The 57,074-nt window shown below is 34.4% G+C and overlaps 5 protein-coding genes across 7 annotated transcripts in view; 2 read left to right on the top strand and 3 right to left on the bottom strand.

Moving 5' to 3' along the window:
- Window positions 1–6,756, top strand: part of LOC123546941 (uncharacterized) — a 12,030-nt gene extending 5,274 nt beyond the window's left edge. The window contains exons 6-11 of the mRNA XM_045333616.2: window positions 1,745–1,974; window positions 3,047–3,211; window positions 3,637–3,746; window positions 4,259–4,315; window positions 5,054–5,135; window positions 6,501–6,756. Coding sequence (XP_045189551.2) covers window positions 1,745–1,974; window positions 3,047–3,211; window positions 3,637–3,746; window positions 4,259–4,315; window positions 5,054–5,135; window positions 6,501–6,622 — 766 coding nt within the window. The 3' untranslated portion in view covers window positions 6,623–6,756. The remainder of the gene's footprint in view (window positions 1–1,744; window positions 1,975–3,046; window positions 3,212–3,636; window positions 3,747–4,258; window positions 4,316–5,053; window positions 5,136–6,500) is intronic.
- Window positions 6,757–7,740: 984 nt separating this feature from the next.
- Window positions 7,741–14,410, bottom strand: LOC123546134 (hydroxylysine kinase-like). Its single transcript, XM_053550521.1, is given in 6 exon segments — window positions 7,741–8,201; window positions 8,836–9,010; window positions 9,889–10,028; window positions 10,836–10,952; window positions 11,621–11,777; window positions 14,190–14,410. Coding segments are annotated over 6 exon segments (1,176 nt in total). The 5' UTR covers window positions 14,316–14,410.
- Window positions 14,411–20,443: 6,033 nt separating this feature from the next.
- On the top strand, window positions 20,444–43,656 carry LOC123546943 (uncharacterized). The gene is made up of 11 exons (XM_045333618.2): window positions 20,444–20,602; window positions 25,548–25,771; window positions 27,544–27,685; window positions 28,607–28,708; window positions 29,192–29,741; window positions 31,867–32,096; window positions 34,933–35,088; window positions 35,500–35,609; window positions 36,666–36,722; window positions 42,424–42,505; window positions 43,501–43,656. The coding sequence occupies exons 1-11, from the start codon at window positions 20,518–20,520 to the stop codon at window positions 43,620–43,622; spliced, it is 1,860 nt and encodes a 619-aa protein (XP_045189553.2). The 5' UTR covers window positions 20,444–20,517; the 3' UTR covers window positions 43,623–43,656.
- Window positions 43,239–49,797, bottom strand: LOC123546135 (hydroxylysine kinase-like). Of its 2 annotated transcripts, none has more exons than XM_053551253.1 (7): window positions 49,669–49,797; window positions 48,609–48,771; window positions 47,767–47,938; window positions 46,125–46,241; window positions 45,670–45,809; window positions 44,955–45,129; window positions 43,239–44,434 (listed from the first exon to the last, which is right to left on the bottom strand). In XM_053551253.1, exons 2-7 carry the CDS (start codon window positions 48,732–48,734, stop codon window positions 43,968–43,970), a joined length of 1,197 nt encoding a protein of 398 aa, XP_053407228.1. In that variant the 5' UTR covers window positions 48,735–48,771; window positions 49,669–49,797; the 3' UTR covers window positions 43,239–43,967. The 2 variants fall into 2 exon arrangements, with proteins under 2 accessions (XP_053407228.1, XP_053407229.1); XM_053551254.1 differs by having other exon boundaries at window positions 47,782–47,938.
- A 6,097-nt stretch (window positions 49,798–55,894) lies between these two features.
- LOC123546944 (hydroxylysine kinase-like) overlaps window positions 55,895–57,074 on the bottom strand; it is a 9,202-nt gene continuing 8,022 nt past the window's right edge. For both annotated transcript variants that reach the window (XM_053551251.1, XM_053551250.1), the window contains exons 6-7: window positions 56,664–56,838; window positions 55,895–56,449 (exon numbers count right to left, since the gene is read on the bottom strand). In XM_053551251.1, the coding sequence (XP_053407226.1) occupies window positions 55,989–56,449; window positions 56,664–56,838 (636 nt within the window). In that variant the 3' untranslated portion in view covers window positions 55,895–55,988. The remainder of the gene's footprint in view (window positions 56,450–56,663; window positions 56,839–57,074) is intronic.

The raw sequence follows: 57,074 nt of genomic DNA, 5'->3' as shown, positions 1-57,074 counted from the left end.
AACTGAAGTCAAGTAAGAATTTCTATTGTTATAGTTTATTGTTGATATGAGGGTATCAAAACGATTGAAATGCATCAGAAAGGTTCCTTCCTGGTGGGTAAAGAGAAAATAAAAACCACTTTGAACAAGTGCTTAGTATAATCAGCGTAAGAATTACAATCACTCTTAAATGTGAGTCTTGGACAAGGCCTTTTTCTAATAAGATTTTCTTGAAGGAAAAAAAGCAGGACTTTTGACCCCTTGATTAAATAAACGTTTGAACAACAGAGGCTGCTTAATGGCTTACTATCCTGGATATTGCAATAACATTGATAGACCTAATAGGTTAGAAGGGGGATTATCTTCACATCTACTTTCTTTAGCATGTATACCAACTTGGTTTACTAATCTCTGGACATGTCAACTAACTGATGATATAAAAGAGAAAATGCTTCAAAACAATATTGTAGTTAATTGACTTCTTTTATCACATGTGGTACCAGAAAAAAAAGTAAGCATCTACATCTTAAAGGTGTCAGTAGTGTGAAAATCCATGAGTTTGGGGCAGTTTTACGATATATTTTGATAAGAATAAATATTGTTTTCTACTTGATTACAACGACTTTGGCTGAGCACTACCAAGTTATACTTTTGTATCCACATTCGCCGCCATTGGTCCAATCTTTTAATCATATATCATTCAGATTTGTCCAGTTACTGTTGAACTTTTTCTAGAGTTTAAAAGGAAGTAACTATCCTACGGATTGAATACACCGTTATATGTAAATAATTTACTACATGTGTTATGAATTGAAAACCATTAAAGCTACAATAGCAAGAAGAATATCTTTCTACCCTGATAGACCTAAAGTATATTTTAGTTTTTTTATCTTTTAATTTGAATTCATCATTCTGTAGTTTAATGGTTACTTGTATTTATAATACATATGAAATTATTGTTATAGACAAACTTTATTTGTAAGAATGTGTTTTGTTCAACTAGTGTTCTGAAGAAGTAACAAATCATAGTTAATTTCTAAAATTACAGAAATTTATCATTCTTTAAGCACAAATATCTCCATTTTAATGTGACAAGATAGAATTTAATGTTCCACATGAACTTGTATACAGGTTCTAGCATTACCTAACATACAAAATGCATACAGTACATTTTCAAGAATATTTAATTGGTAAGAAAGTGGGAAATAGTTGACTTGAGGAAGCCGTTTTGAAATAAAGTTGCCGCCAAAAAAAAAAATGATTAAAAAGTACCTGACAGCTTTTGAGAGATTCGACTTTCAATACAAAATACAACTTCGTATACAAATTCTGTGATATGAGGTTAATAATGTGTCTGCACACGACGCCATAAGTTTAGTAAAAGTGCCAATAGAAATTCTCACGATGGGTAGTGATAACGAAGGTTGTGTCTACTGATATATTTTTTTTTGTATTATTAACTACTACTATTTTAATCTACCGTATAGTAAAGTATTTTCTTTAAATCAATCTCCCAAGATAGAAAATGTAGATGAATAACTTTGTCATATGTTTTCTTAACATGTAAAATATTGTTTTCTTTTATTTCCTTTCAAAGTACATACTTTAGAAATATTTCTCATTTCCTTCATTTTAGATTACATTAAAAGGCAGTAAGTCCATAAAGTTAATAAATTCTTAGTTTCCAAGTCCTAAGACACAAAAAATTTTCTGTTGTTTCAACCTATTTTACATGTACCATCAATTCGGGGATCTTCATTTTCAGTCCTCACTATGGTGCAAGCTTATATATAAATGGACATAACATAGCTTCGCTTACCAAGCCTAACATTACACCACCAGTTAGTAACTTCCCTGGGATACCAAAACCGCTATGCTTCGGTCTGTGCGGAGCACATCCAGGGACTGGGCCAAACAACCTTACCATTGGTAATATTGCTGTTGCCGGTGCTAACGCGGCTGTAATGGCGAAGAACTTCATTCTTGGACTATTAGGTATAGATAATTTTCTCCTAAGATCATACGGTATAAATACTTTTCTTCAGGTATGAAGAATTATCTCCTTAGTTAAATACGTATAAAGAATATTCTCCTTGAAATATTAAGTGTTAAATTTCCTCTAAATTAATTAAATGATTATTCGGTATAACCATCTGTAGTTGGCATAAAGATTTGTTTGGGCTAACGTCACGCCGACACAATTATAGGTCAAATGGTGACTTTCCAGCTTTGATGGCGGAGGAAAGGCCCAGGTTGCCCTCTGTGCATTATTTCATCACAGGTGGGCACCTGGGCAGAACCATCGACCTTCCGTATGCCAGCTGGATGGCTTCTTCACACGAAGAGTTCTACGTTCATCTTATTCTGTATAAAATAAACACACAATTAGAAATTTTACAGATGAATCGTATATCAAAACTACCCTCTCCTCTCCGTTCTCAACAAGTTTTTTTCTCTTCTTAAACAAATCACGTGATTCCAATTTAAACTGAAACTTTATAAACCCTCTTTATCAAACGAAGTAAAAATCTGACTTGTACCGTATTTTCTAACATTATTCAGTACATTTGGACAAATGACTCTCCTTATTTCTTTGTAGCGTAGAGCTTTATTAACAAATTAGTTGCTATTTGATCGCAGCCATATTATATCGATCTGTTCAAACAACAAATATTCGATTTTTCCTTGATAATTAAGATATATTATATCAAAAATTATTCTGTACAAGCATTCACAACGACGGACATGTCATTATATTGCTTATGACTTTCTTTCCAAATACCTTGCCGCCTTTATATCAAACTCTTCCAATCTTTCCGTAGGTGCCGGAAAATCTGTAACGTTACAGATAATTCAATAAACATACTCTTTCGAAGTATACATATGCTAACTAAAAAACAAACAATAATAATGTAGAAAACAAAAGTCAAAAGAGCAAACATATCAATATCCTGAGACTACTTGACTTTTGAATATTACATATATTGTAATCAGTTCTATAAAAATCAATATTTACATTCACAGGTTGTATCTGAAAATTATTTTTACAACGTTTTTGATTCGGTAGGTTTGCCAATGCTCAATCTTTTAACACCACCTACTCATAGTACAGTTGCACCACAAGGAAATATTAAGACTACCACAGCTGCACCTCGACAAACAACAACTGTCGCACATGGTGGATTTACTCTTGCTCCGACATCAACATTACCACCAGCGACGGCTTCAACAGGTTAGCTATTTAAACTTATTCACTGAGGGCCACAAGTTCATTTTATGTGTGAGTATTTCCTTGTCAAATTTTCTTGTTTAACATTTTAGTTTGAATTTATACTGAAAAAAAATCTTTTTTTTTTCAAATACCACTAAAATGTCAACAACCTGTCGCTTTCGCCCTCGACTTTGTACTCGCGCTTGTACAACACACCCACTCTAGGTTCAGCTCGGGATGTAATGTTACAAGCAGATGGATAGATACATTTGAGAACATCTGTTGATTAATTATTTTCCTCATCGTTTTCCATGAAAATCTCACATGTCTTAGTATGTTTTATTCAAATGTCTACTTAAAGGTTAGTTTCAGTGTGTGAGAAAGTAGACCTACGAAAGGACCATTTTAAAAATAAACATGTTAACTAACATTTTATTTTATCAAAGTACATACGAATGCTGCAACAACAACTCCAACACCCCCTGTATGTTACGCATGCGCAAACACGATCTTAAACGGACGCTGTAGGACAACTTCCCAGTGTTATACTGGTGAGGTACGTGGTTTAAATTATTATATTATTGCTTTTTGAATTTGCCTTTGTAGGTGAATGTAGAGAACTAAAACATTCAACTTTTATTATATAGAAACATACGGTAATTCGGTCACATTCGTCCTTTCTTTGCTCATTAAAATTGAATTGACTTTTTGCCTTGCAGAAAAAAAAGTTTTTTAGTCTTATTGAAGGATTTTACTAAAACTATTCAACCCTTCTTTAACTCTTCTTTAACTGCACTTACTCAATTATTTACATTGCATTCATTCCATGTTATATTGTTCAGTGTTCCTAATAAAATACTTACTAAATGTGCATATTATGTAAGAAGAGAGAAAAGTATTTTACAGAAAGTGAGAGTTGATGCTAAGATATGAATAGCTTATATATACTTTGACCTTATTATATTTGACATGTTACATCAAAGTGGAAATCATGTAGTGTGACAGTCTGTAAGAAAATGGCGGATATAATCTACCATTATCAAAATAACTTCTGTTATTTTAAACCAGGTCTGTGCAGTTTTTCAAGGAAGTCAAGGTTACACTCACAGGTGCATGAGTCAAACGGTATAATAATTTGTTTGTATAACACTTATGATTTGATATTTACTTATGCTGAAATCAGTATATATGCGATTCTATTATGGACGTAAGGTTCACCGAACCTTTCAACAGACGTCAAAATGAAACCAGAGAGCACACCCTGGCCATTAAACGCATGTCTAGCAATCCGTCCATAATTGGCAACTGTTGTCTGTCCAATGATGGCCGATATGGGTTTGTTGGCTATTGGTATTAGAAATCTTTTAAGAGAAGGAGGTTTCCGCTGAAATACGCCGGGAGCATTCTTACAACCTCTATAATTTATATTTTTACAACACGTATCAAAGTGTTTTTATTAATCCAAATTTTGCACAAATAATATACAGTAAAATGATGTATTTATTTATAGACGGTTTTGGACACGGCGTAATCATTTTAAATAGAACCAGTTATCACCTTCTGATTGTTACTTATTACATGAATACTAAAACAATCTTGTTTGTCATGTTTAGTTACCTTAATCTGATTGTTTTGTTAATACTCCATATAAGTTTTGATTAATACCGTGGGCTCAACCCTAAAGTCGTGGATTCAAGCCCTACCGGTGTATCTATCAAAATTTCTTGTCTATAACCAGTATTCATTTTGCAAGAAGCGGGCGCCGCGTAAGGGTTTCAGATTAGTTATTAGTGTCGAGGTAAAGTAAATTAAAGATGGAACACACTTCAGTTATTATAAATATATCATTAATTGTATTTCAAGCTATGCAACTCTAATATGAAGAAGGCTACTACTTGCTGGAACTGCTGCACAGGAAGTCTATGTAACGATAAATGCGGTGGAAGTGAGTAATCTTTATATCAAATTACAAATTAGTATATGTGACTTCGGCTAAAATCGGCCACTTATTATAAATTGAAAGAAAAATATCAAAATCCAAAACTAAACCAAAAATGGTTATACAAGAACTAATTTAGATTTTCAATTGTTAAACAGTATCACAAGTATCTTTGTATACTCCATAGCTACATAGATTTACGCCTTGTTTGCTATTTTCGCGACTTTAGATGGCTCAAATCATGCGTTAAGGAAAGTTACGGGTATAGCATATGTCTTTTTTGTTTTGTCCTTTGTCATACGTTCTGTTTTTTTCATTTGATGTCGCGAGTGCTATTTTTTCAAAGACAATGCTTTTAACTTGTTGTCAAAGGGTCGGTAAATAATGTTGGCTAGTATGTTTTTACTTTGCAAAATGATTCCGACTAATGTCGCTTTCTTTGTTTATGTTTAAACCAATATACCATTTTGTATTACACGTAAATCATGTCTTTTCATCTTTTCATTTGCACCATCATCAAATATAGCAATTGCTTAATGTCAAATGTCAGGACAGTCGTAAATGCTTGTTTTTATCAGATCTGCCAATCGTAGACGCTTTCAGCACCATCACATTTGATTTCTTTTCAACAGCATCACGTTTTATTTATTGTAGGCAACTTCATTCTAATCATTGCCTGCTCGATAAGCAGTAACAGATGATAACAACATCATAATAGTTTATCGTCAGTATCGTCACAGTTCTTTACTGACAACAGCATCAGTTTCTAACTCTAGTACAAACATTGCTAGTTTATATCAGCTCCAAAATGCTTTACTAGTATGCTAATTATTCTTTTATAATTTCCATTACCATTCTGTCCTTCCCATGGAAAGTACCAGAAACAAGTAAATTTGTTTGTTAGCACCGTTATAATTTGTTTACTTTTGTGTATCGTCAGCATGATCATGTCTAGTTTTTTATGTTTGTTTATTTTAAACATAAGCTTATTCATCGTTCTGTGAACGCAATCGTTTGATTTCCTACGCTATTATTTCCATATTGATTTTAGCACAGTCATGCTTTGTTTGATCTTTTTCACCTTCATGTCATGTTTATTTCAGCACCATCTGTGAACGCAATCGTTTGATTTCCTACGCTATTATTTTCATATTGATTTTAGCACATTCATGCTTTGTTTGATCTTTTTCACCTTCATGTCATGTTTATTTCAGCACCATCATGCTGTTTAGTGTCATCCTCATCTCAAGCTAACTATAAGCACGATTATGTTTCATGTATTTGTAGCGTAAAATTGCGTCAATACTGTTAGTTAAGTTCAAGCTAGGGCATGTTTTGTTTAGCTCTACCATCGTTATGTTTCTTTTTCAGCGTGTAACGATACTCCACAATGTTCTCGTCTCCTATCTGTTGGGTACAATGTCTGCAATGATCCTGTGGCGTCCGTAACTTTTTGTCCGAAGACGTGTAACAAATGCCCATCTAGCGGGTAGCCGTGAACTGTTCATTAGTTGTAAATTGTGAAACTGACATGTTATTAAAGTGACCATTGTTGTTCTATTGAAATGATATTTTACTCCAGAATAATGCATTCAGTTGCATACCAGGTGTTCTCAGAAACCATTATTTCAAATATTTTTATGTTAATATATACCTCAATCTTATTCTTACTTAATAACAAACAGCTGTCTTACTGTATCTTAATATTCTAATATTTTATTAATCTTATCTGATGTCTGATCTTTTTTAATGCTTACTAAATAGTTTATTCACAATGGTATTTATGCTAATTTATGTTATATGTCATTAAATATCTTAATTGTCGTATTTTTATGTATTTGTAAAACGCCATTGAATATGTTTTGCGTAAAAATAGGCGTTAATCAAATAAAACAGTTTCAGTTTCAGTTTTTTTTTCAATCTAAAAGGAATAATTAAAACCAGTTTAAATATACCTGCTACTCATAAGACCAGAGTATTTTAACATCACGCTGTATATCTAAAAGTTTGAACATCGCCTTCATTTATTTTAATGCTAGTAATCAGAATGATTATGTATCAGATAATAAATTCACACTTTTAACTCTAGAACTTTAAATTTATTACATTTGCTCTAGTATAGCATTTATTTAATAAACCCAATATAGCAAATGTAACTCTGGAAGCTTTAGCTCTTAACTTTGCTAATAAAAATATAAATAAATAAGCCCACTGCCTAGACCTAGACATTTTAAAGCGTTTTACAGAACATTTAAGCTCAATTTAACTACTCGTATAATGAATTCTTTTCACGAAAGTTAAATGCTTATTACAGATACAATTTGTTCTTTAATAGCATTTTAAAGAACAAAGAAGGAACTCGTTTAACGAACAAATAAGAGTTTCTACAGATACGATATTTCCTAAAACAGCTTTTAAACTTCAATAAGTGTTATAAAGAACGACTTTAATAAACATGTAATACTCTTCATGTACAAATACAAATGTTCTTTTACAGCATTTAAGCTTAATATAGCTATAATGAGGTTTTTGCACGTACATTTTGAGTTAACCAAGTGCCGAGTAGACATTACGGTTTAGAGGTATAATGTTAAGGACATGTCGAGAAATCCTATTCGTATTGTTTCATTAGTTCTTTCCACCTTGCATATAGCTCATTGCACGGCATTAGCCATAACTTGTGTAATAATGGCCAACCACATTTTGCGGTAGTCAACAAATAAGTGTTTCCTGGCTGTTGTGCGTAAGAATGTGCGCCAAACACGAGAGACTGACATAGCCGAGCACAAATTAAAGTTTTCAAAGCATTGAATTCGTTGTCGTTCAGAGAAGTGGCCTCATAGTACCCTGCAAGTACATGACCGCCAACGTCTATCTGTCGTTCTTCTGGGCAGTTGATGGTTAGATACGTGATACAGATGGCGACATCAAACACTATGTATGAATCAGTGACGTCACCAAAATCTAACATGGCAGAAACATCATGAATACGTTGATCATGTGGTATGTTTTCTTGTCCGGGAAGTTCATGTACTATAATATTTTGCTCGTTCAGGTCACCGTGTATCAAACCTGAAACGAAATTGAATCGATTTACTGTAACTATAGGAATTGTATCCAGAGATATTTTCTATACTCTGTTGAGAACTATTATAGAAAGAGGTAGAATATTTGGGCGAATGAAACGATTTATAAATTGGTACTGCGAAATAATATAGTGTTTTACATTTATGTGAATCAATCGGATCAATATCCGCATCCATAAAAGTTAATGAGAAAATGATAACAAACGAAATAACACCTCTAACTACTTAGGAACAGTTTGTTTTGTCAGCAGCCATTTGACCGGAACCACATGTCAAGCAAACAGTTATTGGACCGGAAGCACATGACAAGCAACAGTTCTTCTATAGTTTTATCGGCTTGTTTGTGTGAGTAACTCTTTGCGGTATGAAAAGATAAAACCACAGCTTACACACAAAAAATGCGCAAGCACATTCTGCTTAACTCCTGCATCCATTAATATTTCGGACAAAACGACATCGCCTCAACATAGTAGGTCCCGTATTAGCTGTTTTTGTTTTAATCAAAACTGATATCAGACGATTTAAAAAAAGACAATTATTATCATTGTCATTTTTATTAAAGAATTGACGAAATGTGAATTAAAAAATGAGTATCAAAACAGGAAATCAACAAAACAAACCCTTCGTAAATGTTTTCATCTTTGGCACCACATGTTCTACAAATTCCTCAATCACATTTTCAACAACAGCAACGTCCTTCTTACAAGTGACTACTCTCAAGAAGTCTTTCAGAACTGGTATTTGGCTTAGACTCTAGATGGTTGAATGGTTGTCATAGAAACTGTGACGAAACCCCTAAAAATAAATTATATATTTAAGTTTCATTAAACAAGTAAATAAAAAAAACGAGACTCTGCCAAACATTTAATCAATTTTGTTCAATGATTTTGATATATTCTAAGTAGGAAGGCTTTCCTCACTTATTATAGACTAGGTCAATGAGACCAACGTTGACGTCAAAATATTATTTCACAAGTGTAATACCAAATTATGCAATAAGGCTTTTTCCCAGCACCCCACCCTTTTGTCAACCCCTTAGCCTCCCCCTTCCCTCCTGTTTCTTGTATTTTTCACATGATTAAAATGTACATGTTGGGTTTTTGAAGCAATCCGTCTACTATATTTCTCCGTTGCAGTTTCTGTTCGTTGCGGGCCTACTTTGCGATGCACGGCTCTATGGATGTGTTTGGGGTGCTCTGTGCTTCCTGGAAATCTAGCCTTACCTTTTATATTTTATTTCACTCTCAATACGTCAAACATATGATAAATATTTGCAGTTGTTTAGTATTTGAAAAACAGGGGTATGATAGAAATTTTATCTCATAAGGGTTTAAAAAATGAGAGAAACAGACGTTCATACAGTGATAAGTATATACAGTATAAACCAAAGTACTTTCAGCGTATAAAAAGTGAGAAATTTTAGAGCTCATTCCTTAGAAATATCGCTATTTTTTCGGCTTTCTCCATGCTTTTAGGTGGGATATACACGTATATACATGTATTATTTTTCTTTATCAAGTCATTTCTCAGAAAATCTTCTTAGTGTAGTTTCATAATCAGTCACTGGTAAGAATCAATCAAAGAACAACGCTGAAGTGTCCCATGTAGACTAATGCCTCCAAAATATCGACATCAGAAAGAAATAAGAGAAATAACGGGTTTGTTTTGCTTACCGCTATAGCTTTGTTCAGTCTACCGGCAAATTTTCCAATATTGTAGAAGGATCCGGGTACAAATGGTGTCTCAATGAATATTTTCCCCGGGATAAATGTCAGTAATCTAATTAGGTAAGGACCTGTCGTCACAGCAATGCCTTTAACAAAAATTAGTAGACAATTATTGGCTGTGTAATGTAACGCGATCTGCGCTAGAAATATTTATTGATGAAAACAAAAAACGGTGACGGTGGTGAATGTTTCTGTTTTCTTGTGCATCCAAGCTTGAAAGTTATTATCTCTTTTACATGAGAACTATATGAACTATTATTGCAAGCATAGCCAGTTATTTTAGACTGTATCAAAAGTGTAATTTCATATACATATATTCAATACCAAAGAAACAATGCATCAACATTATAAGATGCTTTGTGCAATTATGGACATTCAGAATCCATTGAGTAATGGGGAAATAATGAAAATTAGATATACATCTACAACTGCATTTCAGTCCCTTATCACAATTTTAGCATGTTTTAAAATTTAGACATATTCAGTGTACAGAGGGAAGTAACATTTTAATCTCGTTATGACAAACGAAATAAATATTGTTCCTTGATAATGTTTTAATCTGATAGACCCGATTTCTTTCTTTCACAAAACAAGCAAATACATGGTGGATGACTTCAAGGAGATGTAGATAGTAATCCTTCATACCATGAAAAACTATTCTATCACTTTGGGCTACCTTTGTGCTTCTTAAAGACAATGATTTTATTACCGTTTCTTAAACAGCTTAATTACGCGCGTAAACTCGACGCAACCAGGGACTTCCAAACCACTAAGCAGGTTACTTCTAGATTCTGTATATATTTTTCAACAGTAGTTGCAACACGACTGCATTTTATGAGGTCACTTATTTTGGGTATTTACATAACTTATATGTTTTGTAGGTCTATACAAACCATCGTTATATTCAGTAAAAGTTTCTAAACTCCATTCAAGCCCATTTCTGTTAAGAACTGGTATCTGGGTTGGTACTCCCCGCTCTCTTGCGTACTTACATAGTGCATGTTGTGCATCTGTAAATAGATAATACCGTTGACATGTTTTGCTTCCTTTGTTTGAAATGGCATGCATTTTTTTCTTCTCATGTAGGGTATACGCCATTGTTATATGGCATTGCATAGGTTCATCCCTAAAAAAGCAGCGTATCATGTGATACATTTATACAATATTTGTCTGCACAGTATAGATTTTGATGAAATCATGTGCCACAACATATTTTAATATATATGTATATATCGTGACTGTAGTGTGTAGGCCATCTATACACTTGTTCTTTTGTTTTCATTGTTTCAGGTAAATTATCAATTTCAGATTCATCAGCTTTAGATTCCACACTGCTAATTGTTCTTCCTTTTCAATCATTGTTAAATAACCTAACGTTCTCTCTAACACACAAAAACGGATGGGGCTTATTTCAACATATATTTATCAAAAGTGATTAAGAAAAGTTTCTTAAACTCAAAATGTCAGAAAATGTTCAAGCAAAAAATAGTTTTAATGGTCTCAAATTATTTAAGTGGCCGATAAGTAATTTGCGACAATTAAAATCTCATGTACCGTCGGAAATTTCTAAATTACAGCATAGTGTACCATATATTCAACCTTTGCAGGAATGTGACGCCAATCCTAGTGACAAATTTCACATTTGACATTTGTGTGAAAACTTCTTTACTAGACTTACCAATATACACAGGATTGGATGACTGCATGGAATTAAGAATTTTCAACACGTATCCATTCTTGTTCACAAATTCAATATATTTGTTCTCGCACGTATCTTCTGCAAGTACATACAAGTTGAGATCGTCATAACCTGGCAACTCTTTGATTTCTGCAACCTGTTGGATAGGAAGTATTTATGATAAATTTGATTTGTGTAAGACGGGATAACGTGAGTGACTGAAAGATACAAAAATGTATATAAACAAAGGCCTTTTGCAGAAAAAAATCAATAAATATCCAAGAAAAGACTGTTAGTAGTCGTTAAGTACGGTTTCAATTAGCAGCATAGAATGAATGTTTTTGTGCAAAACAAAATTGTTTTTGATAAATAAGAAAAGCATAATCGAAGATTAAGATTCAGTCAAAGCAAATTATGTGCACTCAGCCAGTAATTTTTGCTAGGAAACTGAGCTTTATTAACAATTATCCAGCATATTTGCCGATTTATAATTGAAAGACTTAAAACAAGTAGAATTTCGATGATGTGCATCAAAGTCCCCGAAAACAATGGATTTTAAGTAAAAGAATATCTCTCTTTTCCTCAAAAGCCACCGGTATTTATTCAGAATAAAGGAATGTCAGTTTTCTGGCTTGAAATTTATAAGGAAACTAGACTGTCACTATGAGCCCCTCAGTAGGTACTTCGACCGCATCAAATGCAACTTACAAGTATTCTTATATCTGTTTTTCATGTACAAAAAAAAATGAAGTAAACATTGCTTTCGTGTGAAAATAAAGGGAGTCTAAATCCTATTCAACTGCTTAAGCAAACACATTCTCATTTGTGACATACTCTTAGATAGATAAACATAACATCTCATTTTTTTTAATATAAGTTAAGTACACATGCTATACTAACTTGCTGTACATGGTTTTCCTACCCGATTGAAAGTGTCTAAAGTACTCGGATTTCTGTCTATAGGTGCGTATAATAAGTCTATGTCTTTTATTAGATGAGGATTCTTGTTAGGGAAAATATGGATAAAAATCAGTTCAAGCTATGAAACCAAAGCTTTGTATTCCTGTGGCCTTTACATATTGCACTTTATATTGATTCTTGTTTGAAAAAAATACTTCTCGATGAAATCTGCAAAGTGTTTTTCTGCATAGATTTTACATCCTTCCTGTTTTTGGAGATATTATCACCGCTGATAAAATCTAAGTGCTTACCTAATATAGCCCCGGTCGGGGACTAATAATAGGTACAAAAGATTTTCGTCTGCACACATTCAAGCCATTGCACTTTATTCATAATCTCAGTCACAGTGGTTCAGGATTAACAAGTGTGTGTGTGTGTGTGTGTGTGTGTGTGTGTGTGTGTGTTAAGTACGGTTTCAATTAGCAGCATAGAATGAATGTTTTTGTGCAAAACAAAATTGTTTTTGATAAATAAGAAAAGCATAATCGAAGATTATGTGTGTGTGTGTGTGTGTGTGTGCGTGTGTGTGCGTGTGCGTGTTGCAGAGCCGTTTTCTAACAGTATTACAGTGACGTAACGGCGGGCAGTTAACCTAAGCAGTTTTCCTGGATTCTGTTCAATTATTAACCTGTTTTCCGCAAGTAAATGTCAACCTCCCCACATAAATCCCAGGTGGAGGACGAACGATTTCTAACACTATGTCTTTTATACAACGTATATAAATGCGTTAAAGTAAGCTAGTACCGGGCTCTTACTTATGTCTCACCTCATGCACCTGTTGCTTCTAACGCAAGAGACACATGACATTTGCAACCCATTCGTTTTGTGCTTTGTCTTATCACACTGTTGATCTCAATAGCATCTCCACCAGATCAAAAGTGGCGCTTTATAACTCAGGGCGATTCTCAGAGTATACTAATACGAGCATGTCAGTTTCTATTCGAGTGTAGAATTTTCATTTAAGATCACTAATTTGTCAACAAACAGCAAAATATTCAAACTTTATATTGCTTCATGATGAAAACATTTGGTGGTGTTATTTTTGCATGTACATGTATAATATACTGTTATATTCAAATTAAATATTATCGAGGAATGGCATACGGAGTTATAGAGTTATAACACATCTATTTGAATATTTCGTTCAATTGCGACAGCTATTTAAGAAATTAAATATATTTTTCGGTGTTCACATGAAATGAACGACAGAATGGGAAACCATGAATCGAGTCAGCGACGTCATCTAAGGAACGTTCTCCCTGACTATACGCGGAAGTCCTCAAAACAGAGGCCCGTTATCACTAAGCAGCAATGTCGTAACTTTGAAGCTTTTCCTTTTGCTGTTCATACAAAATGAACGCCATAATTTTCAAAAGAAAAGAATAGGGCAAATGTAAATATTATCACTAAAGTCGAATTTGTCTTCACTAAACAACCAACATTTCAGAAGATAAATGTGATTTATCGAAAAATCGATTGAACATTTTTGAAAACAGTTTGAAATATATTATTAAGGTCAGTTAGAAATTTTGTTAAGAACAATGTCTGAAATAAAGCCTTTTCTAATTTTTCATGCTTCTTACCTAATGATAGAGCGAAATCGACCTACCTTTAATCCGTAGAGCCTATGCACAAGACCAGGAAGCAAACTCACTGGAACACGTGGTTTAATTTCTTCATCTGGTTCTTGCAGCTTTAGTCTCGTTGAATCAGCATTGTTGTTTAATTCACTCATATTTACATCTTTAATACAAAAACAACACCAAAAAACAACAACAACAAAAATAAGAATAGATAAACATCAAATTTCAAATGCATATTTACTCATGCAGTGTGTGTGTACACCTGCAGTATTGTATGTGGCATTTGCTGCACTGAATAACATTACTGTGAAGCTGCAAACAATGTTTTTGAATATACATAATGGTGGTATACATTTTAGGAGAAATTAAAAACAGGAAAGTAGGACTTACCCAGTGTGTTCATAAAGTAACCCAAAATAATTGATCTCTCGTCTAGTTTTAGCTGCCGCAAAAATATTTTATCCAATACACTATATCAAAATCCCTAGGATGAATTGAACTTGGTCCAGTGATCCACAGGTTTCAATTGTAAATGCACATAAAAAACTTTACAGTTGAAAAGTTTTCATATGTGGTGATATATTTTTGATAAATTTGCTTTCATCGCATCTTAATAAAGGTTGTCGTAAACAGAAAAATTAGAAAAGATCGCGCTTGAGATTAAAAAAGAAGTCAGTCATATCTTATATTTATAATTGTCCCGTCTGTTTGCCTTTAGCATATTTAAAATGTAGATAAAAGCAAATGGTATTTTTTTTTTAAACAGTCATTGGTGAAGCATAACAATTTTATATGATAAACATAAGTGTGTGAAGTTGGTGAGAAGTTCGACATTCGACATTGAACATTGGATAAGAGAACAACATTGAACATTTGAAGCGTGAAGTTGGCAAAAAGTTAAACTTTCGACATTGAACATTCGATCTTAGAACGACATTGGACATTGAAACTGAAAAGGACATTAGACATTCAATTTCAAAATGACATTGGACATTAGATACCACAAGGACATTGGACATTCGATTTCAGAACGACATTGAACATTCGATACCAGAACGACATTCGACATTCGATACCAGAACGACATTCGACATTCGATTTCAGAACGACATTCGACATTCGATACCAGTACATTCGATACCAGAACGACATTCGACATTCGATTTCAGAACGACATTGGACATTCGATACCAGAACGACATTGGACATTCAATTTCAGAACGACATTGGACATTCGTTTTCAGAACGACATTGGACATTCAATTTCAGAACGACATTCGACATTCGATTTCAGAGCGACATTGGACATTCGATTTCAGAACGACATTGGACATTCAATTTCAGAACGACATTAGACATTCGTTTTCAGAACAACATTGGACATTCGTTTTCAGAACGACATTCGACATTCAATTTCAGAACGACATTGGACAAACGATTTCAGAACGATATTGAACATTCGATACCAGAACGACATTCGACATTCGATTTCAGAACGACATTGGACATTCGATACCAGAACGACATTGAACATTCGATACCAGAACGATATTAGTTATCGTTTTAGAAAGCTTCTTCACTGTCACAGATTTTGAAGTGTATAGGATTGTTAAGTCTGGATTTCTTACATTATACGCCTTTTTTACGTATTTGCAAATTCTTAATACTGTTTCTTCTAATTTAAAGACATTAGTCTATTGAAAAGGGAAATATTTGGCCAGGATGTATTTGGTAACAGGTGTGTTTTAGAAGTTTTCTATATATTTCTTGTGTCAGTGTTAAATATGTCATTCTGTAATGATGCGGTATAAGCAACAAATAGATTAGAAGCTTAAATGTCATTGTCATACTTAGAGGTCAAAGGTCAAAGTATTGCAGTTTTCCTTGTCCGTGCTGTAATTTAGTAATGAAAATTGAGGGATTCATAAATAAGTGTTTGCCTCAGTGGGATAGTCTGTCAAATGTAAGTACTGGAAAGGTGAGGTCACAAGTTAATACAGCTTCTCTTATCTGGGCTGTTATTTAGCAATGGATGGTGATGTTCTGAAATAACTTGGCAGAAATGTTTGCTGCAATCAATTTTTTTATAGTATCATAAATGTTAGTCCTTTTGACAGCTGGCTGCATCTACTCTATATACTAGTATGTCACTGCACGGGAAAAGTATTTTATGTGCTGAAATTTTGACGAATGTTTTAATATTTTTTCTTCATACGTTGATGCTGGTGTAAACAATATTTAAAGCAATTGTATTAGTTGCCTGTATAGTTATGTTACTAACAGCAAAATCAAAATGTGAAACTACTCTGTCAGTGTGCGCTATATATTATAATTAGCATTAAAATTATGCATCTTATCACAGTTTTAAGTGTTCTACATATTATGCTACTGCCAGAAGACTAACATTTAGAGGTTTCCAGGGATAGCTATGCTGGCCCTTCTAACACCGACTATGTCCACGGCAGCTTACTAGATCCATACTTTAGACAAGGCCCCGTGGAGCTGCTTCAAATGTATTGTTGTAAGGTTTATTGGCTAACCGGGATATTTCGCTGCTTAAGACACAATTGCTTCCACAATTGTTAATAGCGAATAGAAAATATATGGCTGAATAGTAAATTTACTTTTTTTGCTCGGTTTTGTGTAGATATAGTAAACGTAAACACAACATGCCGTGTCATTATCATTTCCCAGCACCTGAAGGAAGTTACCCTTTCTAACTGTACTATCGAAAAATGCGACACAGTGTTTCCTCCCATTACTACTACTAAGGTAAGTACGTATAAACTGAGTCTGAAATTCAGCAGAGTTATAGATATACTTTGACATTCAAAAATGACCTTTGGGCGAGTTCATTAACTAAGGTGGATCTGGTTTTCGGATAATGTCGGCTGATGATTTACGTAAGAAATAGGTATGTAATGTAAGAAATGAACCGGTTTGCGATCAAAGACTGCTCAGCTTATTGGTAAGTGCGATTGCCCCTGATACATGGCATGCACACAACCTGTAGGTTCGAACCAACACAGAATTTCTTTTTATTGTATTATGAATCAGAATTCAAAAAGTACGTAACATATTTTATTGCCTGGACTTCAATATTTACTGCTTTGAATTATTTTGCTTCATTTTTCCCATTCGTGCCCACCCGCTTTGCGTAGTAGGGAGAGCGTTTGTCTATGGATCGCGGGGTCGGTGGATGTTCTCCGTGACGATTTGATGAAAAACATTTTGTCTGAAATCATTCGTCCTCCACCTCTGATAATTCATGTGGGGAAGTTGGCAGTTACTTGCAAAGAACAGGTTTTTACTGGTATAGAATCCTGGAAAACTGGCTAGGTTAACTGCCCGCCGTTACATGACTAGAATACTGTTGAAAAACGGCGTTAAATCCAAAACAAACAAAACAGTTTTCCCATTCGTTTTCTGTTACTTTTTTCTCTCTAAAAATTCATTTCATATCAGAAAAAAGTATTATCTCAATTCACAAATAAACAAGGTTAAGATAGAAATTGTTCATATCACGGCCCCGGTGCAGTCAATCCGGTGGCCGTTTGTCCAGCTTCAGGGCACCTGTGTTTATAAACAAAATCTTTGCTCAGCTTAGATGAGATAAATGCCCATCTGTTCTGAAATGGAATGTCGAATGTCGTTCTGAAATGGAATGTCGAATGTCGTTCTGGTATCGAATGTCGAATGTCGTTCTGAAATCGAATGTCGAATGTCGTTCTGAAATCGAATGTCCAATGTCGTTCTGGTATCGAATGTCCAATGTCGTTCTGAAATCGAATGTCCAATGTTGTTCTGAAATCGAATGTCCAATGTCGTTCTGGTATCAAATGTCCAATGTCGTTATGAAATCGAATGTCCAATGTCGTTCTGAAATCGAATGTCGAATGTAGATCTGGTATCAAATGTCGAATGTCGTTCTGGTATCGAATGTCGAATGTCGTTCTGAAATCAATGTCGAATGTTGATCTGCTATCAAATGTCCAATGTCGTTCTGAAATCGAATGTCCAATGTCGTTCTGGTATCGAATGTCCAATGTCGTTCTGAAATCGAATGTCCAATGTCGATCTGGTATCAAATGTCCAATGTCGTTCTGAAATCGAATGTCAAATATATCGTTCTGAAATCGAATGTCCAATGTCCAATGTCGTTCTGAAATCGAATGTCCAATGTCGTTCTGAAATCGAATGTCGAATGTAGATCTGGTATCAAATGTCCAATGTCGTTCTGGTATCGAATGTCGAATGTCGTTCTGAAATCGAATGTTTAATGTCGATCTGGTATCAAATGTCCAATGTCGTTCTGAAATCGAATGTCCAATGTCGTTCTGAAATCGAATGTCCAATGTCCAGTGTCGTTCTGAAATCGAATGTCCAATGTCGTTCTGAAATCGAATGTCGAATGTAGATCTGGTATCAAATGTCCAATGTCGTTCTGGTATCGAATGTCGTTCTGAAATCGAATGTCCACTGTCGATCTGGTATCAAATGTCCAATGTCGTTCTGAATCGAATGTCCAATGTCGTTCTGAAATCGAATGTCAAATGTAGATCTGGTATCATATGTCCAATGTCGTTCTGGTATCGAATGTCGAATGTCGTTCTGAAATCGAATGTCCAATGTCGATCTGGTATCATATGTCCAATGTCGTTCTGAAATCGAATGTCCAATGTCGTTCTTGTATCGAATGTCGAATGTCGTTCTGAAATCGAATGTCCAGTGTCGTTCTGAAATCGAATGTCCAATGTCGTTCTGGTATCGAATGTCCAATGTCGTTCTGGATTCGAATGTCCAATGTCGTTCCGGATTCGAATGTCTAATGTCGTTCTAAAATTGAATGTCCAATGTCGTTCTGGATTCGAATGTCTAATGTCGTTCTAAAATTGAATGTCCAATGTCGTTCTGGTATCGAATGTCCAATGTCGTTCTGAGATCGAATGTTCAATGTCGAAAGTTTAACTTATTGCCAACTTCACGCTTCAAATGTCCAATGTCGTTCTGAGATCGAATGTTCAATGTCGAATGTCGAACTTCTCACCAACTTCACACACTTGATAAACATATCTTTACTGAGATAAAGATATAAGTAGAGACGGAATAGCATGGTGATCAAATAACTTCATAATGCTGATTGAAACCAATGCCCACTTGTGTATGGTGAATTCTTTTTGATATTGTTGATATGACAAAAAATTTTTTTCGTGAAAAATGGAACATAAATAGACGACATTTTGCAGAATATGCACGCTATTTTATTTTGTCCGTTTTTGCTCGTTCGTCCGGTAGTCTGCTTGTCTTTCGTTTACAAAGGATCTTCCATCAATAAGTGATACACATTGCAACGTAAAACACATCGTCTCTGTATGAATCAGTGACGTCAGTAATGTTGCACGAACTTCAGGTACATGTACATAATCATTTGGTGGTATATTGTTGTTGTTGATGTTTTCTTTTGTAATAAAAATACTATATTAAAATTATTTTGTTCGTTAGGCTGTTTTAGTTGCGTATGCTACATTTATTTTCTTAGTTTGCAAACTGCTTGTACTTTATTTTAAATGTTTTACCCATTTCTGACATTGCATGTGCATGTGCTTGATGGACTTTGATTTTAGTTATTTATTTCTTAGATCTATTATATTTATTCATTTATTTAATCTAACGTATTAAATTATTCTCATTTCCATACTTTTAACAAACACTACTTATAACCATTTGTCTTTCAAGATGTATTATGTCTTTCAGCTCTTAAATTATGATATTATATGTAAAATGTGTAATTTAACATGTATAAATATATGTCGGTCAAAAAGCTATACATAGCTTATGTTTATAATGTTATATTATCTACCGACAATAAATAATATTGACTTGACTTGACTTGACTTTTTCACTTCGCCTTGTCCAATACAAATTTTTATTTATCACAACTTGTAATTTTTAAGGCGATCTCACACGCTAGTGAGAATGCAAACTTTAGGTATGTTCTAAAGAGCATTTAGCTGTCTTGGGGATATCAGTGGTTCTACCAAGATGCCCGCTTGTTCTGGAGGGAGCATCCTGGGTCTTCTTCTTTCAGTAAAGCTAGAAAGACTCCATATGTGACATGTATTGTGCCCCTGTGACTCAAAACCAAAGAAAAATGAACAAAAGAAACAGAAACAGTACTTCCTTGTCTAGAAATGTAGTATAATTGAATACTGATACAAAAACAATAGGACAATCGTGCAAAAAGTGCAAAAGGGCACCTTGCTACATGATAAGTATGTGATAAGACATGCTATGTGCGTTTCCAATTTTAAATGATAGCGCAGATCTCAAACCGACAATATTGAGTAGCAAAGAATGGTTCAGCTCAAACATTTAGGTTTGTTGCTCGTAGTGACATTGGGATATTGTTCTAAACAACGCAAATTCCTGATATTTCCAGGTAAGAAAATATCCTTTAACGAACTTTATAAATGGTAATGGTACCAAGTTATGTTTTGTTAATGCTGCCTCAGGTCACGCCGGTACAATTAGATGATAGATAGACTTTCTACCAAGAACTCGGGTATCTCAGAGAATGTTTCAGACATAAGAGGCGCCTGCATAGAACATCCAAATTCCACACGCTAGTTATAGCGTAATATGGTAATTGAATATAAAGCTTATGGACTGAAAAGAAACTTTGGTGAATGCAGCGCAAAATCCAGTTCATTATGCCGCACAAAACTGTTTACAGTATTCCTCCGGCTTTTCTACGATTTCTTGCATTACTTATGCAAACATTTTTATTGTAATTTTGATTCGTTGTTTAAAAAGGTTTTATGCCATTGCAGATGTGTTTCTGATAAAAATATCTTCGTTGAAAAATGAATGAATTGTTTGCAAACCCAAAATCACTTTCTGATCTGCAGTTCTCTGTTTCTGACTGGGACTGGTATTCCTCTTCGTGATATTTTAATTTTATTTTTTTGCATTAGATAAATAAGTGTACTAAACACAAACAAATCTTAAAAGTATTATACGAAATTGTTCCTGCAGCACCCAGAAATTATATAGACGCACTGTACTCGGACAAAATACATTAAAAAAATTGACTAAACATAAAAATATATTTAGAATTTTGATAAAAGATAATTAATCTAAAATCAGTAAAAAAAATGATTCTGATAAGAGTATAAATAAGCTGCAAAAATATGCTTGCATAACTATATATGTTTCTGTGAAATTTCGAATGCCTGTGGCTTGTGAAATTAATGTTCGAAGTTATAGGCACAGCATAATATTTACAACTTACGACTTCATTATCTTGAATGCACAATTCAATTTGACAGTAATGGACTTTATTCGACATCAGGCTGGCTTATAGAAGACAGGTGATTCTACCCATGTGGCTGCCCTTGCCTGAAATAATGCTAACAAGTGAATCTTGTGGTCTCCGAATGACTTATAATTGTGTCGGTGTGATGTAATGCCTAACAAATGTTCTTACAGATTTGTAGATTGACGATCTCAGATAAGATGTATCATTAGCTAACCTGAACTTTGTTCAGGATGAGCTATTAGTATATAGAGAATAATAGGTTAGTGCCGTAGATGAGAAAGTTTATCTGGCGGGGTGGAGGAGGTTATCGGGTGAGCCGAAGGCGAAACTGATAACGTCCGGAGCCGAGCCAGATAAACTTTCTCAATCTTAGGCACTAACCTATTATTCTATTTATCTTGTCATTACTTCATTTTCCGATATTTGGCAATTTATTTTACAAAAATAAGTGTGCGACAACCGCTTTCATGACGTCATATTCGTAATGACGTCACTTATATAATGACGTGATTACCGGCAAAATCGCACTAACTTCTTCGTTTTTGAATAAAAACTCATTATTTGACCACTCATTTTCTTAGTTCGGACATTTCCAACACAATGATGATGGTTTCGTTGCAAAATTTCTTATGACAACAATATCGATCATAAGGTCACATGATCAACTGACCGTACATCACTGGTCACATGATCAACTGACGGTATATCAAGAAAGATAAACGGCACCCTGATATCGGGTCGAAAATACTGCAAGTGACAGGATAAAATTGGATAGTCCGGCGTCCGTCGTCCAACGTCCATCGTCCTGCGTCAACATTTTTACTTAAACTTCTTCTCATCTGAAACTACTGGTCAGAATTGCACCAAACTTGGTAAGTAGCATCCTGTCATTGACCTCTATCAAGTTTGTTCAAGCAGTTCACCTTGGTCCCTTTTTTGGGCCGCCAGACTGAAAATAGAAAAAAAAACTTTTTAAAACTTCATCTCTTGATGGATCTTCATCAAGCTTGGTTGTAGCATCATTATATGGTCCTCTCTCAAGTTTATTCAAATGGGGATACTTGATCCCTTTTAGGGGCCGCTAGAGCCAAAATTATAAATGCCTTTAAACGACATTTTTCTGATGAACCGCTTGAAAGATTTTAATCAAACTTGGTCTGTTCCATTATTTTAAGGTCCTGTATCAAGTTTGTTCAAATTGGTACACTTAGCCTCTTTTAGGGGCCACTAAAACTATAAATAGAAACGCTTTAAAAAGGCTTCTTCTTATGAACTGCTCGAAGGATCTTCAACAAACTTGGTCTGTAGTATCATTATAATGTCCATTCCCAAATTTGTTCAAACTGGGGGCAGTTAGCCCTTCTTAAAAACCGCTAGAGCCAAAAATTAGAATTACTTTTAAACAACTTCTTCTTTTTACGAACAGTTGGAAGGATGTTTATAAAACTTGGTCTGTAGCATAATTATAAGGTCCTCTCCCATTTTGTGCAAATGGGGGCACTTTGACCCTTTCAGGGGTGACTAAAGCTAAAAATAGAAATGCCTTTAAAAGACTTCTTCTCATGAACCACTTGATGGATCTTCATCAGACTTGGTCTGTAGCATCATTATAAGGTCATTTCCCAAATTTGTTCCTATTCGAGCACTTAGCCCATTTTAGGGTCCGCTAGAGCCAAAATTAGAAATACTTTTAAACGACTTCATCTCATGAATGCATAAAACTTGGTCTGTAGCATCATTATAAGGTCCTCTCTCAAGTTTATTCAAATGGGGATACTTGATCCCTTTTAGGGGCCGCTAGAGCCAAAATTATAAATGCCTTTAAACAACTTTTTCTGATGAACCGCTTGAAAGATTTTCATCAAACTTGGTCTGTTCCATCATTTTAAGGTCCTGTAACAAGTTTGTTCAAATTAGGGCACTTCGCTTCTTTTAGGGGCCACTAGAACTACAAATAGAAACGCCATTAAAAGACTTCTTCTTATGAACTGCTCGAAGGATCTTGAACAAACTTGGTCTGTAGTATCACTATAATGTCCATTCCCAAATTTGTTCCAACTGGAGCACTTAGCCCTTTTTAGGGTCCGCTAGAGCCAAAATTAGAAATACTTTTAAACGACTTCATCTCATGAACTGCTTGAAGGATGTGCATAAAACTTGGTCTGTAGCATCATTATAAGGTCCTCTCTCAATTTTATTCAAATGGGGATACTTGATCCCTTTTAGGGGCCGCTAGAGCGAAAAATTATAAATGCCTTTCAACGACTTTTTTCTGATGAACCGCTTGAAAGATTTTCGTCAAACTTGGTCTGTTCCATCATTTTAAGGTCCTATAACAAGTTTGTTCAAATTGGGGCACTTAGCCTCTATTAGGGGCCACTAGAATTACAAATAGAAACGCCTTTAAAATACTTCTTCTTATGAACTGCTCGAAGGATCTTCAACAAACTTGGTCTGTAGTATCATTATAATGTCCATTCCCAAATTTGTTCAAACTGGGGCACTTAGCCCCTCTTAAATAGTAAAAAATTAGAATTACTTTTAAACAACTTCTTCTTCTTATGAACAGTTATAAAACTTGGTCTGTAGCATAATTATAAGGTCCACTCCCATTTTGTGCAAATGGGGGCACTTGGACCCTTTCAGGGGCCACTAAAACTAAAAATAGAAATGCCTTTAAAAGAACTCTTCTCATGAACCATCTGATGAATCTTCATCACACTTGGTCTGTAGCATCATTAAAAGGTCATTTCCCAAATTTGTTCCAGTTAAAGCACATAGAGCCTTTTAAGGTCCACTGGAGCCAAAATTAGAAATACATTTAAACGACTTCTTCACATGAACGGCTAGAAGGATTTTCATCTAACTTAATCTGTAGCATCATTATATGGTCCTCTCCCAAGTTTGTTCAATGGGGGCACTTGGCCACTAGAGTCAAAAAATAGAAATGCCTTTAAACGACTTCTCATAAACCACTAGAAGGATCTTCATTAAAGTTGGTCTGTAGCATAATTATAAGGTCCTTTCCATATTTTGTTCGAATGGAGACACTTGTCCCCTTTCAGGGGCCAGTAGAACTAAAAATGGAAATACCTTCAAAAGACTTCTTCTCATGAAGCGATTGATGGATCTTAATGAAACTTGATGTGTAGCATTTTATAAGGCCCCTTATCAAACATTTTCATTTGGGGACACTTGGCCCTTTTTAGGGGCTGCTAGAGCTAAAACTAGAAATGCATTTAAACCACTTCTTCTAATGAATGGCTAGATGGATCTTCATCAGACTTGGTATGTAGGATCATTATAAGGTCTTCTCTTATTTTTTTCAATGGGAGCAGTTGGCCCCTTTTAAATACCATTTAATGAGTACTTCTCATGAGCCAGTCAATGGATCTTCATCAAATCTGGTCTCTGGTATCAATATAAGTTTATATTATAAATTCACTTGGTTCCTTTAAGGATCAGATGGTTAAGGTTGTCTTCAGGTGAGCGACTTAGGCCCATTTGTGCCTCTTGTATATTAGACTAAATGTGATGCACTATTTTTATCTTCTAAACCGAACTAAGTTACCTACAAATATACTTGCTTGAACCGAGATCATAATTTTGACTCTTACTGCTGTTAAAGTAGAAAGGTCGAAAATTGCTTGTTAGGTTCAAGATAAGGTATAAAGCTTGCTAAAAATGAAATGAAAACTTTAAGTGATCCATTATTTTAGACAAGTTCTCTCATTTCTTTAATCAGTTCAGAAACTAAGTCTATCTCTTGTGGACTTGTGGTAGTCTGGCTACCAACTAGATAATCTTTTTTATTTTGTTTTATTAATTTCTTTTAATATATATTCTGGCCGATCTTTCTTGGCTCTGAACAAGTAATTTTGTAGAAGAAAAGGGACATAATAATACAAAATTTGAATAGCCTCGGGAGTTATCTGCTGTGACTGAACGCAGACTAGACTTGTGAACACGTAGATTTTTGTGATCTTTTTTAATTGTGGAACAGCCTGCATTCGTTTACAGAATATTTGATTTGACAATGTAACTGTTTTGTTTTATCATATCACAGAGTCTAAAAACAACTTCGAATGTCGTTCTTTAAGCAACGTCCAGTTCATACAAACAGTCTCAGAAGATGGCCGCACAAGAACCTTTGACCTCCATCACACGTCCATTATTGGTGGGATTACTATCAGAACATGTGATTACGACAGGGCGCTTGCGGTTGGACATTTCAATATTACATATATAGATGCTTCTGATTCTACAAATCAAGAACGTATTTACTCGGAGGTACGTCCGGATGACGTCACATGACGTTCCCATGGGGACTAGTATTTACTTATTATTTATCCAACGAAAACAAAATTTTGTCATACATCAACTCAGTATTCCCTAATCTATATTATATAGCAGTTTCATTCATTTCTGATGATACATGAAGAAATGAGAGCACATTTCCGCGTATTTATTGAACACCCCTCGTACAATATGTGCATATTCTAAGTAGCATATGAATTAGGAGTTTCAGAGGTATTAAAATGAATCGGTACTCTGCATAGTTTTACGTATTTCAAAACAGTTCTTAAAGAGAAGAAAAAAAAGTTGTTCGTTTCTCCTACACAACGTAAAATAAGTATGATACTGACAGTGTCCTTTTTGTTTACAATACATATATAGGAAGATAATTGATTATTGATAGTTATAAGTTGGAAGATAATTGAAAAGAACGTGTACTGTATGCTGAATAATATAAGTTATACGAACAAGCTAGATGCTCCTTTTACATATATTTATTGGTATAAAGTTTTGCAATAAGTATAGGTTATAAATTGAATTCAGCAGTTTTAAGATATAAATTTCGAGCGACTGTTAGCGCAGCGAGAAATTAATATCTTAAAACTGCTGTATTTAACTTATAACCGTCTTACAGTTCGCCATTAAATTTAATAACTGTATGTGAAATAAAATGGCAAGATTTAAACGAAATGGATCAATTCCATTGGCAGGGCAACTTGGGCGACCTGTAATATTGAGTACATATCTAAATCAACTAGTTTTAAATGTGAGCTAAATGTAGGTATACTAATATGAATTGTTTAGAAAGTCCAGAGAAATCAGAAGACCTAATTCCACTGAGATCCACAACATTTAACGCAAATAAACTATCATAAACCTCAGGAAAATTTTGTGTGAACAAGCATAGTCAAAGTGACATTGCATGAGAGATTGCCCTATGTTCAGATCAAGAATAATAACCGTATTTGCCAAAAGATTTACGAGTAACATCTTATCAATCCACCATTAGTCACAGTCATCAAATTCAGTGTCTATTTTTTTACTAACTATGTCCAGGTCTCATCGGAAAAGATGACGGCACTCCATTAACATTACTAAATTACTAATTTCCTCCATCAACATGGCATAAGAATAGTAGGGACAAGAATGCTTTCTTGAGGGACGCCACACAAAATCCTTCCTATATCTGAAAATCATTTATTGACATAACATCTTTGCTTTCTTTCTATCTGGTATGAACGAAACCAGATTTTAGACCAGACAAGCCAACTCGCTTAGCTCAACAGGGAGAGCGCAGATCTATGGGTCACGGGGTCGTGAGCCATGAGTTCGTTTCCCCGTATGTCCTTTATGACGATTTGATAAAATACATCGTGTCTGAAATCATACGTTGTCCATCTTTGACCTTTAGCTGTCTGAAATTTGATAAAGTTTGTTTGAGGGATAAGGCACGAGTCTGTAGAGAAATTTGTTCTTAATACTAGTAATGAACAGAATATATGAAGTAGACTCTATTCAATGAAATTTGTGTCAGGCCTATAATCTAGATCTTGTTTTCAATTAATAAAATTTCACCTTTGCTGCATTCAAAAGGAATTTTAGATGGTTGAATATGTATAGAACTTTTATGAATATGCGTAATATTATCATAATATATTCATACCGATTATGAGCGAGCTAAGCATTAGCACGGCACGGGTTTCACGTTACATACCTCTTGTCAGAGTTTCAAGCGTATCATATATTTCTATATTTCTTTTTGCCAGGGTATGGTAGGCGATCGGTCACTTTTTCGGACATCTATAAATTTAGATATAGAGCCTGTTCTGTACACAAGAAGACTTAGCTTCAGCCATTGGCATGCAATCGAATGTTCAGAGATACACATACAGGGATGTAGTCCGAATGGTGAGAAAACAAACACATTTAGTATGTTAGTTAGATTACAACCACATTTCAGGTTGATAGTTTCTACTAAGCTGTGTTTTCTGGCTCAGAAATAAGGGTAAACTGACGTCATAAATCTTTCAAAATAAATCTTATCAATGAGAAAGCCTTTTCAAGCTTTTGCCTTCAAAATCTGAAGGAAAACTAATTAGCAGATTTTATAAATATAGTTCTAGTAATCACTCGATGATTCGAACAATAATGCTTCCTTGCATTTCCCTGTACACCTGGAGGACACAAGTTAAAAGGAACAACGCAGTAACTGTATAGTTAAAAATTTGTGATGAGTTATTTCATTGTAATGCTAATTTTAAAGTAAATATTGAAGAGTTTTTCTAGTAACATACATGTATCTACATTTCAGCTTTAATAGTGAATCTGAATTTTTTTTATTAGACTTACTAATCATTTTCTGTTGTCATACAATATGTATGTATCTGACAATCTTTTTGCATTGAGATAAGTTCTTCCCGCAATAATCCATTTATAACAGGTGACACAATCTGCAAGAGGGGCTACAGAAGTTTCTGAACATCGTAAATAGCATGCCTCAAAATAATCAGATCAAGACATAAGTATTATACTCGGTCTTAAATGTTATATATAAGCAACTTGCGATAATGTTTTAATTGTTTTTCATAATTTAAAGTTTTAGATACTATCTCCACATTTTAGAACATAGCAATAAAACAAGTTTAAACAAGTTTAAAGTTAAACAGAATGATTATATCTGTCGAAAGTAATTAACAACGTATTCAACTATGATTTGAAAACTTCTACCTTAGAATCACTGCCTCTCCAAGTTAGTTCGTCTTAGAATTTTCTTGAATAATTATTCAATGTGTAATTACATGCAAGAGATCTCACGACTTTTTTCTTCAGATATATGTGGCCCAACTTTCTGCAAAAATGGTGGAACATGTGTCGGAAATGGTCAGTGCGCATGCGGGAAAGGGTACATGGGACCAACATGTGAACAACTCGGTTAATACTTTTATCATAATAATTACTTTGGTGCTTTATCAAATATTCAGGGGTTGTCATTAAATCTAGGTGTCCTCGGACGCATAAAATGACGAAAAAGAGTGCAGTAAGGCATTTATTCCAGCAAACTAAATAGAATACATTAAAAATTTCAAAAGAACAGATTAGTTAGACTTCAGGTTAACATTTAAAACTTTGACTAAGGTGTTTTTGTTCCAGATAACTAGATAACTGATTGCAGCTCAGTGTTAATTAAATGACTATTTTTAAGGGGTCACAAAACTTGTTTGTTAGCTTTAATTTGACCAAAGTAATGTCCAGTGCTCATTGTTTCTCGTTAAAGTAGTCGCGATTTATATCACAGAAATGATATGACATACAATGACAGAAATAATATGACTTTAAAAGGCATCTTTAAAATTATTGTAAACATGAATGGACCCAACATAAACTATTTCATTCGATATTAACGATTGTTTTCAGTGCAGAACATGACTTTTGATGACTTTGGATTTGTTGCCAGTTTATCAGATGTTCTTTACACTAAAGTAGCCGCTTTCAGTGTAACTGGAGATGTCTCGTTTTCATTCAAAGACCAAGATAAGCAGACCGGTGTTCCTCGAAATACACGCACTCTTGGACTGTTATTCGGTTTGGCGCATATTTGCGGACATGGGGGAAGTTTGCACTATATGCCGTCACATATGCCTAGTTTCGAGCACAACCACCATAATACACTTGGACATTTACCTTCACACAGCACATGTTCCGCTCTAAACAACTTCGAAACGGGATTTACACATACCATTGAGACTATATTTGGAGACAACCATCACCATAGTAACACGCAGTACTTCTACACAACGCACGGGACTGATCATTTTTCACACGGTGTGTCATTACATACCAGCAACCACTGTCTGCATATGCACGTGCATTATGCCAACAGTCTCGGGCATCTTCTACATTATCACCTATCACCTTCTTTCAATCCTTGGTCAAATACCAAGTATATAATAGAAAGTTCCTTCAGGTAAGCTTTACACAAATATACTTACTTACTTTTAAGTTTGTTGCCCTGTTATTTTCGTCAAAGAACCGGTAACGGTGGATATTGGTTCAAAAGTTTCAGAACCGTAGAACAAAGTAGTAGGTTCTCATATTTTAAGAATCTCCGAATGGAACATTGCCAATGTTCATTTTTAAGTTCGAGATCAGAATCATCCAATCAGGGTCTAGCTTTCTATAATATTTTGGATTCAGAATTAGACTTTATTGTTTATTATTGTTTTGTTGGGTACACACAATTACATTTCCAGCTTTTGGTGGTAAAGGAAGACCCCAGGTGCCCCTCCAGGCATTTCCGTAAGCCAGTTGAATGTTTTATTATCTTGAAACTTCATGTCATTTTATACGATATACAAGGTATTCGTCTGTAACAAACATGCGTATACGTGTAAGTGTTTGCAAGGTATTCGTCAGTAACAAACACACGTAAAAGTGTAAGTGTTTGCAAGGTATTCGTCTGTAACAAACACACGTATAACTGTAAGTGTTTGCAAGGTATTCATCTGTAACAAATACACGTAAAAGTGTGAGTGTTTGCAAGGTATTCGGCTGTAAAAAACAAATGTATATGTGTAAGTGTTTGCAAGGTATTCGTCTGTAACAAACATACGTATAAGTTTGTGTTTGCAAGATATTCGTCTGTAACAAACATACGTATAAGTGTAAGTGTTTGCAAGGTATTCGTCTGTAACACACATACGTGTAAGTGTGAGTGTTTGCAAGGTATTCGTCTGTAACAAACATACGTATAAGTGTGAGTGTTTGCAAGGTATTCGTCTGTAACAAACATAAGTGTAAGTGTGAGTGTTTGCAAGGTATTCGTCTGTAACAAACATACGTATAAGTGTAAGTGTTTGCCCTTATATACATTTGTTTTTTTTTTTTACTTTAAAAAAATACAATAATACAAATCGCTAGCGTGAAACGTGGATTAGTGTGGTTTATTCCCGTATCAATGCACAACAAATAGCATTTACTTGTCATAATAAATATTGGATTTATATGACATTAAAATGTTTTCTTGTAATATCAAGGAAATGCTTATTTTAGTATCATGTTTCAAGATTTTATAATATTTATTATTTACATTATTATATTTTTTGAATTTTAGAAAGTGCTGTCATTTGTTAGTAATGGGAAATTAAATGCAAAAAAATATGAGATGCCTTTCTAAATCAGCCTATACAGTCGTCTGTCATGCCATATAAGTATAATGTTGAACGGGAGTTTTAGCTTGCTTTATCTGTCTGTCTGTCTGTCTGTCTATTGTTTACTGTAGCACCTCTTTTTTTGAGTCTTATGGACAGGAAGTGCGTGTCACAGTTAGTGTAGGGAAATATTAAAACACTACTCGGAAAGTTCCTAGTAGATAGTGAGAATGTGAAATAAAAGCAGATAGCATGACAGGTGTAAAATAAGTTAGAAATAAAGGAAAGTTAAACGTGTTAAAAACATCCCTTGCTGACCTAAAAGTTTAATTTTGCGACAACCGTCTTGAAAGAGTATAAGCTTGTGATGATGTAGACCATTTCAGAATACTGTGGAATTAGGGAAAAAAAAGAGAATTTAAAATAATCTTTGCCAACATGAATTTTAGTAATTTATGACTACGACAACGCTGCTTAGTGATAACGGGCAGCTGTTTTGACGACGTCCGCATATAGTTAGATAGAACGTTCCTAAGATGACGTCGCAGTTGTTCCGTCTAGTGAACAGAATGGCCGGAAAGCTGATATTAATGTTAAATGCATCAAAATGCATGCAATTTATAATATAACCTTGTTTACAAATAGAAAGGAAATATAATGTTAATATGAGAAATGAATTAATCTTTTTCGGAGTTCATGCGAAATGAACGACAGAATAGGATCAGCAAATAAAACATGAATCGCTAGCGCGATTCATAGATTTACCCATTCTATTCTGTCGTTCATTTCGCATGAACTCCGAAAAGAATTGATTAATTTCTTAATTGTTGTTTTTAAGTTGATATACACTGCTGTCTGTTTCTAAGAGTTTTGAAATTTTAAAGTTCATCTGGAGGCATACCCGATTAAATATTCATTGACTAATAAAGGTCTACATTTCAGTCCTCACTGTGGTGCAAGCTTATATGTAAACGGACATCACGTAGCCTCGCTTACCAAACCTAACGTTACGTCTCCACTGATACACTTCCCAGGGACACCAAAGCCATTGTGTTTTGGTCTGTGTGGAGCACATCCAGGAGCTGGTCCAAACAACATTACCATTGGTAATATTGCTGTAGCAGGTGCTAATGTCGTGACGCTAGCAAATAATTTTCTCCTTGGATTATTAGGTAATTACTGAATCACTTTTATAAACCCGTTTTTTTTCCGGATATTAGCATTCTCTGGTCAATGTAATAGTTTACTTGCATCATCTTCAGTAAAAGCCTCACTCTAGAAGAGTATACTCGCGCTTTAGTCGAACACGGTGTCATGGTAAATAAATGCTGTAAAATATGTACTTGGTTGAAAAGAAATCTGCATCATTCTACATAAGAAAAAAGAAAAGCTTGTCAGGTAATCATTTACATTCATCAAATTGAATACAAATTTGGAAAAGCATATATTCTTTTCTTTCCTTTGGTTTGTATTATTTTCTTATTCGAAAGAAATGTGTTCAATTCCTGTCAATAAAATGCAGTGATTATGTCGGTACGGTATCATTTCTCCTTCTTTGCTGTATAGTATAACAAGCAATTTTGGATATGAATTACAATAGCAGCTCTGTATTTCTATCAATTCAATCAAGACTAGAAAACAGCTGGACTAGAAAACAACTGCCATGAACAATAAACAATTTTGCTACACTTCAATTTTGCAATCACTGTCCACATTTTCACACACGTCAGTCAAGGCCGTCTGGTCCGGAGTACTTTTTTTAATCAAATCCTTCCGCACAGAAATATAGTCCTGCAGACAATAGAAAACCAACAACTGTTAAAGAATAAATACATTTGAAATATAATCAGTCAAATAGTGATGGCTTCAAATTGGAGACTTCACAGTATCAAAGGACTTCTTCCTAGAATACAACAACCCGGAAGTATGTCACTACCGGGATGACACCTGATACAAGGACTTAGTTTACTTTCTTAAAGGGCATGTGCCACTTCAATATTTCTAGTAAACACAAATGTCTGTAATAGATATCTGGCGAGATAGGAGAAGAGATCTGCTTAATCTATCCGTAGGCATTGCTTCGTACAATACGGTTTCATACCTAAATTCGTTTGTTATTGTCTTTTCTATTTAACAAGGGTGGATATCAGTGTCAAAAGTCCATTTTTAAATTTTTCTGAGGCCCCAAACGGCGACATTTTTTCATTAGTGTGTCCATTTTATAATGATTTAAGAAAAACATGTTTACCTAGATATTATTGTTCTTGGCCTAATATATCAACAAATTTAAAACAATAATGAAATCTACACGGAGAAATTTGATTGTTAATTTAGCAAAGTTTATATACATGACGGCCCAAAAAAGAAATGAAATTAGTTAATTATAGAGATATGTTATCATGAAACTTGTTTATACTACACATTTCTGTTCTTGTAATATTGTAGATAAATGTGTAAACCGCCACAAAGTTATTTGGCGATGTACATATATATGGTTATATCAATAAAATATTTGACTTGACTTGTTAAGGAAAAAGCATTTTTATCATTATTGATAAAATGTGCATCTATTTTATATAAGGTTTGATCTTATATGAATGCTGATGTTCATCGCTTTAATTATTGTGGAAATTGAGGCCTCTGCATGGTATATTTTGAAATGTTGGATAAGTGACGCATATGTTACAAATATACTCCTATAAAATAGGAAAAAAACCTTTTGGCGTCTGTCTGTCTGTCTGCCTGTCTGTGTGTGTGTCTCTCTCTCTCTCTTCCTCCCTCGCCCTCTCTCATTCCCCCCTCTCTCTCTCACCTCTCTCTCTCTCTCTCTCTCTCTCTCTCTTTCACCTCTCGCTCACTTTCACTCCCGTCTCTCTCTCCACCCCTTTCTCTATCTCACCCAAACCCCTCTCCGTCACCCTTTCTCTGTCTACCCCCAGCCCCCTCTCTCTAAAGAGAGACAGAGACGATCCTGATTCAACCTTAAGCCGTGATATAAATCAGTCTGGTATCCACCCTGGCTGACTTCCATTTACCCCTAAGAAGATATTCATGTATGATACAACGCCTATGGATTTTTACCCGGGCTTTTTGTCAACTGTCTACAAATGTATTTCGAAAATTTAATCAAAGAGTTATCACGTCTTCTCTTTCAATAAAAAGCTGGTAGAATGCTTTGAATACTTCCGGAGCCGAGTCAGATAAGCTTTCTCCATCTTAGGCACTAACCTATTATTCTATTTATCTTGTCATTACTTCATTTTCCGATATTTGGCAATTTATTTTACAAAAGTAAGTGTGCGAAAACCGCTTTAATGACGTCATATTCGTAATGACGTCACTTATATAATGACGTGATTACCGGCAAAATCGCAATAACTTCTTCGTTTTTGAATAAAAACTCATTATTTGACCACTCATTTTCTTAGTTCGGAAATTTCCAACACAATGATGATGGTTTCGTTGCAAAATATCTTATGACAACAATATCGATCATAAGGTCACATGATCAACTGACCGTATATCACTGGTCACATGATCAACTGACGGTATATCAAGAAAGATATACGGCACCCTGATATCGGGTCGAAAATACTGCAAGTGACAGGATAAAAAGAGTAAAGTGGTACTCCGAAAGTTCAATTGCCCAAAAAAATGAAATTATAAGATCAAACATATATTTTGTAATAAATTAGCATATAAAATGCGACAATTTATAAATCGAAATCAAATTTACAATTTAATTCAGATATTAAGTATTTATACATGTAATATTTTTAAATTAATTTTAACAATATATATTTGAGCCGTGCCATGGGAAAACCAACATAGTGGGTGTGCGACCAGCATGGATCCAGACCAGCCTGCGCATCCGCGCAGTCTGGTCAGGATCCATGCTGTTCGCTAACAGTTTCTCCAATTCCAATAGGCTTTAAAAGCGAACAGCATGTCGCACACCCACTATGTTGGTTTTCCCATGGCGCGGCTCATTTAATGTATATTTCGTAGGTTTGCCAATGCTTAATATTTTAACACCACCACAACATACATCAGCTGGCCCACAGACAAAACCTACAGCTTCACTACAACCCATGGCAACTGCTACAGACAATGGACTTGCACTGTCTCCGGCATCAACGTTACCTCCGGCATCGGCTACAACGGGTAGGCAATTGTTTACTAGATGAAGTTTTGGCCGCTTGACCAAAGGGTCAACTGATCGCATCCGATTGATTTCACTGTTTGCAGAAATCGTATGATGCAACTGAATCTTAGCAACATAAAATAGCATGAAGCTTAACCCTTATCCTACTTAATATTAAAATTGGACTGGTCCATCATTCAGTTTGGGCAATACCATATTTACTTAGTAGTATTAGAAGGGGTGTTCACTGAAAATTTACTGACTGAATAGCGAACATTGCAGACCATGATCAGGCTAAATAGACTTAGAATAAATTTTTAAAATGTACATAAGACTCGTAATCAATGTACGAAACGATAAGCCCTACCTGCCATGCCGGCAGCACTCCTCTGTCAGACACAATGAAGTTTAAAACTCATGTTTTATTTTAGCGCTTACAAACGCTGCAACAACAAAATCACACGCCCCAATATGTTACGCATGCACAAACAAAATTTTAGACGGAGACTGTTCGACAACTTACAAGTGCTTTGTAGGTGAGGTATGTGATTTTTCTCTCCCATTCTAAATCATGTCAATCCGTTATACTGATAGATCTATTTGAGTAATTTTTCATGGAATAAATCAATGGAATAGAAACTACAGTGCTATTTTACTCATATGTTAACCAAATAAAATGGAAAATGTTGTTTTATTAATAATAAAAATGCGACAAAGTAAAACCGCTGAGTCTCAAACTTGCATGACTAGAAATTCTACCTAAGCCGAAGACATTGTATAGTTCCATCATATTTGATTCTAAATACCGCCACACCGTTTGTGTCGAAGAAAATTGCTAGTCTCATGTGATTTTGCTACTCAGTTTAACCTAAATGAAAGAAATGGCTCTGATCAATATTATAGAGATAATAAACGTTTTTTGTTTTTCGGTATTAACATCTGCAGAAGCCCACAGAATTGCCGGTCTCGGTCACCAATGTATTCCGTTCTTAATACACGAAACAAACGTGTATTGTCGCTATTCTTGCATTATGAAAACATGACATGAAGACTAAGTGTATTGTTTTCACAGGTGATTGCTTAACGATTCCGGTACAATTTTTAATTACCATTTTGTTATTCTTGAAAACGTCCAACATGTTTAAAAATCCAGAACTGATTCGCACAAATCAACAAAACCAAATGTTCAACCATCTGATATGGAATAAATTGTATCCAGCTAACTTACGAAAAGGACAGTGGTTCTACCCAGGTGGTGCCCGCCCGTGATGCACGACGGTCCAACGTTAAACCCAACAACATCGGTGCCACGTTGAACCCAACAACATTGTATCCAATACTGAAATATATTGTGCGGCCCGCTTACGTATGCATGAGGCACTTTACACGCTTTCTACCGCTAAAATGGCTAGAAAAGTGAAGGTCGTTCTCGTGTATTTAATAACAATAATGAAAACATTTCTTTGGATGTTGCACACAAACGCAAATTTTATTTATGATGTTTGTCATTCACTCAAAATACGATAAACTACTTTATTGTAATACTTGATGACGTAATCATACCTAACTTATGCGAAAGTTTAATTTCTTTTTCCAGGTATGTTCAGTATTTCATGGAAGCCAAGGATACACCCATAGATGCATGGATAGAAAGGTATGAAGAAATGTTTGTTTTGTCATGTTCATTATCTGTTTAAGAAAGTTCACCTTATAGTGGTTCAATACGGTCCCCAGAAACAGTATAATTACAAATGTATGCCAATAGTAGATTTCTGAAATCGAGGGCGAGGCTATCAAGATTATCTGAACATCTCCGCAAACTGTAACAGTGGGTTATGAAAATGTCACAAGTTAACAAGAATATGTAAATATATCATCAAAGCGCTTGGGGCATGCCAACCTCCCGCTTATCCTATTTTCAGCAAGTAAGACAAAGACAGTGTAAATAAAATAACTCCCCGCTGAGAGAAACTATTAGTCCACGGCCATTCGTAATCCCGCTCGAAAGTAGTTGAGAAATATAGCCACATATACCAAATTATTCCTTGGTCCAAGACAAAAATAATATGTATGTATCTCTTCTGGCGACCGCGACTGGATCTGGAAATGACGTCATCAATATGGCGACCGTTTACGAAATTAATAGTGCTGAATAATGTTTGAAAATATTAGTAAAATTGCTTATAATATCGGATATGATGTTATTAAACAAGCCAGTTGGACATATCAAATATATTATATTTGCACTTTCTCAGTAGAAAGTATATTTAAGTTATTTTAATTGTTTATTTTGTACCCCATCCACCTAATTTACAATGCATTTTTACATGTCGCTTCTACCTCTTGAAATAAAATATTTTCGACTAATCTTATGACGTTGAATCTGAAATAAGATTATTTCCAAACGTTACAAGAAATATAACATACAACAAGCGAAAATACGTTATTAATATCTGGTTTTAATCAGTACCTAGAAGGAAAGGATTTTGCCGAAAATGCAATACAAATCAATGTTGGCACAAGTAATTGTCTATGCTGTTATAATTAGAACATGTGCATATTACATGCATTGTTTGCAATTTTATTTAAACAAGATTTAAGTACGACTATGCCGGTAGAAATTTAACAGATATTTTCTTAAAGTTAGATTCATAATAGTCGACTTAATTACTCAGAATTACTGGTTAATCACATGCATTCAAACTTGACATCAACACTGAAAGCGTTTTACTTATTTCGTCTTCAGCTCCGCGATAACAAAAGTATCTATAAACAATATTATTTATCAAACCTGCATTTAAACGTTTATTATGGGCTTTCCTAATTATGTTTTGCTAATTGCAGGAGGAGGGGCATCAGGGGCAGGGGATAATCATTTCATTTTCTTTCTTTCATCATTCTTTCTCTGAAACTGAAAATATTTCTCAACAGATCCGATTTGTGATAAACTCTGATTCATGTTAATGCAACGCATCTTTGAACCGTAAAACACTGCAGCAATGCATGTATATGTTAAAACATGATAAATACATGAACTAAGTAAAGCCAATAGACAGAAAGCTTAAAACGTAAAATAAAGGAACATAGTGCGGCAAAGCCTTGGAACGGTCAGTTGCAAAACAATGCTGGTGTGCTTAAACAGTAGTTTGGCAATAATGCTCGCACTCTATATCTCCTGCATATTCCAATGTTATAGAACATTATACGTAAACCTAATTCCCCGACTGCTGAGTGTCTTATTCACGCAAGGGAAACTGAGGGCACGCTATTAACTGAAACACAAAAATGATCGAGTAAATATCTACATTAAATATGTAAATAGCCCCTGGTCCTTTAGTACTAGGAAGTTCGTTAAATATCATATATTATAATCCAGCTTAAGCTGATGCTAAAGGGCATGAGATTATTTACACCTTTCTAAACCTCTCAGGAACAAACTTAGTCAAACCAAGTCTTCTATTATCTTGATTATTTGCGTTCTATACTTTCAAGGGATTTTCTTAAAGCTTTTAACAAATCATTTGCGCATGTTCTCCATGCCGTTACAGAAAGCAGAATACCAGTAGAAATCAGGAAAGTAGAAATATATCAAAGCAGCTCAGTCCCAATGGCCTTTAAGAACCACCAGTCATGGCGTGGTCCACCTCTTTCGTTGGTCACGATCAAAGAGGAAAGTGTAGCATCCAGCTGACAAAAGAATGAACACCGAGTATGTAATATATCTCCAAATAAGAGGGTCAGAACCGCATATGATAAAACATTTCATCATTTGTGAAAATTTTCACTAAAATTGATAAATAACTACTGTTTAAATACACTTAGTAATAGAAGTGTTTTTAAATTGCAATTAAATTTTAAAAAAATAACCCACACATGTCTGAATTACAATCGTGAAATTTAGTAGAATATTTTTGCACTTGAGAATAGCAGTATATCTGCAAAAGGACATATTGATAACGTTCATTGAATTCTTGAAAGTCGCTCTTGCAAATATATGAAGATTATATAAAAGTTAAGGAAAGTGTATTTATTAAACGTCGCATATAACCGACAAACAACATGACCTACAGCTGATTGTGACAAACTACGTATCTAGTAATAGATAGCTATCTAAGCTGATATATTGCAGAAGATTGTATAGGGAACATCCCCATCTGAATAGAGAAAAACTCAGTAAATTTACTTGAAAGTGTAAATCAACTTAAGATATGGAGATATATCAATCCCAAGCGATGCAGTATTGTAGTCTTTGAATTGTTAGTTTCATTTAATAACTACACCTCCCTGACATAAAAAAATGTCAACTATTCGAACAACAATTGATTGTTTGTATTTGAAAACTTCATCAAGAATGCGTGAGTTATTTTTCATATAGTAGCCACACATAACTGTGTTTAACGTTTTCTAAATCATACGACAATCTAGGCAGAAGTAGTTCTCATGGATTACTTATTATCTCTCGGAAAACTGCATTCTCTTACCGGACATCGTTTCATAAGGAGATACTTTGACAAACTGCCTCACAGGTTCACATGGAAATTATTTTTAGCAATGTTACAAGCAGAAAAAGGCTTAACTGAAATTAAATACACAAGAAAAGGCGTTTAATTAAAGCAGTTCCTTTGTAATTCATTGGATTTTTTGGTAAGTAGGTATAAAGAGTAAAGGAATCATATGAAACGACGGAACAGCACACCCTGTAATTGCTGGATTTTAATTTTTCTGGGACTGTTTTTTTTCAGAATCTGTATATACTTTGTCGCAATATTTTTTTCACATGAGGTAAATTTCAGTTCGACATGAAGTTATACGATTTAATAAATTAGAAGTGGTACATGTATTAGAGGTTAAATTATCTATGAAACGAACAAATCTAATTGTATATGCAATTAAGGAATCGAAAATAATATTGCTGATCATATATGCGAGCTTTGCTTGAAAATACAAAATGAAAAGATGTGATTAGTGACCAAATCCTGTTCATTGAAAGGACTCAAGGTGTAGTTTTTAGTATTATAAATTTTCTTCTGTGAAACGTAAATATACTGTAGCGCTAAACGACGATGACATAGACCACTAGTATGCTGGACAAAAACATTCTTAGAGAAATCTTCTGATGATTCCTTTCGTAGATGTCTTTAACTTAGTTTTACTGGGAAGTATGTATTAATTGACTGGATTTATCAATTTCAATAGAAGAATCTGCACTGCAAAATAGTTTACAACAAGGTGTAAATGCATTAGAAAAAGCATTCTTAAAATTGAAACAGATATTTTTTCTATTGATTTTGAGTTCTGACCACAGTGTCGGGGCATTAAGCTGATCTGACACACTCATACAGATAACAAGGGTATATAGATATATATAATTATGCTAATCGACTATTGTAGTGATAGATTATCAGACTATTTCTATTTTAAATTGAACATACTGCGCCATTAAATAGACATTTGCTCACTTAATATCGTTATTCAGTCGTTTTCGTCATTTTTTGATATTTATGGATATTTTTTTCATTTTAAGCATAATGAATTCCATCCTTTTCCATAAAAGTGTTTTTTATCTGCTAGAATAATAACTACCTTCACTAAATATATCAATTTTGCAATCATAACATAGTTTTCAAAGACGTTGTCACCTGTAATTATTCAGCAGCCTACGTTTTGTTATTTTCTCTTAAGCCGCCATATTTATGACGCCATAACTTTTTCCAGTCGCGTGTCTGGAAAGAGATACATGGGAAATTACGATAACTCACTTCAATCTACAATGTGGTATAGGTCTCTATATTTCTCAATTTTTTCTCACGGCGGCCCATATTCCCACAAATTGACATGCACTATATTATATTAATGACAAAATACCAGATTGTATTTAGTAAAACATATAAATATGGTCAATATGAAGTACAACTAAGCAAGCTACAAGAGAAAATTCCACTCCTTCCGTCCGTTTTTATTTATTTTATTTCCGGATTTAGGAGAAAAACATCACGGTCTTAACACAGTACTAGTCATCGCATCATCAAATAGGAAAGCGAAGTGGGTTAGTCACCAAATATGCACTGTGCTTTACGACTTTTCGCATTGTATCCCCTTTTTATAAACTTTGTTGATTAAAATTAGCATAACGTTTAATTTTGCTTACTTTATATAAACTACACACTTTAGAAGTGTTTTAAGGTTTGCGTAATATTTCTTGAAATGTTCGAAGATCTGTGGTAAAATTAGTGTAAGTCTTTTGTAGTCTATGAAGCTCCTACTCTTGTAAATACAGACCGGCCAACTGGACGAAAACAGAAATATTTCATCTCCGTAGATTTAACAAATAACCATGTCCTTCGTGTGATTTGTCGTCTAAGTTCACGATTGACAGTTCAGATGTGCAAGAATATGGAATCAAGAGGGTGTTAATTTCAAACATGTGAACGATGAACCGTGGTAAATTAACCACAAGAAGGCCTTGACTATTTTCATTATCACATGTTAATTGAAACATTTCGATAAAAATTGTCCTGGGCTTCATTTATCCGAGTAGGAATGCACCGAACGATTTGCAGCAATCTGGCATAATAATTGACGTCAAAATGTTCTCTTACCGGTCCGCGCGTCAACCGTTGTTTATGGCAGAATATACAAAGCTTGAACTTCGTCTTTGTTTAATGCAGTCAAATCCAGCCATATTAGAATCCAAACATCAGGCACTAAAGAAAGCATACATAAGCTGTTTAAAACTACAGTTGCAGCGAACACAAGCAATTACAATTACACAAATTATGGCGTAATTCTATCAACTTAAATTGGTAATTAGAAATAAACGCAATAACTTATTTACCTGACAGTAAATTACGAAGCTGTCTCACATTATTATTATCAAAGTTAAACCTATCCAAGTATTGCAAAAATATTCTTCTAATAAATACGTTAGCGTTCTCTGCAGATTCAAATGGATGAAATAAGTTTGAATATACCGAAACTAGGGGCAAACATCGAAGGATGACGATAGCATCAAGGGTTACTTTAAATATATAACAGAGTATTAGAAAAGAGTTCATGAAGGGACAGTCCAAAAACCTTATCTAAAAGAATCATAGTAATGAAGCGAAAGAGCGAACTTCAACAAATGACTGATTACCTTGTTTTCATTTTCACAACGGTCTGATATTCACTAAATTACATGTTTTATGACCCTGCAATGAATTAATATGTGAACACGCATATCAGTTGCCAAAATATTTCCAGTGATCAGCTTTTGATTTGATTAAAAGTCTCGGCAGCTTTTTTTGCAAATCTATTTTGAAAGGTTCTTGGATGATTTTTAAAATAAAAAATGTTGAATAAACTTATATTTCAAGTTATGTGACTCTAATTTGAAGAACGCAAAAGACTGCTGGAAATGCTGCACAGGGGATTTATGCAACGATAAATGCGGGGGAGGTGAGTAAAGTTTAGAATTATATATCACTGTGTTAAACTAATACTGGTTTGCGGTACAAGATATAAATACCAAATTGCATAGATGTATAAATTAGCATATGGGTTATTGCGTGAATGCATAATATAACTCATAGAATCTTGCGTATATGAATAATGTTGAATGCAAATTTTGGCACCAATTCTTATTCTTTTTGATTTTTCCTTGAATTAAAACCCCACCCTCTAAAAAGGCAATTTGGGGTTACCTTTATTGTAAATCGGCGTTGCCATCACAATTGGCGTCAACTATGGAGCACGGTGAACAAGCTACGAGTTTAAATCATTCTCGGTGTAAAGTTTACAGTTACATAAGACACCTTTTGTCATTGTTTTTGTGACTGCTACATTTGCTAAGTACTCAAAAAATTATTGAAAGCAAATTATTTTCATTATTTTACAACAACTTTGTTTTAAGGTGTTTCTATTATGCTAGGATATTTTGAAATTTTTAAAAGTATATATATTTTGTGTCCGGCAAAGCAATGTTTTCTTCTGAACTTTGAATTATTTTACCGAAATAACATTTCGTTTCGTGTGAATTTTAAGAACGCGGTACTTCAAAATTTTTATTTGTCTCGTAAAATTAACCTCCATGTGCCCTGAGGCGGGAAAAGGCCATAACCCATGCGTACATGTTTAAAAGTAAAATAATGTTTTAAGGCCAACAGTCAATACATAAAAATTCATTGTGAAGTAAGCTCTAAATTGTTTACTCAGTTTTTACGCATGAACGATTTCAAAACTGAATATCAGAAATTATAGTTAAGAGGTAAGATCTATCTTGTTTTCAGAAATATTATCAAATCGACAAATGTTCATATTTTTCTTTTTGGATGAACGCCAAGAATTGTTCCGTTTTTAAAGCGTTTAAGTACATAATATACGGTTTCGGCGAAGTCCTTCTTTGGTGATATCTAATTTATTGTTTCACCCAATTCATTCTTTCTTAATTGCAGATTGTACCGATAAGCCACAATGTTCACAGTTTCTGTCTATCGGGTATAATGCTTGCATCGATCCTGCAGCATCTGTCTCATTTTGTCCGAAGACCTGCAACAAATGTCCATCTAGAGGGTAGCTGTACAGCTTATATGGAAAATAAACTCCATTTCCTATTGTATAATCATATCTAATCCAGCCCTATCCCCAAAATAAATGAATGCATATTCCAAATGTTGCTTGTATAAAGTGATGTACGTTTTACCTGAGTCAATAGCTCCGACCTCTACTATTGCAATGACACTTTCTACTCGTCATTCGTAAAAATAGTTTACTTTATACATAATTGTACATTTTATCTCCTCTATTTCGTCTAGAAAAACATCTCTTTTCACATAAAAGTGACAATTTATTGGTTGTCTAATCGAACAGTTATCTTTTGAAACCTATGCAAACATAATACTATTTTTACTAGTCTCATCCATTACTCCTTTTCATACAGTTTTATCATTGCTTTCCAATTTGAGTATAGCTTAACGCTGGGTATTTGCCATAATTTATACAATAATGGCCATCCTCGTTTTGCGGTCACCAAAATGTACTCATTTCCTGGCTGTTGTGCGTATGAGTGAGCGCTGTAAACAAGAGACTGACAAAGCCGGGCACAAATTAGTACTTTTAAAGCCTCGAATTCGTCTTCGTTAAGCGAGTATGACTTGTAGTATCCAGCGAGTATATGACCACCAACATCTGCCTGGCGTTCATCAGGACACTCTATGCTTAAATAAGCTATACAAATAGCGACGTCAAACACCAAGTATGAATCAGTGACATCGGCAAAATCTAGCAATGCACAGACATCATGTACATGTTCATCAGATGGTATATTATCTTGTCCTGGCACTTCACACATAATAGTATTTTGTTCGTTCACGTCACCATGGATTATACCTGGAAAAAATACCAAGATCTGAACTGTACATCTTTAGTTTGGACTGCCGAAGCGCTTCAATAAACACCATATAATAGCACCCCAATGAAGCAAGCAGACTTAGATTGATTTAGTCTGCTATAAGGAAGTAGTAAAACATGTAACTGTCTTTACACCTGCAGCACTAGCTGCTAAAGTTGAACTCGTTTATACAGATACAACAGCTGGACAAGGTGATCTCAAATAAACAGAAAAAAATAATAACACTGAACCTGATGAAAACTGAAAAAACGCGATTTATTCTTTAGTAATACATATTTGAAGTAAAACTATTTTTAAATGAAACTTTGGATCAAAACTTGGGCAGACCTTATATTCAAAGATTTTTATACACAATTTTGGTAAAATAGTTTGTAAAAGACTCACTGTCACACTTTAATCTGAACATTTATAAATATACGTGAATATCACTTGTATCTCAAAGATATGCATTTTGTACAGTACATGTATTTGGCTCAACTCAAAAAAACGAAATCAAACCTCTTGTAAATTTGTTGAAGTTAGGAAAAACATGGTTTTCAAATGCTGTAATTACTTCCTCAACAATGGTTACGTCTTCTTTGCAAGGAACTGCTGTCAGAAACTTTCTCACAACTGGTGCTTCTTCTAAGCTCCAAATGGTTGTAAAGACATCATAGAAGCTATGATGAAATCCCTGAAAAAGTTAATACAGGTATTTAATTATTTGCTCTGTATGTACAATAATAATGTTTCATACACAAATAGCATGCCTCAAATTCGGATATATCAAAGTACGGTAGCGCCTGCTACTGTGATTATACTTTGCGATTCTCATTTATAGCAAGGTTTCAGTTAGCTGTTGTTACAGGGTGTTTATTTCTAGACATAAATTTTCTGGCAGAAAGACGTCTACATCAAATGGTTGAAAAAGGACTTCTTTTGTAGCCTTGGTTGTAAAACAAACTGTTCGAACACATCGGATATCGTCAATACTGAATGATAAATGTGTACATTTTGTATAACACATGTCACTTTAAGCTGTGTGTATTAACCTGAGAAAAGTAAAAAAGTAAAAAAATATAGGCAACACATGCATATGAAAATGTATCAGTTATTACGACTCAACCTGTATGTAAATGTTGTAACACAGTTATGCATTCTCAAAATATCACTGAACTGTTAAAAGCAGAAACGGTAATATTAGAAATATAAAGAACAACAAAATACTACTCACAGTCATTGCTTTGTGGAGTCTGCCGAGGAATTTACCAACATTGTAGAAGGAACCAGGCACATACGGAGTCTCTCTGAATAGTTTACCAGGAATAAAGGTCAGTAATCTAACTAGGTAAGGTCCATTCCTTACAGTTTTATCTGTAATTAATTTAGTAAGGGTTTCAATTAAAATTCCTTCCAATATCTGTCTTTTACGTACATGCATAATTATACAGTAATTGAACAACTTTTCTGCACTGTCCACCTGACCAAGAACCTAGTTTGAAAACTATGTCATCAAATGCTCATAGGTTAAGGTGCGATATATGAAAAATTCTATAATTAAGCAAACATATTAACACCACAATTAAATTGTATAGAGGTTTTACTCTGGAATAATCCGAAGCAAAAGTTAATGAAACACAACAATGGTAAGAAGAATCAACACGTTTAAACTGATTATGCTAAACATACCGTGTTTATTTTCAGCAAACGTTTCCAAACTCCACTCAAGACCCTCTCTGTTAGGAATGGGTATTTGTGTTGCTACGCCTTGCTCTCGAATGTATTGGCATAACGCGTGTTGAGCATCTGTGAAAATATATAATTAAAACATACATAAATACTTGCAACTAATACACTGCAGTTATTGTTAGTGTATGTATTTTGATATCTAAACGAATTTATTTGATTGATTATTCTATATATTTTGAACCTTTTTTCAAACAAAATTTCAGAACTGCAAACATAGTATGTCATATTGTCATAAGTATGACACATTTCATCTTCTCCTCCTTCACTTTTAATCACATAGTGAACCTTAGAACTATGACACAAATACGTTTCTATTAACTCAGAAATTATTAAATTTTGCAACTTTATTACAAAATGGGTTGTGATGTTCATTTCGCAATGTAATAAGCTTTCTAACCCGTTTTGTAATACTTATTTCAAATTCACTGATTTTGTGAAGATCCAATTTCTTTTTCTAACTACTTGCCTATATGGCAGGTAAAAAATAAAATCTGGAAAGTAGATACCTCGAAAGCACCGTGAACAAGGCAAACAGTGAAAATTGCAGACTCGGTTGGCCATATTATCAAAAGATCTTCATCTCCTCCACATTACTCATAAAGTGAGCCTTAAAAATATGACACAAATGCTTTTCAACTAACTCAGAAATTTATTACATTTTGCAACTTTATTACAAAACGGGACGCTATGTTCATTTTCACTTTGTAATAAGCACTCAACCATTTTGTAGAAACTTCCTTGATGTTATACTAACCAATAACCTTTTTAGTTACAATTAATGAGTAAAATTACATGCTAAAAGTACGCCACCTGACATCTTCACCTCATTCAATTTTATTCACATAGTGAACCTTAGAACTATGACACAAATACGTTTACACACACTCTGAGAAATTTATTACATTTTGCAACTTTATTACAAAACGGGTTGTGATGTCCATTTCAAATTGTAATAAGCGATCCAACTCGTTTTGTTATAATTATTACAATTTGGAACTTTATTACAAAACGGGCTGTAACAGTGCTTCCCAAGTAACTGGCGACATTCACTCAAAATTCAGACGTAGTAATCAAACGATTTTAGGCATAGTCACCGGTGGGGATGGGGGAGGACCGGAGGTAATAAGTCTCACTCGAGTTCCGAAAATGCAGCGAAGCTCTAAAGATGTGTACTTGGTGGGTAATAGAGTTTAAAGATTAAATGCGATATGTATGTGTTGTTGGCCGTTTAAGGTCCACATTTTTTCATTGTATCGATGTTAACTGTCCTGTACGGATATATGTACTACACTTTCATATATGATATTGGAACACCTGAAGAGTAATGGAGATAATTGTCTGTTATTGGAAGGGGTTAACGAATGTATGTACATGTATACAATTAACCATGTTTCTCTATGACACTTAATTCTATTTTGTAAATGTGAATTTTTCTTGACGCACTCTTACGTAGAATTTCATCAACGCTATTCTGGAAATTATGTTAATTACTTTCACATTCCCAATAAGTAATCCCTTTGTACACCTCTGACGACAGAAATTGCGGAAAATCATATGTAAATAACATTGAACAAGTTAGTACCTATAAAATACTTGCCGACAATATCCGGTTTGGTTGACAATAGTGATTTTAAGACTTTAAGTACATAGCCATGTTTATTCACAGATGTTATATGTTTGTTTTCGCAAGTGTCTTTTGCATGTACGTAAAAGTTAAGGTCATCATAACATGGCAAATCTTTGATTTCGTCAACCTGTGGGGAGAAATTAAGAACATGTTTAACGTTAATGTGATAGGAATAACTTACTTCATTAAAAGGCCAATCAGTGATCTGTAACCTATTTTTAACTTGACAAGTAAAAGTGTTGGTAGTCAATAACAAATCCCATATTAAATTAGTGACTAAATGATTCACTTATTTTATATAATTTGGTATAATATACTATATGATATAAGTGAGTGAGACAAAATTTTGAAAATCTCTGGTTGCTGATTAGGTGTTTAGACTAGCTAGTAATCAATATTAGTAATAGATATATACATGTAGAATATCATCTTTATTTTTTCTTAATTCTGCTTTTTATATTAAGATTTGATTATCAATAGCTAGTTGCAATATTTAAAGTGTTAAACAGCAAAACTTTTCTTTGTAATAGTTTGAAAAAACCATAAAATAATACATTCCATTTCTAGGCCCGCATCTGACATTAAAAGAATGTTTCGTAACGTAAAACGTTTTTTTCTCTTACAAAAATATTTAATGGTCCGTACAGTCGAACTTAATTTGTATTGATGTTGCTTGCTCATTAGAGTTTCAACAGGTGTATACTTTCACAAATAATTTATTTTCAAATACAAGAGCCCATTTTGCAAATTTAACAGTAATCCTATGGAGGACACTCTGACGTAAATTGTAAACATACCTGTAATCCGTAGAGTCTGTAAACAAGTTCAGGGATATGATGTTTGCTGACACGAGGTCTAACATCTTCTTCCGGATCCTGAAGCATCATGGCCCTTGTATCCCCATTGATGATTGATTCGCCCATGTCTAATTCTTGACTAGCATACAAACAGACAATGTGGCTATAAAACAGTAAATTTGAGATTTAAGAATTATTTAAGGTGATAAAATGCTTTATTTATATACATGCCAACTTTTAAAACTTATTTGTTTACAAGTCATTAATGCTTCAAACAGACAAAAGTTATAGCCTCTCGTGTTTTTCTTGCTACTAGTAATGTGTTTGTAACGTTTGACTCTATCACAATTCCTGTGACGTTGTGCTTCTTATTTTTATATTTTCAGGCGTGCCAGTAGGGTGATAAATCATACAATTTTAAAAATGCTTTAACTAGTACATGTGGGAATCTTTTATATTTTATATTGTACATGTAATGTGTTGTCAAAATCGTTTTATCTAAATTAACTCATTTAATAAATTCGAAATCTGATATGAATGACGGTTAGATTTTTTCTGTAATTATGGAAATACATACTGTCGTACTGGCTTAGATTAGGTAATATTCGCGGTGTATTATAGCCAGTATTCGCGAAAGAGCGGCACGCGAATGCTAAACACTCCTGGACGTTATGCTGCAGTAACCCACTAGAAATCGCACAGTACATGTATAACCACCTAAACATGATACGAAAAATATCGTAGGGCTATTTGCAAGAGGAACCACATAGAAACTAAATATTTAATAAGTTTTTGGAAATCGTAACTTATAGCATGCTAAATATTATTGAATTAAGAATTCTTCGTCTGCTCATTTTTTCCCTAATATAAATCAACAACCACCCTAAATGTTTTAACTATAATATTGTAATAAAAAGATATAAGTATCCTATACTTGTTCACTTATGTTAACTTAAAATAACTTATGTTTCTTATCATTAATTATTTCTAATAAGTTTATACATGTATATGCATGTCCTACCCATTGTAAATCGGGAATAAAAGTTCTATTTAAATGTACCTTTAATCCGTAGAGTCATATATCAGTATACAAGAAGTTTAACTACAGGTAAATCCAATTACTTGGTCGATAAAATCCAAAATCTAAAAACAAGTATATTCAGAAATTGTGTGTGTATACCTGCAGTAGTAATATATATTACATTTGTTAGCATAACATACCTTCATTCTGCGCCAGGAATCTGGAAGTACTGATAGATAGATAGATAGATAGATAGATAGATAGATATAGGGACCAGTAAGTACTTAGTATATGCATAGTGTAAATTGTGTTATGTATAGATAAATGATTAACATTGCGTCATTATTTACTCGAAATTTGAGTATTCCAATACAACTAGTATATTTATAATTCAGTTAAAATATTGTCCTGTTCTGTGATAATAAGATGCTGTTACAGTAAACGATCACGCTCGCGACAGACAAAAGGTGATCTTTATTTCAAAGTGGTTTTTATTCACATGATGTTTAAATCGGAAATGAAACGACGTCTGGTCTTCCAAGAGAAGTGTTCACATGTTGTCTCTAGTTATGGCCGTATTTCTATTTCAGCAAACTAAATAAAATCGTGTAATTGTTTAAAAGTGTGAAATGAATGTCTTCGATATTTTAAGCAGAAAACATGGTCACTCACCGGAGTTCTTTCATATACACACTGATAATGAACAGCCAGTTAAAGGTAAATGCCTATTTCATTCAAAACTCGAACCTAGAAAAATACGAAATTTGTTTTTTTACAAATAAAATGCATTCTCCTGTCTTAGTTAATCAATGTGCCATGCTCACGTAAGTAGGTGTTCCTGTAACATTTCTACAGGATAGTCTATCACAGAGTATAATGTGACTGACTGTGATAAAATGGTCCGATTTGGTCACTATGGTAGGTTCATGTGCTATGCTCATTACTAAAAGCTAAATGCTTTAAAGTTAATGCAGATTGCTTAATGTCAAATATCGTCTGCAAAATGATATTGTCAAGTGTTAAATTCTTATTGTTGATTGTGAAATGCGAATGCATGGCTTGTTAAGATAAAAGACTCAATATATCAATGAAATAATGCATCCTTTAATTTAAAATAGTCATTGACTTTTATAGAAAATTTAATGTTGTCAGAATAATTAAGTTTTATAATTCATTAGTATAACATATGCAAATCTTTAATTCGTAAATTTAAAGAATTTGCCCTTAATACTGAATGAAATTTAGTGGTCAAAATGAAAATTCTAAATAGCGCCTCCTTTTTTGAGCGAAACGCGTAACCTTTGACAAGTAGAATATTTTGGGAAAGTTTATAATATTGTAATGTTTTAGGTACCCTTGTTTTTTTTTCTGCTCTTTAACTAATAACATGGTTTAGTAGTTACATTCTTGAATCTTTTATGATAATACTAATTTGCAAAAATCTTCCTACAGTGTTTATGGGTAATTTTAGAGACCTTTATTCTTATAAATTTACACGGTAGCATTATTTTATACTTCCATTGGTCATTTCAGGGAATGAATAAAATTGTTGCAAATACAAACTAAAATGCAATGGGCAGTATTCAGTTTCGGTGCTGGACAACTTGATCATCTAAACACTGCGGTCTGCGGTGACCGATGTTCTTAGATTTTTTCAGCACAGTGATCGCCTTACGACTTGCAATATAAATTAAAGATATACTAGGCGCATACTGCGAGAGTGTTCGAAAAGAAATGCAGTCAGTCTTCGCATTCGTTCGACTTTTAAGAAAAAGGATTGGATCTCAGTTGTATGACTGACGTTTAAGTTATGATCAGTAAAAATATCCGAAATCAAATGATAGATAACTATGCTACATAAGGTTGATGACGGAACTGCCACGTCCGCTTGAGACAAAATGCAGTTTGATTTGCTAGCTGATTTGGCGCAGTCGCTTTATTCGGCACAACGTAGATGAGCTAAACAATCAACAACCAAAAATGAAATTGTGTAATTGTGTAATTGTGCCTAAGTTGATGTTATCAAGACTTTATTTCATGAATTTTCTGAATGGCCATGAAGGAACAGCCCACTCAAAGCTGAAATTGACTCTAACCGTAGTGCAGAAAGATATGAAACCCGAACAGGATTTTTCCTAGGGAGAAAAACTTGTGTCATAATAACTCGATCCCAATAAAACTGCTGGTCTTACACGATTTTTAGACATTCTGTGAAGACTGGTGTTTGTAAATAGTGAAAATAAAGTTTAAATGCGTTTATTGATAAGAAAATTGAAATATATTATATATCAAAGCGAGAAATGTTGTGATAAACATCCCTAAAATCAACATCTTTAAAAGAGGAAAGGTGATTTTTTAGGAAATTGATTGAAATACAAAATCTTGAAACACCTTCAATATTCATAACAATTATTTGTGACTTTCTGAATGTGTACTATTATACATAATATGAGCGCCCAGAAAACATAGTGGTATGCACAGCATGATCCAGACCACCTGCCATTCGCCAGTCTGTCAGAATACATGCTGTCACTAACAGTCTCCAATTTCAATAGCTTTAAAAGCGAACAGCATGGAGCTGACCAGACTGCGCGGATGCGCAGGCTGGTCTGGATCCATGCTGGTCGCAAACCCACTATGTTGGTTTTCTCATGGCACGGCTCATATATATATTCGCACAAACTGGTAAAAAACGCACACCTTTGTAGCTGAAGTAGTGAGTTGAATACTAAAGAGGAGAAATCAGAATCAATCTGGCATTTTCAACAAAATGTTCATAGTTTTACAAAATGCAGACAGACTTACCTTACTTTTCGAACAACGCTCGTAGATACGAGGCCCTCGTATAAATCATTACATGTAGTCAGTTTTCCACATATGCCAGGTTCCCCATGTGGTTCTGGAACGATCTGTGTATGAAAAGAATTGGAACCACTGCCTTACCCTTGCATGATCGTAAAAGGCGACTAATAGGGTCTTAACACTTGGTTTTGCTGTAACTCTGTGATTCCAGCAGGTATGCAAATTCTGATTCCATACCTCATGTAAATGAGATGTGAAACCAAAATTTGTAGTCCTGTTTGGCGCCATATAACCTATACTGTGTCGTTGCGCCGTAAAATCCAAATAAATAAATAAATAAATAAATAACATATGCCAGGTAGTGACAGTTATTTGTTAGAGACTTGGTAATGCAGTGTACACATTCTCATTGTTGCTGGGTATACATTCAGCGCACTTCTATTTATACACACAAACATAATTATGTATTATTTTCATAGATGTTGCGAAGAAATCCTTCGTTATTTCAAATATGACATTTGGGTATCAGATCACTTAACTTTAGAAAAAATCCTAAAATATGATTGGTTCACTGCATAGAAAATAACTGTGCCTCAACAAGAAACTACGGCATGAAAGTAATTGACTTGACTCTCGCAACCTGTCATGTCTCACGGTTCCCATTTTTGTCTTATTTCGTCTATATTATGTTGGACATAGATGCTAGTTCAAATACAGACACAGCTCAAGTGCCAAATAACCTACCAATGACACGGTGGCTGTGCTTACAGCCGCAATTACATGGCACGGCACGGTCGTCCGGTAAACCATCACATCAGTCCAGATCATACTGGACAGCCTTTATAATGAATTATTTCACACTTCATTCAAATACTAGAAATGATGGCTCTCTGAGCTTCAGGAAATTGTATGGCAACCCGATGATAAATGATAAAATTTCGTCATCATGTCGTTTCTGTGTAGTGGTCCGCTTGGGAAGTCTTTTCTTGTGTCATTTTTTTAATTGCAATTTTTATTAAAACACAGCCAGTTTCTGAAGGTTACATTATTGGCATATCGTATAAGAATTGTAAGATATGTCAATACGGTAACCTCGTTTTTTTTTCAGGAATATCACCTTTTGAGTATGATTTTGATGCATCCTAGTGTTTTGTGTATGCATCTTATTTTTTGCATAGTGTCAGCACAATAGTATCATGATTTCTGCCAATGCTATTGTTGTCTTTAATTATCATTTCCTTACTTACTATTGAACCATCTTGATGTCAGACTTTCCTCAAATTTGCTGTATTTTGGTAAGATAGTGTATTTTAAGTTGATTACAGTGTAACATCCCTGTCTTGCTGCAGCCACTTTTCTCCACTCAATCCTGGGTAGTTTCCCTTGACAACCTAGTAGAATTTCAGGAGAACCGTCCGCTTAGCTTAAAAGATAGAGCGCAGATCTACGGATCGCGGGGTCTTGAGTTCGATCTTCTGGCAAGGCGTATGTTTTCCGTGACGATTTAGTATTGAAATGATGTCTTCCACCTCTGATTCATTTCTTGCAAGAGAACAGTTTTGTACTGGTAAAGAATCTAGGAACACTGTTTCGGTAAAATGCCCCCCCCCCCCCCCCCCCCACTCCCCTCCCACAAACAAACACACTCACGCATTACATAACTGAAATATTATTGAAAAATGGCGTTGAACTCAAAACAAAACAAAGCATTCCAAACTCCACACTCGAAACTAAGTTAAATTTCTTCAGTTGAGGTAAAGAATCAGAGGTTCTCAAGTAATTGAGCCGCGCCATGAGAAAACCAACATAGTGGGTTTGCGACCAACATGGATCCAGACCAGCCTGCGCATCCGCGCAGTCTGGTCAGGATCCATGCTGTTCGCTTTTAAAGCCTACTGCAATTAGAGAAACCGTTAGCGAACAGCATGGATCCTGGTCTGGATCCATGCTGGTTGCAAACCCACTATGTTGGTTTTCTCATGACACGGCTCAATTATTATTTAGAAGTATAAATTTGATTTATATTCAGTTTTCATGTACTTTTAATTGTTTTAGTACTTGAAAGTTTGATTCTTTTGATATACGCATACTTTTGACTGTTTCATGTATACATTGTTTTTGTGTGTGCATGTTGCATACAGCTGTTTATTTCACATAGAGTTTGGTTGCGTGCACCCAGTCAGTTGGTGTATGCAGAAATTATGTGGTTAGTATAAACGTTTTTGGTTACAACACACTAAATATTTTTTGTTCTTTATTCTATATAAAATTGACCTATTTCCAATGAGCGCAGCACACATCAGGACCCATTTTAAATGTCTGTAACTTACATTTTCTTGAAGAATATTGTCAGTGCTAACTAAAGATCAAGAGAAAAGTGGGGGTCATGTTTGATGCAAGAAAAATAATTTCAGTCAAACACACAACTGCAAAATCAGCTAAAAAATGAGACCCCAAATTATACTGGTGGTGTATGATCTAAGTTTCCATGAAAAATTTTGTAATGTTGTTATTTCATTATGAAAATGCTACCTACATGTCAAGCATAGATCTGTCATATGATTTTAGCAAAAAAATTGCAAAGAAAATAAGGAAAATAGCTCTACAGAGCAAAAAACAGAGGACTATTTGTATCCGCCATTATGCGACTACCATTTTTGTTTTCGCGCCATTTTTCTATTTAGTGTCTGTATGCCTTTTGTAGCTTTGTTCAAGAACTCCAGACGTTGTAATTCAAGAACGTAATATCTTTGTTTGACTTAACAGATTTTAAGACTTGTTGACTTTTGCATAAGTAAATATCTTATAACACTGAAGAAAAATTTATTATTTTTATGGAGGGGTCAATTGTCAGCGTTGAAAAAGGACCTTTTGATCAAAATTTAATGTTGAAATGTTGGCGGGGTCAATTCTCAACGTTAAAAAAGGACTCATTTAAAGATTCTAACACTTTAAAATTCATTGCTGACTTATTTGCTTTTTAAAAAAAGTGTTTTGCAGATACTTTCTTGGTATTTGTTATTCAATAGCAACATTTTATATATGCAATATCTTGATTGTTGTTAAGGGTAAAGTAAATGAATCTACAGTCACTTTATAATTCCCTTTTAATTTGATGTTTATTAGTATTAAGTAATTTGTTGGTAAAAGTAGTAGGTTAATTGGAGTAAAATAGCACCAGCAACTCGACCAGCTAAGATGAAAAGAGTTCGAGTCCCAATCTGTTCTTAACCACAAAGTCAGATTTCAAGAGCGTTACTGTTCGGTTTAAAATACTTAGTCAGTTCCCAGTCCGGTAAATCCTACCAAATTTCCATAGTTGTGCCACCGATATATTCATGAAATTATCCGAGCTAGCCAGAGCGTCAAAATATTCTAAAATTTGAATAAAGTCTATTCCAGCAATATAATTTGGCTTTAAAATAAGATATATAATTGTACAAGAAATATTCTAAATTCAAAATAACTTACTTCTGCTCTTTATTTAAATATCTTAATTATGTCACATAACGTATCAGGTCATCTGGTAAAGAGAAATAAACACAATTAGGTTAGTGTTATTTGTACTGTTTCATTATTTCCTTCCATCTTGCATATAGTATATTGCTCGGAATTTGCCATAATTTGTGTAATAGCGGCCAACCACCTTTAGATGTAGTCAATAAATACGTGTTTCCCGGCTGCTGCGCGTAAGAATGGGCACCATAAACAAGAGACTGACAAAGCCGGGCACAAACTAGGATTTTCAAGGCTTCAAATTCATCTTCGTTAAGTGAGCATGACTTGAAGTATCCAGCTAGGACATGGCCACCAACGTCAGCCTGTCGTTCTTCGGGGCAATCGATGCTTAGGTACGCTATACAAATAGCAATGTCATACACCTTATATGAATCACTGACGTCTGCAAAATCGAGCATTGCGTTAACGTCATGAACACGTTCACTAGGTGGTATATTGTCTTGCCCAGGGACTTCGTACATTATGGTGTTCTGTTCATTCACGTCCCCGTGCACAACACCTGAAGTAGAACCATTAGCGATTTCAATTGTAGTCTTTTTATAAACTATTTTTGTGCTTATATTTTTATTCACGGCTGATGCATTCGTTAAAATATTGCACCTGGTGTTTACTCGAGAAAGATACTTCAATTTTACACTTAATTCCACTTTTGTTGTAACTCATATTCATAAAACATTTAGCCTAAACATTTAAAAAGCAAAACGAAACCAAACCTTTCGTAAACTTGTTCAGTTCTGGAACAACCTGATCTTCAAATGCGTCGATCACTTCATTAACAACGGCAACGTCTTCTTTGCAAGTAACGGCTTTCAAAAAGTCTCTCACAGCTGGTACCTGACCCACGATCCAGATATGTGTATAGTTATCGTAGAAGCTGTGGCGAAACCCCTAAAAATCAAAATGTTTAACAGTACATGTACTGATGCAGACGGGATTTTTTGTAACAAAATTACTTGTAACAAGAGCACCGAATTGCGGAGCAATATACGCCAGAAGGTATGACCTTTGACCCCTTATTGTGACCTTGGCCTTCAAGCAAGCCATACGAATCATGCGCTCTGCACGTCGTTTCGATGTGGTGAACATTTGTGCCATGTACTGTTTTCGCTCGAAAATATAGGTTA

The sequence above is a fragment of the Mercenaria mercenaria genome, chromosome 9 (assembly GCF_021730395.1).
Source record: "Mercenaria mercenaria strain notata chromosome 9, MADL_Memer_1, whole genome shotgun sequence".
Lineage (NCBI taxonomy): Eukaryota > Metazoa > Mollusca > Bivalvia > Venerida > Veneridae > Mercenaria > Mercenaria mercenaria.
Note: the sequence above shows the minus strand (reverse complement) of the source record. Positions and strands in the feature narration are given on the sequence as shown.

What these genes read in the sequence shown, in the direction of transcription:
- LOC123546943 (XM_045333618.2), top strand. Translation starts at nt 20,518, where the DNA reads ATGGTTCAGCTCAAACATTTAGGTTTGTTGCTCGTAGTGACATTGGGA. An exon ending in ACAGGGATGTAGTCCGAATG is followed by an intron (nt 27,686 to 28,606) that starts GTGAGAAAACAA and finishes TTTTTTCTTCAG; the next exon opens with ATATATGTGGCCCAACTTTC. An exon ending in ATAATAGAAAGTTCCTTCAG is followed by an intron (nt 29,742 to 31,866) that starts GTAAGCTTTACA and finishes TCTACATTTCAG; the next exon opens with TCCTCACTGTGGTGCAAGCT.
- LOC123546135 (XM_053551253.1), bottom strand. Translation starts at nt 48,734, where the DNA reads ATGGGCGAATCAATCATCAATGGGGATACAAGGGCCATGATGCTTCAG. An exon ending in ACAGACTCTACGGATTACAG is followed by an intron (nt 47,939 to 48,608) that starts GTATGTTTACAA and finishes TTCTCCCCACAG; the next exon opens with GTTGACGAAATCAAAGATTT. An exon ending in TGTCGGCAAGTATTTTATAG is followed by an intron (nt 46,242 to 47,766) that starts GTACTAACTTGT and finishes ATATTTTCACAG; the next exon opens with ATGCTCAACACGCGTTATGC.